Source organism: Seriola lalandi, unplaced genomic scaffold (assembly GCF_002814215.2).
Source record: "Seriola lalandi dorsalis isolate HSWRI2012SDOR001 ecotype SW California unplaced genomic scaffold, Sedor1 jcf7180002054577, whole genome shotgun sequence".
NCBI classification, from domain to species: Eukaryota; Metazoa; Chordata; class Actinopteri; order Carangiformes; family Carangidae; genus Seriola; species Seriola lalandi.
The window spans coordinates 816,744-888,437 of NW_019525130.1; the positions used below are offsets into that span (position 1 = coordinate 816,744).

The 71,694-nt window shown below is 40.1% G+C and overlaps 4 protein-coding genes across 5 annotated transcripts; 2 read left to right on the forward strand and 2 right to left on the reverse strand.

Moving 5' to 3' along the window:
• The first annotated feature begins 494 nt into the window (after window positions 1-494).
• Window positions 495-7,145, forward strand: LOC111663548 (beta-galactosidase-1-like protein 2). Its single transcript, XM_023417777.2, has 19 exons — window positions 495-607; window positions 1,137-1,322; window positions 1,401-1,469; window positions 1,947-2,042; window positions 2,489-2,597; window positions 2,690-2,782; window positions 2,914-2,995; window positions 3,107-3,171; window positions 3,325-3,409; window positions 4,325-4,462; window positions 4,677-4,757; window positions 4,841-4,950; window positions 5,052-5,198; window positions 5,452-5,523; window positions 5,657-5,735; window positions 5,839-5,926; window positions 6,013-6,124; window positions 6,225-6,341; window positions 6,845-7,145. The coding sequence occupies exons 1-19, from the start codon at window positions 516-518 to the stop codon at window positions 6,929-6,931; spliced, it is 1,908 nt and encodes a 635-aa protein (XP_023273545.1). The 5' UTR covers window positions 495-515; the 3' UTR covers window positions 6,932-7,145.
• Window positions 7,133-33,408, reverse strand: LOC111663549 (galactosylgalactosylxylosylprotein 3-beta-glucuronosyltransferase 1-like). Its single transcript, XM_023417778.2, has 8 exons — window positions 33,239-33,408; window positions 18,193-18,464; window positions 13,160-13,258; window positions 11,425-11,567; window positions 10,648-11,159; window positions 10,243-10,539; window positions 9,850-9,955; window positions 7,133-8,631 (listed from the first exon to the last, which is right to left on the reverse strand). The coding sequence occupies exons 4-7, from the start codon at window positions 11,534-11,536 to the stop codon at window positions 9,869-9,871; spliced, it is 1,008 nt and encodes a 335-aa protein (XP_023273546.1). The 5' UTR covers window positions 11,537-11,567; window positions 13,160-13,258; window positions 18,193-18,464; window positions 33,239-33,408; the 3' UTR covers window positions 7,133-8,631; window positions 9,850-9,868.
• Window positions 33,409-56,554: 23,146 nt separating this feature from the next.
• On the forward strand, window positions 56,555-64,690 carry slc37a4b (solute carrier family 37 member 4b). Of its 2 annotated transcripts, none has more exons than XM_023417739.2 (10): window positions 56,555-56,684; window positions 57,697-58,145; window positions 58,765-58,997; window positions 60,169-60,415; window positions 61,958-62,110; window positions 62,518-62,603; window positions 62,694-62,807; window positions 62,891-62,956; window positions 63,044-63,182; window positions 63,502-64,690. In XM_023417739.2, the coding sequence occupies exons 2-10, from the start codon at window positions 57,998-58,000 to the stop codon at window positions 63,666-63,668; spliced, it is 1,353 nt and encodes a 450-aa protein (XP_023273507.1). In that variant the 5' UTR covers window positions 56,555-56,684; window positions 57,697-57,997; the 3' UTR covers window positions 63,669-64,690. The 2 variants fall into 2 exon arrangements, with proteins under 2 accessions (XP_023273507.1, XP_023273509.1); XM_023417741.2 differs by lacking the exon at window positions 56,555-56,684 and adding an exon at window positions 57,404-57,463.
• Window positions 64,691-66,543: 1,853 nt separating this feature from the next.
• hmgn1b (high mobility group nucleosome binding domain 1b) lies at window positions 66,544-69,862 on the reverse strand. The gene is made up of 6 exons (XM_023417783.2): window positions 69,677-69,862; window positions 68,182-68,205; window positions 67,981-68,010; window positions 67,836-67,877; window positions 67,640-67,747; window positions 66,544-67,552 (listed from the first exon to the last, which is right to left on the reverse strand). The coding sequence occupies exons 1-6, from the start codon at window positions 69,692-69,694 to the stop codon at window positions 67,505-67,507; spliced, it is 270 nt and encodes an 89-aa protein (XP_023273551.1). The 5' UTR covers window positions 69,695-69,862; the 3' UTR covers window positions 66,544-67,504.
• Between the last annotated feature and the right edge of the window lie 1,832 nt (window positions 69,863-71,694).

Genomic DNA, 71,694 nt, shown 5'->3' on the forward strand with positions numbered 1-71,694 from the left:
CATTACTTATTATTCTTTTGAATGGAAGGCAGAGCATAAATTCAGTTTAAGTTGTGGGTATATGTCACTTTCCTTTGCTCTGCTGCTGCTTGTTTGCCAGGTTTTTTTTTTTTGTGTAATAGTTGTGTAATATTCAGAAAAATGTCACCCACTATTGAAATGTTAAGAAATGTTGATATAATCTGCTGGAAAGTCTCTCCATAATTCGGTTTATGTTTTGGTCTGTAAGACAAAGTTTTTAAGTTTAAAAAGATTAAATGTTTAACTTTGTGTTTTACTATCAAGAATATAATCATACTGGATGTCGGTACATCATCCTCACCTGTACAATTCTGGCAAAACTAAAGAGTAACACAGACACAGGCAAACCCTGCTGATGAGGTGTATTAGGTTTCCATGGCTCTGCAGGGACACTCCCACAGGGCGGTGCTTCACTCACGCCCGCATCATCCGCTCATTGCGCTCCGGTGCCGCTGTAAACTTAACCCCACCACTGCCCATGTCACACATCATCGATGGTTGTCCTGAGGATAAGAAATGCACACAAAAGGAAATACACACTCATCTGTGTGTGCATTGTTGGGTTCATCATGTACAGATATCTCGGGTAAGTTAAGTTCTCACTGTTGTTGCAGTTAGAGCTAGTTGAGGCAGTTTGAGCCTCATTGTACTTTAACTGTGATTTTATGATCCGTTAAGTTGTAATATTGTCTCTGTAGTGATATGACTGTAGGCTACTATTAAACTGAGGTCCTGTAATAGTAAATGTGATGGAACTACTTGAAGGTACTGCACACAGACACTGCAATAAATCTCTATAGGTTAGGAAGATGACACTATAGGATCTTAAAGAACAATTTTACTCTGAACCTAACTATTGCTCGTATTATTTTTGCCTTGGGAATATTTATAAAGATCGAGTTTAACTACAACATAATGGATATTACAAAAAAAAAGAATTTATCAAAAAGTTAATGTGAAGTGTTTGTCTTCCCTCTAAATTCTAATATGTTCCTTCTGTTTGCAAACACGAGACGTCTGCAAACTTCTATAAAGCATGTCATGTGGTCAATTCACACACAATAGGCGCTACATAATGTGAGCATGACACAAATAAACCACAACTCCTCTTCCAGCGTGCCAGCAGGGGGACGGAGGATGAGCAGGAAGGTGGGCCTGAGCGCCAACTCCTCTCAGTTCACCCTGGAGGGGGAGCCTTTCCACATCCTCGGGGGATCAATCCACTATTTCCGTGTGCCCAGGGCCTACTGGAGGGACCGCCTGATGAAAATGAAGGCCTGTGGCATCAACACCCTCACCACGTAGGAACACTGCTACAGATCTATGTTGTATCACCAGCCTGATCACCTTCTGAACATTAACAAAGTATATCCTTGCAGGTATGTGCCATGGAGTCTGCACCAACCAGAGAGAGGAGTTTTCAACTTCCGCACACAGCTGGATTTAGAGTAAGGAGCAGTTTGAATCTGACTTGAATGCAAAACACTCATGATTAATCACCACACCACGTGCTGTTCCTGTGAGTGCAGTCCGTGCTCTAATTAATGCACCTCAGTAATGACCATAATAAGAATTAAAACACGGTGCAACACCGCTCCAGCTGTACTAACAATATCACCTGCTCTAAGGCGCGTTGGGAATACTCTCCCTTCCCTCTCATCAACTGCCCCAGTGCTCAGGGGACAAGCTAGAGGCTGGAGTCCCGCCTGACAACAGCGGCATCTCCACAACAACAGCAACTTATCAAGCAATTAGCCACACAGTGATGATAAGTGAAGAGGGATATGACGCCTCAGCCTGCTGCTGCTGCTGTTGCCAGGCACATGTCACACTCCTCAAACAATGAGATACAAGGTCTAACTCACAGTCCGAACGTGTTTGTGCAGATAGAAACTGCTTATTACTTTTTTCTGTCTTGGTTTCAGAGCCTATATCAATCTTGCTGCTGAATTGGGATTGTGGGTGATTTTACGTCCAGGGCCCTACATTTCCTCTGAGCTGGACCTAGGAGGACTGCCGAGGTAGTGCCAGTGTATATTGAAATCCTGATTTTCAGTACCCCTGTAGTCTACAGTTCTCTCTCTCTCTTTGTCTCTCCCCCCCTGTTTCCTGTCTGTATCTCTACTTCTGCTGTAAATAAAAGCTCTGTTTATGTATGAACACAGGATATAGACTTAAACCCAACGTTTTCTTGGAAGAGCTCGGACCAGTTTATGTCCCCGGAAAAATAGAATTAAGTTTGTAAGTGAATTTAACCCGACAGCACAAAAGCCGCTTGATCTGAAGCACAGTGTTCCACTTTTTTGTCGAGTGCAACCGGGGTTAGAAAGTCACATCTTGCTGAAAGGGAGGACTCTACCAGTATGTGAAGCTTTGTCCAGTATGTTAGTCTTACTATGCCTCCATTGTTCTTGCAGCTCCGTGGCTTTAGTCATAACTAAGCATCTTGTTTTCTGTCTCTATGCAGCTGGCTCCTCCGTGATGGCAGCATGAGACTGAGGACCACTTACCCAGGCTTCACTCAGGCTGTCAACACTTTTTTTGACAAACTTATACCAAAAGTGGTTCCACTGCAGGTCAGAAACAACACACTGGAAACAGGTGTGTTGTAGCTCCAGGTCATTTAACTGGTCATCCTTACAATAATATGTTTGCTTGTGTGTTTTAGTTCAAGAAAGGAGGTCCCATCATTGCAGTGCAGGTTGAAAACAGTTATGGATCCTTTGCAAAGGATGAAAGTTACATGCTTTTTATTAAAGAGGTAATGTGACAGGTTTTCTTATTTAAAATGCCACTTTTGTACAAACTTGCATGTAAAATAGAAATTGACAGAACTGATCAGTCTGATGATGTTCATACCCTAAGACTTGACGTTGTGTTTTATTTTGAAAGGCTTTACAGACCAGAGGGATCTGTGAGCTCTTGTTCACATCAGACAACCACAACACATTGAAATCAGGGGGTGTAGAAGGAGGTATTAGTAACACACACGCACGCACACACGCACGCACGCACGCACACACACACACACACACACACACACACACACACACACACACTTACCTTGTGATCTTCTGTCTTGTAGCCATCAGATCAGTGAAGCTGCAGAAGCTAAATCAGAGAGACATCCAGGATCTGAGCTCTCTCCAGGTCTGTACCTGTGCACCGCTGCAGATCGTTTCACTGTCTGTCACGGTGAACGTCAAATAGACAGTTGATGCTGGAGTGAAAAACTAGCAGTGTAAGTTACTGTAATAGTTGGGGTGTTTTTTTGCGATCAAACTGTTATTTCCTGTTTGCCAGCCCAACAGCCCCGCCATGGTGATGGACTATTGGACCGGCTGGTATGATGTGTGGGGTGACCTCCACCATGTGCTTCCTCCAGAGGGTAGAAGAGTTTTAATTCTTTGTTATCTATGGATTTGTAGATTAAATTGACACCTCTCTTTTGGTATTTTCATGTTTTACTTCATTCAATTACAATTATATTCAATTAACCAGGATAATACACCCTGCTATGGAGTCTTGGCTCAAGGGACTTTATTTTTTTTTAATAAAATACAACCTTTAACCCAAGATAAATCAGAATCAGGTATTGGTTTGGATTTGACACATCCATGTTAGCCTTTTCATTAAATATCAGATCTTTGCTGGTCAGTGACCTAAAGTACAGATTTGAGGAGGGCTCACCTGATCCCAGCTAAGAACTTAAAGAATGTTAAATAGTTTGATATATGTAAGTGTTTCTATGGACAATATAAGTCCTTATTGGTTTAGATGCTGTTTCAGAGATTTGCTTGTAAATTTTGACACAAAATATCTGCAGATTCACCTTTGAAAACCTGCATTTCTGCACCTGAACAGAATTACTTAGCCATCAGTTTCTTACACCCATCCCAGTAGCAGTCACTTAAAACCCTTTGTTTATTTACCTGTGACATCTTTTCATTAAGTATTTCCTTTTACCCACTAGCAGTATTTGATCTCAAGTCACTCTCAGCTGCTGTAAACAAATGCTTTTTAACTCATTCGTTTGTATAATATATTTCCCTACCACTTTGCTTTTTGCATGAGGAAACACCAGCTACATCCCAACAATGTAAATGCAAATGCAAATATTAAAGTCAGAGCCAAAAAGGCTTTTGAATGAATCAGTGTATGTCCTGAGAAGGAGGTTAGCAGAGGATCAAAAAGGTTTCAGTAACATGGTGCAGAGCTGTTATTCTCATTTCCCTGTTGCAGGGACCTCTGTGTTTTTAAGGAGTCAGTTTGTTTACAGTGAACATGTTGACCTTCTTGTCAGATATGGTGTCCACCGTGAGGGAAATCCTAAGGCGAGGCATGTCTGTCAACCTCTACATGTTCCACGGAGGCTCCAGTTTTGGCTTCATGAGCGGAGCACTCGCTGATCCTTCCTACAAAGCACTGGTCCCCAGCTATGGTTGGTTCCTCTGTGTCATGTGCTCAGTCATAAACAAACCAGCTGTGTTTTTAATGCAAATTTTTAAAAGATTTTTATTACAACAATGAAGCACTGGCATGTCACAGCTAAGGTATACTGTGTGTCCCTTCATGTCTACAGAAGAGCGTTGCCCTTGACATCCAGCAGGTGGCAGTGCATGATAGTTAATTTGTGACACTATCATGTTTTGCAGATTATGATGCTCCCTTGTCTGAAGCTGGGGAGTACACTCCAAAGTACCATCTCCTTAGAGATCTACTTTCTCGCTACAACAGTAAGTTAAACACTTCATATAGATGAGACCAGGCTGATGCTGTGACTGACCTCTGACACCTCATGTGTGGTCTCTCTGTGCAGGAGGTGAGACTTTCCCTGACATGCCAGCGCTGCATTACAGGGAGGCTTATGAACCAGCCATCATGTACCAGCACCTGTCCTTATGGGATGCTTTGAGCTTCACTGAGGGAGTATGTTTTATGTAAGATTATATGTAACCTATATGTGTAATGGAAAGAATAGTGCTTTTCAGTCAAGTAGTCTAATTTGAATATTTAAATTTTCTCTGCAGCCGTTGAGGTCAGCCAAACCAGTGAACATGGAGAATCTACCTGTGAACAATGGGAACGGCCAGTCCTACGGATACACGTTGTATGAGACTACTATCACCAGTGGGGGATTACTGAGGTCTGGAGACAATGTCCGAGACCGAGCCCTAGTGAGTCCTCACTGTACATGCAGGCATGACTTCCTTGATCTATGTGTAGGTGATGAAAACAAATTTAAAGGAAAGGTTTCATGTTTTGGGAAATATGCTTTCTTTCAAAGAGTTACAGTAGATGTGAAACAGTTTGATGAAGTCTGCGGCGATAGTTGGCAAACCTAAAGCCACCTTTGAGATACTTCACTCAAGGGAAGCAGAGTTTATGTGTTCTTTACAATTTATTTTATAGCAATATCTTTCTTCTTAGGTGTTTGTAGACAGAAGCTACATTGGCCTTTTCAAGCGCCGGAGCGTGGAGCTGGCAGTTCCTGATGGTAAGGTATGACATCCAGCTGGACAACGAAGGCAAATGTCCAATAAACATCGTTCACAGTGCTTTATCGGATGTGATGGATGCTGAGGTGTTGGCTGTTAAAACTTGCAAAAGACATAAAGGCAATTAATCCCTACAGGGACGGCGTACCTTGAGTTTACTGGTGGAAAATTGTGGACGAGTTCACCAGGGAAGGAACCTTGACAAACAACATAAAGGTGATTGACAGACAATATGCAGTTCGTTGCGATTGCATGCTATTAAATCACTCAAGCACTCAGTGGGTAGTGTACAAGACAATTTTGATTTGTGTACTTACAGGCCTTGTGGGAGACATTTTATTAAACAACATCCCCCTGCGGGATTTTAAAATATACAGCCTGGATATGAAGCCCAGCTTTATTGATAGGTTTGTAAGCTTTATTGGATTTAACACACTGCATATCACTTTCATTTTGCTGTAATAGTGTGTTTAAAGTGGATACCTCTTTTCAGTCTTTATCAGGCACCATGGAAAACTCTTTCTGAAACTCCCAGCTTCCCTGGATTTTTCATGGGGAGGTTGTTTGCATATGGGTATCCGAGTGACACATTTGTGAAGCTGCCAGTAAGTGAAACAAAACATATCGCTCTCTTACATTATGAATGTTTTTGAACGTGGTTTTATGAGAAATACTTCAGCATGTAAGTTATCTTTGGGTCCACAGGGCTGGGAGAAAGGTGCCGTGTTTATCAATGGGCTGAATCTGGGCCGCTACTGGTCCATTGGCCCCCAGCAGACTCTCTACCTCCCCAGTCCCTTTCTCAACAGTGGAATCAACCAGGTACAGCTGTGCACAAACCAGCATTTGTAAGAGGAATAGTTTGACATTTTAGGAAATTACATTTGCTTGCTGATGTATGCACGCTAAGCTAGCAAACATCAGCTTAGCCTTGCATAAAGACTTAAAACATGGGTAGCAGCTAGCCTGGCTCTGTCTCGTAGCAAAACCAGCTCCTCTAAAGTTTACTAATTAACGCCAATAGTTTGGCACATAATGCACGGTAAAACTGCTGCTGTTACCTTTAAATATAACCAGGATAGCTGTTTCCCTGGACCTTTATGCTAAGCTAAACTAGCCGGCTGCTGGCTCTTGCTCAATTTTTAGCTCACAGACATGAGAGTGATGTTGAGTTTGCATTACCTCAATGTTGAACTATTCCTTTAAGTGTTTTTTGTCTTGCATCATATTGGACTTATTGGATTAATTTGACATTTACAGAGTTCGAACACAGCAAGTCTCTATAGACTCACTGTCTCTCACTTTTTCCTGTTTAAATAAATAAGGTCATTGTGTTTGAGGAGCAAGAGGGAGACTACAAGGTCCACTTTGAGGACACCCCTGATCTTGGCATGGCAGCAGACATCCAGTGACTGTCATCACCTCCTGTATGAACTCCTTGTTTTTGTGTAAAAATGTGTATTCTTCTACAAAGTGTTTCTGACATCATATCAAACCTTCAAATTCAGAGCTATCAATGTTGTTAAAAATCATCTCTTTCTAATGCAATACCTAAAAATCTACACCCATTATTTAGCCACTTCACCCCTCAATCAAAGACCGAGTGAGACATGTTTGTATGGGAGCAGTTTATAGCTATGTACATACAGTACCTTTAGTTCCAGTGACTCTTAACATTTACATTATAGAGCAGAATCTCCAAGTACATCCTCTTGCCTGTGGATTCCCATTTAAAGAGTAACAATTTCTGTTTGGGGATGACAGATATGTGTCTTGTGTTAGATTTGTATTGCCTGTGTGAACTCTACAGATGTGTTGGGTAGCAGGAAAAATCTTAGCCTGTAAAACAAAACAAAAACAAAAAAAGAATTGATGTGAGCAGCTTTCAAATGAAACACAAGCAGCTATGTAGCAACATCAGACCTTAAAGTGAAAGTTCGAGGTTTTAGATGCTCGTCACATCGATGACTGACCAAACTCTGAACAGTCACAGAGTCTGAGAGAACAATTAGTAGTTGTAAGCTGTGCCACTGCAAGTCAGTGGGGTATGAAATCGTCCCTTCCAAGCCAGCCATCCATGGTGGGAATAATTAGACTTTGTAATACAGCTACATTCAGTTTTTACAGTAATGGCTTCATATCCCATTGACTCTCACAAGCATAGCTCACAACTAACAAGAGAATGGTACCAGTTACACTGAAATAATAAATAATTCTGCAGAGAAACCTTCAGTTCACTGAGTGTTTTTTTTGATTAGCTAATGAGAAACCTGTGATGTAAACAGGCCCCTAGGAATACTGAGTCTTCTCGTACATGCGAGTAGACCTCAGTAGTGTTACAGCATATCAGAAATAAATAAAAGCTTGAAGTAGATGACTGTAGGGGATGACATTGTTAAACTCTTAATAAATCAGTGCTCTGTGTTTTTGAGTGTATGTGTGTGTGTGTGTGTGTGTGTGCTCATAATGTGCAGTGTGCCAGCTGAGCGTGTGTGAATGTGTGTTGTGGAGCAACAGGAGTCCTAATTAGTGCTAGGTTCAGGGTGCTATCTAAATAGCTCAGTGTTGTACAGTACAAGTGGGGAGGGCTCAGATCCCCCCTTTGCAGTCCGTCAGTCAGTGCTGACTCACTTATGACAAGGAGCCCTTTTATTCCTCTGTGCAGCCCTGTGCCCGACAGTCAGCTTGCCTCAGAACAAAAGGGCCCTATTTAATGCTGATTGGATGGTTGGCTGGTGTTGTCTGCAATGAGAGGGCTCTTTATTGCTTGCTGTGCCATCTCTTCCTGTAGTTTCAATCGTGTAACATCCTTTATCTAAGTTGAAGAGACCTCAGTGGGCTCCTTTTTGGCAACTCCTACCAGTTTCTCACGGTGTCCAGTGCTCCGGACAGAACAGGCAGGCTTGTTTTTGTGCAGTTGTGCTTTGATATTCTTCTCGGTACATGCACATTGTTTTGTGCTGCCTCCTCGGGTGGACGGGTGTTCCTCCATGTCTAAGCTGTGCTGAAGTACAGCTACTGTGCTGTGATAATATTTTTGGCTCTGGCCATTGCTCTGAGGAGCTCCAGGTTGGAATGAGTCCAGGTAGAATCCCATGGAGAAATGCTTCCCCTGAAACAACAGTTTTACACTTAATAAGGACGAACAAAGAACAAGACTAAGGCTGTATTAATGATGAATTCATATCATATTTGAGTTCTGATAATTGCAAGTGTAACTCTTCAGCTACAGGATTTTATCTGGAAGCCTCAATATATCCAACTTGGCACTGACTAACAGTCAAAACAAAACAAATAGGAAGACTTAGCATCCTCCAAAGACCAGTTCAATGTGTAATTCAACCCAAATTACATGGATATGGTTTGATATTGTCAGAGTGCAGTATTTTAATCCTCACATGACCAACTCTGTAATCATACAACTGTCTTGATCGCGTGAACACTCACAAGTGATTAATATGGGAATCCATCCATCTCGACCATCTATATAACATGAATGCAGCAATAAGCACAGTGGTGCTTTGAGCTAAATGCTAACACCAGCATGCTAAGACGCTCACAATGAAAATGTCAGCTTGGTATAATATTCACCATGTTAACCATCTTAGTTTAACATGTTAGCATGCTAACATTTACTATTTAGTACAGAACACACACTGAGGCTGAGGCTGATGGGAAAGTCATTAGTTTTGGAATTTGGTCATAAACAAATGAAAATTAGACCTGATGGGTCAGAGGATCACCACAGTGATTACATTTCATCCTGAAGGGGACATGGACGTCTTTACCAAATCTCATGGCAATCCATCCACAGTTGTTGAAGCATGTCACTAAAAACATAAAACGTCAACTGTGTATTGATGGTATAGGAAAAGTCAGGTGACCGCTATAATCAGTAAGATATATCCCCTGGACACCATGAATGTTTGTACAAAATCCATCCAGTGGATATTTAGATATTTAACTGTTATAAGTGAAAGCTCTGACTTGATGGTGCACAAGGAGAAAACATCATCCTCATGGGACCATGAATGTCTGTACATAATTTCATGGTAATCCATCCACTAATAGTTGAAACGTTTCAGTCTGGACCAAAGTGACGGTCTGACAGATGGACCAACATGTCCGTCCATAGGGACACGCTGTTACCATGGCAAAAAATATTTGTGATAACCAAACAAAAAGGTTATATAAAAGTCACATCTATTTCAAGTAAGGTCCATATCTCATGGTGCACATATGTGCTACACTTCTCCCCTTTGATCCATCCCCCAAAAATAATCACTGTGTGGAAAGGCTGCAATTTGCATTTCTAAATCTGTGCTATTACCTGTGTCAGATGAAGTATGTCATATCTCCACGTTAGAGTCTGTAAATCCTTTCTTGCCCTCATTTACCAGCACAGGCTTCTCTGTCCGTGTGTGCCATACTAATACCTGTGTGTAAGAAGAAAGGGATGGAAACGAACAGATGAGATACTAATACAGAAATTTTGGCTTAAAATGCTGTGCAGTAGTTCTGTACTACACAATGTCTAGAGGCAGAATGTAGCATATATTCAATGAGCTGCGAGTGTAAAGGGTTGGCTGTAAGCTGACATTTAACTGATTTTAAGAACAAATTGTTATGACAGCCGAGTAACTCAAGACACCAGCGTTTACAGATGCAGCTTGTTTTCATGCCAAATCACAGGGGTTACATGCAGTCAGACTCCTTCTCTTACCTTAGTGCAGTTAGCAGCTTTAGGCTCCAAGTCGCTGAGAGTCACCAGCTCCTTTAATAAACTGCTCTCCTGATATCCTCCCTTCACCCCACGCAACTTGAAATAAGCCTGAGGTTTGGACAGAATGAGGCGCAGGTTCACTGCAAACCCAGCCATGTCGATGGCAAAGGGCCGGTGTGGGTCGAACACAGTCTTCCAGCCGTAAACCTTGCCCACGGTGTTTACTTTAGGGGACTCGTACCGAAGGCCACCCACAAAAGCCACGGGCCACACTGACACCTTCCGAGTGGAACGCATCTGGTAGAAACACAGACAGAGAGTGAGTCATTTTAAATTCTGTAGATTTAGCTAAAGGCACACAACACAAGAAGAGTCTTTGAAATGATTTGAGATGTATCTCCTCACCTCCTCAAACAGCTCCAGACTGTACGTGTTGTCATCATCTGCAAAGTAGACAATCCCAGACTGGCTGTTATTCACACTGAAGGTCTCCCGGAGCCACCTCAGGGCCAGGTTCCTCTGTATGGTACCACGTGGTATTCTTGGGTCTCTAGTGTCCCCACGTACCTTGTAGTTCCTAGGCGTCTCCACGTTGAGGTGGGTGTAGTTGAGTCCTGTCTCCAGGAGGAGACGGCTGACCAGAGTGGTTCTCCTCTGAGAGTCCTCCACCAGGATCCAGTGCAGGTTCGGCACATGGAGCAAGGTGTTGGCCAGACGTGTCAGCTCTGCCTTCTGCACTGGCCGGCTGTAGGTGGGAGTGATGACGTGGATAGTGGACAGGAAGTCTGACCAGGGGGGAGGCCGACTGTAGACGTACTCAGTGCGCACCACCTCCACGATGTCCCGGTTGTGCAGTGAGCAGGACTCCTTGAAAGCAAAGGTATTCCTGGAGTTGGAGCGACCATCACGTCTGTCATCTAACAGGAGGGTTAAAGATGATAATGAGTCTGAGTGCTGTCAGGCATGAACGGGACCGACCAGCTGCCTTCAGCTTCTGAATTCAAATCAAATCTTCTCAACAGTTTGTTGTCCTACATGAGACCTAACCTTCTGTGAATTACACCGTGGCCTCATGGCATTTCACACATCAGCTACATACAGCAACTCAAGCACCTTTTGTTGCACTGTGCTGTGATAAATATTAATGAAAAAATGTTGACACTTGATCAATTGTACCCTTACCCTTTCGAGTAGCGAGCAGAGGAGTGATGGTGCTCTGGTGCCAAACTGTGATGAGCAGTGTCCAAGGCAACACGATCAACACAATAGCGACAATGTCTCGTCTCTTCGGCATCTCCAGGGTCAGACCTGAGTCATGTCACTACCTGTGAGGCACATAGCACATGATATGATGCACAATCATAAGAACCAGAGAGCTGTGAAATGAGGTGTCCCAGCTTTTCCAATAACAACCTTTACATCTCACAGAAGAGAACAAGCTCGTCTTTGGAAATCTTGTTTTAAATGCTGTTGGACTTATATCTCTGTAAACCTGTATATCTGCAATGTGTATATATTACTGTTGTAGTTTTTGACTTTATTTCTTCACATTTTGTATTATTGTCAGATTTCTTAAATGAATTAAATTTTCAGCCATTTTATTTATAACTTATATATTAAGGGAACTGATTTTAAATGTGTAATAGAGTCCTGTATAATTATGTTTAACATTATTTTTGTTGTTTTTGACTAATACAGGATGAATACATTTAAAATGTCTTTCTCCAGATCATTTTTAAAGGAAGCATTGGTTGCATTTAGTGTTATATTTAGCATCCTCTCTTGAGCCCGTGAATGGATGAGCTGGTTTATTGAATTTTAAAATCATGTGAATTGCATTTTGAGGTCCATACATGGTGGCTCTCTATTAAACACCATAGTGTAGCTGCAAGGCACACACTACGGGGAAGAAGGCATTTTGTTCGGAAGCAGTATCAGCCTGCTGGAACTGCTGCAAAACAGAAAATAGGTCAGAATACTGCTCCGAGCTTTCTTTTTGTCTCGTTTGAAAGCATCCTGGTGTACTACAGAGAACATTTGAGCTAATGGTTTAAGGACAGCTTCACTGTGGCTGAAAGGGTCAGGCCTTTCTCTGCCTGTAAACAGTTGACACACACACACACACACACTTTGTGGACTCAGTGTTTTGTAGGTTCAGTTGAACCTTATGTAGCCTGATACAAGGAAGACGGTCCATATGTTCACATTTACCCCAAATTTTCAAATAGTGGGCTTTATTTACCTCAGTGGCAGAGATAGCCAGGCCTTTATTTTTAATCCTTCCTGTTCCTCAGTTCATGCAAACTCCATGTTCACTTGTGTTTTGGTAAATTCAGTGTAAAGTCCACTTCCACCACATTAACTCCATCAGTTGAGGACATTTTCCTGAATTACCTTCAGTTACCATAAATTAAACTTGAAACTTCTTCCAGAATTTTCACATTTAAAGTCTTGCAATCTTGCCTTTATAGGTATGCCTTTATTGTGAAAAAAAAAAATCAGGAAAATGTTCTGACAGCAGCTTAGTGTCAAGAAAGTAAAGAAGCAAAGAAAAAATGACTAGGATTAATGACAGTATGGTTAAAAAAGAGTTAAACACAGAGCAGAAGAGTGTTGAGCATCAACAGTATGAACATGACTCTGCACCGACGGAATTAGTGCAGTGGAAATGACATTATAGTGAATTATCGCAGCTCCTCCACATGTTGAAGTGTCCTTGAGCAAAACACTGAACTCCAAATTGATTCTGATAGTTCTGCCTGCATGGTAACTCACTGCCATCAGTGTGTGTGATGTGTGTGTGTGTGTGTGTGTGTGTGTGTGTGTGTGTGTGTGTGTGTGTGTGTGAGGCAAATTGTAAAGCCTTCTTGGATAACACCTCAGTGTATAAATGCAGTTCATTTCCATTCTGTCTTACCTTAGTTTATGGCCGACACACATGGTCAGTCCAAGGACTGACGTGTTGTACAAAGAGAGCTGGAGGAGAGGAAACGGTGCATCAGTTCAGTCAGTTTCCCTGCAGAGAGAGAACATGTAGGATTATAACCCATCTGACAGCATGTCATATGTCTCAGGATAGTGATTCAGAAATGTAAAGAAAGTTTCCCTTTGTGAAATCTGTCGAAGCTGCTCCGTTGGTCATGGGACCTGCCTGGTGATCAACATCCTTAGTCTGGGACTGAGGTTATTTGAAATCCTTTAAAGTGATGATTGGCTGACGTTTCTGTGATTGGGTCCCTTGAGACTTAGTGTCTTACATGTGACAGACATTTTACATCCATTGTGGAAGCAGCTGTTCCATTTACATTTGTGTGACTATCACATGATTCATTACAAAAAGTCATTTGTACTACAGCAGTAAGGTTCAGGCAGTTTACAGCCATGAGTGTCTTTGTCCTACTCCCTGACCGGTGGAGAATGATATCTCACTCTCATGTATACAAAGTGTTTATTATGGAAATGACAGATAAATCTGATTCTGATTCTGATGTCTAAAGGATGGACTATGCTGATGGGGAAACAATAGATTGGCACAGGGTGGTGATAAATGAATATAATCAACTGAAATATTAGACATACTGGAATATAGTTTGGCGGAGGCTTGTTTTTCTTTTCTTCACTATGACAGAGGCATTACATTTGAATTAATTTAACTGTTTAGATAATTTTTTAAACAATAATATTTATCAGGAATAAAGATACATGCCATTAAAGAGGACAAATCAGAAAAACAAACAAACAAACAAAAATAAACTACAGCCACTACCGGATTCATCTGATTTGTTCTCTACAAAAACACATCATATAATGCACCTGTGTGTGCATGTTCATGCTCAGCTTACTGATTATCCATTAGGTCTGCTGTTTCCTGCAATCCACACACCCTGTAGTCTCGAATCTACACCACAGACATCTGTGGTCACAATGATACATGCTCTAACTATTCCATGTGCTTTTGTCTCCTCATGAGGCAGATCCTCTGCTGGTTAATCACAAGTCTTTAGACATAATTAATCCTTGATTAAAAAGGATAAACCCCCGTCTAAGATCAAAGGTTGCGCAAGATAATTAACACATCAGGGCGGGCTTAATAGGGTCATGTTTGAACAGCATGTCATTGATATAGACAAGCTAATTATCCATGCACATCATGTTGAAAAGCCATGACTCGCTCTCCACCCCCTCAACATTTTGCATTCCCATTTTAATGTGAATTAGTGTGGTGGCTGCAAGCAACACACAGATGTGAGACTGTGACATGAGGTGAAAAAAAAAAAAGAGCGATAAGCAGTTTGGAATGATGTACTCTCATCTGCATGTGCAGTGCACAGATACTAATGAGTGTCAGATGTTCATGCAGATTTTAGTAGAATATCTAAATCCAGGGAATATTGCACAGCACATGGACCAGCTGTAGGTAAAACAGCGTCACACTTAGCGGCGTTGCTGGAGCTGATGTGAGCATCTGTTTTCTAAATTCAGTTCCACTCGCACAATTTGTTCAAAATTTCTGGACTTATGACAAAGAGGGCATGTCTGAAAAAAATATGGCAACCAGTGAATGAAACAAATGAAATGACTCAAATTTTGAGGAGATACTACTACTATAGGAGGAGCGCTGAAAAAAACTGTACAACTGCAGAAAATCTATGTGCTGCTGAAATGTTAATGACCTATTGATAATGTTGGATCAGTTTGAATCCAGGGGAACAAAAGTTTTTCCCTTTCGCTAGATTCAATCTGTTAAGACGAAGTATCAAAGTATGTTTTGAGATCCTGCTAACTGACAGACAAACACAGGAACAGACAAAGGGGAACAAAAATGAAACCTTGATGGTGGAGTTAATTAATGATGAAAAATACTAGAACACTAACTAGACTGTCTTCCTGACAGATGTGCTGCAATGAAACACTATTTTCCTGTTAGTCAAACTGTCCTGAAGGCGTCTCCTGAAGGCGCATGATCACAGATTATTACTGTGGGCCACATCTTGTACTGCAACCAGCAGCAGCTGTCTGGATATCTGCTTTTTAAACACTGTGGTTTATGGCCACACTGTAGATACTGCAGCTGTATGGTATCTATTGATGCTGAGAATTACACTTTAATATTGTTCTTCAGTGGCAAATCTGTTTCATCCTGATCTTTACATAAAAACAGCATTTCAACCAACCCCCCGCTGTCTTTATCCACACAAGGATTTTACCAGTGTGAAACAGATGCTACAAAGTTTATTCATCAATGTTTTTAGGGCAATGGCAGCAAGTTAACACTAGGTTTTCAGAATTTCCACCAATGTCTGCTTGCCTTAAATAATTTAAGGAATTCCTGCCTTTCTAAAATAATGATAGTTTTCAAAATAAAGCTCAGAGCAGTATAACAAAATGGCTGCAATGTACAAGATAAATTTACACAAGCAAATTTTAATATTTCATCACATGTGCAGACTCACACTTTTAGAATTTGTTATGACCCAGTCCCATTTGGGATGTGTGAGAGAGATGGATCTGGTCTTCAGCTGAGCTGTTGTGCACCTGTGACTGCATAACACTTGATTACAAAAAAATATTAGCAATTAGAATAAAACGTTGTTGCTGTCTTCATGTAATGAGTGCCACCTGTGTTTTATAGGACTAATAATCTGATGCAAGACGTCTGTAATAGAACAGGAAGTCAGGCCTAATGATTTTCTGCTCATCAACACATCATTATTTGCTGCAGGGGAACTACTGCAGACAGGGAATCAAACGTGACGGTTGCACATCTGAAAGGTAGGAAAAAAGAAGAGTGCTCATGTTTCTCAGCCGAGCAACAACCACTGGTGTGGTTGATGTTTAAAGCCAAATATAGGAAGTATTGTGGTCGCACCATCACCGGCACTTAACATTTTCATAACTCAGGGGATATTCAAGGATATTTGGAGAAGGAAATAGTGGGGGTCACATGGTCACATGATGAAGATAAGCACAAGTAAAGACAGATGTCTAATAAATAGAAACAGTCACCGACTAATTGAAAACAGAAATGAGCCTTATTCAGTTGTTCTAACCTTCATAAATATAGTTTATGGTCAATAGATGTGACAAAGTGAGAACAGAGTGAATTTAAGGCCAGTTATGGTTATTTGTTTGCTTGATGGTGAATTGTAAAGGTTAGATCAGGTGAGATGCTTTTAGACAGGAGAGCTGCCACTGTTTTAATGAGCTCTGCAGGGGCGTGGATGAGTCAGCACACAAAGACTGGAGCTGCAACGTGCAGCTGTAATGCTAAAATAATCTTAGTCTTGATTTTAACATTATAAGGTTGGAAAGGGTAAATTCACAAATAATGAGTCTTACATAATGTAATGGTGTTTCTTATCTTATATTTGATAAGTTACTGAATTAATCCATTTTGATGTGTCTGCATAATAAAGCGTTTTTTTTCTTCAGCTGTGCTAACTCGGCTGTAAACATGGCAATTTTACTGTGCAAGCACTCAGCTGAGAAGCTAATTTAAGTCTTGCCAGTCAAAACAGCAATCAACAACCTGGTTGGCCAGGAGGAAGAATAATTTGTTTAAATCACACAAAAACTGACCAACACACATTTACTTGGCATCATTATTTTACTGTGATGACACAGTAAACGTGTGTGTAGCTGTGTACAATGTTGTGACTGTGCTCTCCAGAGTTGCTTTCATTTCGTGGGATTTTAATGGCAGTAAACATTAAGAAACAACCAAGCAGCCATAAAGAAATACATCTGTAAGGCAGCAAATCTCATATGAATAAATCCGTTCAGGTAGACATATGGACCTGGCTGCAGTGCTGGAAACATCACAAACCTAATGATTCCAAACCCGTGCTCACTAATGATGGACCTCGACTGGATCAAAGAGCCAGGAGTGGATGGAGTATGAGTGAAAAGTGGTGCCAGCCTCATTTAACACTTAAAAAGATCGAAAGTTTCTCACCGCTTGTTTAAAATATATTACTCATCTCATGAAAACTATGAATAGATCTCTCCCGATATCAAACCCATCAGAGAGGTGTCTTTTAAACCCTGTCACAGCTGGGAAATCCATACTAATGTTGTTAGTAGTAATGACAGTCAAATGGCAGGGGCTGCCAGGGGCTATGAGGCAGATGAAAACTGAAGACAGGCGACAGGATGAAAGATCCTCCATTTAAAGGGTAGCAAGTCTGGAGATCACTGTGCAGAATAACAGACAGGTAGGCCTTAGATATGGCCCACACCTTTCATTTTTTTCAACCTCCAACCTATTAGCCACTGCAAACTGTATCCAGGGCAAATCCTCATTACAGCAAAGGGTGGGGTGGGGTGGGGGGGCACAGTCACAGAAAATAAAAAAAACAAAAAATCTGATATTGCTCCGATTGCAGTAGATTTAATTGTACCGTCAGTGACAGAAATATTACTTATGGCTGCAGATAAATTCACTGTACGGAGATAAAGGGGAACTGTATTTAGTGATTTAATTTATTTAATTCTCCTTTCTGAATCCAGCCAGCTGTTATTAATCCCTCCAGTCCTTATGGTGACCTGTGCATGTGGTTACATATGATGGACAGCTGCAGGTAATCTGATATATTACTGTTTCAGTTTCAGTATGGTTTTTATAAATTTGCTCAATCCCCTTTCAACTGGTTCAAGGTGTAAAAGTTGAGGCGAGTGCCTCAGTGTGCGGCTGGAATCCTTATATTCAGCGGCAGAGGGATTTTAGGGATGAGATCTCTCTGAAATAGTTTTTCACTTCAGTACTTTTTCCTCTCTGCTTCTCTCCTGCAGGTGCTGCTAAAAGTTTTGTTGTGCTCCTTTGACTGAGGAAAAGTTATTTATTTTTCACATTTGACAACATTTTAACAATAATAATGAGCACTGAGTCAATCTGACTACAATACAATACAATATTCATTCAATACTTATAATAAAAAGTGTTTTACTTACAGGAATGAGAGATGTTCCACTTTCCTCACAGTCTTATCCCGTCTTATCCTGTCCTGCTGTGTTAATGAGGAAGGTGCTGATAATGGTCATGAGCCTTGATGTCTCAGCTGTGATGAACAGAGGGATCCATCAGGTCGTCTTCCTGGTGAAGGAGAGCGTGTTTGGTGCACATACGAGCTGCAGAGTTGGAGTGACAGCTAGTGGATTTTGTTCACAGCGTCCGCCGGGTGCTATCCAATCTTTGGGTAGGGTCGCGTTCTCAGTGCCAGCCCCTGTGGAGACAGAGGAGGTCATCCCTCTGGAAGAATGCTGCTTCTCATTGCAAAAACAAAGGCTGGGATTGTCAAAGCTGATGGCAAGGGGACGGGCGGAGGGGCAGCCATGGCTGGAGGACTCAGGACAATAGAATAAATCGCATAAAAAATGTCACAGCCCCACAAATGGAATTCTTGCTTGGGGATGAATCTGGATTTGAAAAATTGAAAGAGCCCTGCCTAATGTGGGGGTTGTTTATCTGAAGCATAAACAGCTATGTAAGTCACATGGTCCACTAGTCAAACAGCAACAACATTTCTATTCACTTTGCTTTCATTTCCTGACAGGCATATGAAAAGAGTGCTTTCTGAATGGACCCCTGTGCTTGAAATGTCTAATAATGGGGCAGGGTAAAAATAAGTCTTCAATCAAAATAAATGAGATAGAGAGGAGGGAGCAGTGTGAAAGGCAATGCAGCTCATATCAGTAATTAAAGAGGATGGTGAAGTGCAGTGGCTGTGAATTGTACAGCTTATAGCAGGTGGTTTAAATGAGTGACTGTGACCTTTGAAGCTTGTGGGAGATTAGGTTAGTGGAAATCAAACCTCCTGTACATCAGTCAGAGAAATTTGTTGACCAGTGTAAAAGCACTCTGACGGAGAGAAATAGATATTTCTCATGGCAGACATATGCCTGGTTCCATATGGCTGCAAAGCCAACATTAGTGGCAATTATGTATAAATAAAATTCAATATTGGCACTAATGTAATGATTAAAGATAATGAAATGACTGAGCTACACACTGTTTGTTTGTATCTGTTGTGACAGGTTAAGGAAGCGCTAGAGATACAGTATATAATAAAAAACAAACAAAACAAAAGAAATGAATTTAGGATACTTAATTGGTTTGACTACAAGGCTGGCAGTGGGGATAACCATCTTGGAATGGGAACACTCCTAAATTCTAATAATGGAGTATCATTCATATGATTAATGATGCTTAGTAACATTTCAGGTGTCACATAAGCCAGCATGCAACATAACAGAGCCCTGGAACTATAGCACAACTGAATGGAATTAATATATCAATATATGCAATATAAGAAATATATATTTTCAATATTAACTCAACAGTTATGTCATGTGTTTAAAAAAAAAAGGGATTACATTTTATGAAAGAATTATCCTAAAGGGAAAACCCGCCATGAAGAGAATTAAAGTTATATTACAATGAATTAAAGACAGAATGTACTGACGCAGCCAACTGCCTCCATTTTAACTGATGATCATCAGGTGACACGTGATTCAGTTGGTCCATCAATGGTGAATTAGTGACTGACTCCGTGCTCTCCTTGTGTTCCCAAACAAGTTTTATTTTAGCGTAGCCTAGTGCTTAGCTGTAAAGCCAAAAATACCTCAATATAAATACCATAACATTAGAGACACATGTAAACTAGACCTGTTAGCTACTTTTGTCATATTAACAGTGAATCTAATTACTAATGTTGAAGAAGAACCCAGAGAGAAATATTAACAGCTGTGCAGCTCTGCTCAGCTTCTCTTTCAATACCTTGTTTTGTTTTTACAATATTCAAATGTGCTGTTTGTTCTGTAATTACTCTTATCAACACTGCTAAACCCACTGTAGTCTACTCTGCCTACTCAGAACCAAACAGCACACAGACAAAGTTAGCGACTAGCGTTAGCTGATGAAGAAAGCTGAATTGCTAGCAAGCTAAAGAACCACATATATTTTCTCAGGACTTGTTGGAAAAGAGCTAAAAAGAGACTGAATACATTCTGTCGGTGGTTAGAGAGACAATGCCAAATGAATAAGAAGCTGAAAAAGGCATGGAGTTTGCTAACGTTAACATGCTAACATTCTTTGTGGCTTGTGGTGCTAAGTTGTGGTGGTAATATATCACAGCCACGTGTTTGTGTTGTTGCTGAGCAAGTTAATAAACTGACTTGATTGATAGAGCATATCTACGAGATCTTGATGCTTCCTATTTCTACACAAATGTCCTTGACTCGTCAGTACACAGTGTGTCTGCAGTGTGCTGAATTATCACAATTTCTAAAAGCTAGTTAGTTTATATCTCAAGTAAATGCTTCTTTGTAACGGGGGTCAGGCAACAGACTGTGAATATCAAAAGCATTCGTCCTTAAACTTCAACCTTTAGCTCCTCTATTTACTTCCCTTTCTGCTTACTCTCGTGTGCGAACCAACGCAACCTCAATTTCCCATTTAACTACTTTCATTATTATCTCACTACTGAATAATTCAAATCAATCATCAAGAGTATGTCTTAGATATTAAAAAGACTATTTAAATATGCACCTGATCACCTGCATCAGCTTCATTTTCCCCCAGAAAATCCCTCCTCTGCTGTTTATTCATGTGTATGTTAATAGGGAGCAGAATGAGATGCTGCCTATAAACAGCCTTTCATGGCCAAGAGTATCAGCCGCATTATGATCTGCAGCACTATTTGAAATAATGTGTGCATGTAAACAGACCCATTGTAAAAGAATCATTTGCCTTCAGCTAAATAGCTCTTCCCCAACTGGCGTCAGAATATCCAGTATCTTCATAATAATAATAATAATAATAATAATAATGATAACAATAATAATAATAACTTAAATAAATGAAATACAAGACAGACTTGCCATTATGCTGCTGTGTCCTCACCTGACACTACAGAGCTCATCATGTTTGGCATATAAACTTCAAGGAATTTGTTCCAAAGGATATTATAGAGTCAGATGAATCAGAAGTTTGGGGGGAAAGTGGGATCATTTTTGTGGCACACCCACTATAAAAGAATTTAACATCATCCTCTGATAGTTCTCCTTGTGCTCTCACACTTGAGTTTTTTAATCACTTCCATCAGTCCATCAGTATTCTGCCTGCATCTGTTTATGTGCTGAGGCTCGGAGAAATGCCATTCACTATTTGACAGATGGGTGATTAATGAGACGGTGATGCAGTTTTAAAGGTGTCCCATATAGAAAGCAGCGTAGGTGTCAGGTTTAAATGCAAATTGTTCAAATTCAAATTCATTTAATAGTTTCTTAAGACAGAAATCTGATGTGAATGTGGTGAAAACACTGTGAAGTGCAATTCCTGTATTTTCCAGGGTGTTGGGTCCTTTGAAAGTCATCTGGGTGATAATTAGTGGCTTCACTGCAACAGGAACAGCTCTACTTCTGCAAGTGCTATTTCTATTTCTGTCACTTACTGTGTAGAAACACATCTTGCTGTACACAGAATATAACACAACAGACCCTCGCTTCGATGTTACAGGAGGGTGGAGGGAGCATCAAGAGACTCCGATTATACACGCTTGATTAATTTAGCCATTCTTGGTTACATTCAACAGCCTCAGTGTTTTTATTGTAAGCTCTGATCAGATCTGAACTTGTAAACAAGCTCAAAACCACAGACACAACCACAACACAACCATGAGATGACTGTCGTTTCAGTTTCACACCTTAAATAACTTGTGAAAGAAGAAAATAACACATTCTTTCTCTTACAAATGAAATATTTAATTCAAATGCACGGAAATAGATTCTGAAACCTGCTCCAGTCAACACCTTTCTGGTGTCGGATGGTGGTCTGTGTCCAACCATTTCTGTAACTTTCTGAAAAGGACAATTCAACGTAGAGTGCTGCAGGAATAAGTGCTCAAATAACTCCTGGTTCCCTCATCCGAAAGATCATGCGTTTTTTAAAGCTTTTACTTGCATTAAAAAAGCTAGAAAAAAGATTACAGAGGTTGCCGGAGACGTTAAACGTCATCACACCGAACATGAAGCCCAATCTACTCACGAGTCCAAAGCCTTGTTGTGTTTATACTCGCGCTCTTACAAACTATTACTGACTTTCTAAAAGGAAAGATGGAAGAGGTCAGTGTACTAAAGCTAAAGCTTTTTACTTCTGGTGATTGTATTTAGGCTTCAAAAATCAGAAAAGTGGTGTCCATTTGTGAAGATTATTGTACTAAACAAAACGAGAAGTATCATTAATGCCATGAAATTATTTACTAACGAGCTAAAAGATACAGAGTGAACTGAGGCTGATGAGAATGTCATCAGTCGATGTAGGTATTGGGCAAAATAAAATTTTGACCTGATGGATGCATGAGATGAAAAGTCAGAAGACTATAAAGTTTATTGATCAACCATTCCATGGTTTGCCTATTGAGATATTTCAATCTGGACCGTTAAAGACAGACATTGCCACTGCTAGCAAACAAATATGAATATTTAGTGTTATGGGTAAATACTGGCTCCTCTGACTACAGCAAGTGATGCTCTCTTCCCCAACATTGTCTCATCTGGCATCCATCAAAATGAATATTCCTCTCACTGCACCACTTAGAAGTACAAGTATGTTGGCAAGTTGCTATTTTGTCCCGTCCAAATGAAACCGTCATGGAAGAGTAATCCATATTTGGAATATTAGTTCCTGTATCATTGTCAGACTCCAAAGATTCATCCCTTTTCCACAGGGAATGGTGACAACAGTGAACCCCTGAGGTCTTTTTAAGATAGTAAGACGACCAATGCAAAACTGATGAAAGGTTTGACGTTGATGTCAAACATCATGATGTTTGGAAATTTTATACAAGCCATCTTTAACTGATGTGGTGCAGGGGCCTCATGCGGATTTCAGTCAGACTTTGAAGATAAAGGCACCTGGTAGACTCGTGTCAGGCCCCTCCACTCTCTCCTCCCACACACACACAAGCACACACACACACACACACACACACGCACTTACTACATGAGATTAGCTTTGTTAAGACGATGCTCGAATAAATCTATTGTAATTTGTTATCAGCCATCATTGTGCACTCTGCAGTGTCAAGTAAATATAAAATGACTAAGTCTAAACTCATATCAGGAAATGTGATATTTGGTGCTCAAATTTTTCTACTATGAGATTATAGATAAAATATTGGGAGAGCAAAGGCAAAGTTTTTTTTTTAAGATTAATTGCATGATGAGTAGATTTTAATTAATGCCCTCTTCAGAAATTGTAAAAAAAAAATAAGAAAAAGAAAAAAGTGAGAGATAGTTAAATAATTTAACATGTGGGCGTATGCCATTACAGCTTTCTGCTGTGAAGATGGTTACAAGTACAGACGGTGTGAAGTCATTTCAGTGAGAGTGTTAATGAGTACCAGATAGCACAGTGCCAACAATGCATTTCACAGCTCCAACAGGGAAAATGTTCCCACTTACAGCCCACTTTGCATTTGTAATTAGGACCTTCTTGTGTGTGTGTTTGCTTGAAACAAACAAACTCTGGAACCATGTACAACATAATAACTGAAAAACATCGCCGGCCGCTCCGTACATTTCATAGCTCATAAGAGTGAGAATAATAAATAAAATGTGCTGAGTGTTTTTTGAGGTCAGCAGTCACTGTTTGATGTGGGAATAGTGGTAAAAACAAAAACATAAAACAACAATATGTGACTTTTTTTAGATTAACACACGTACTTGCTCTTACAAATGAAAAGTTGAATTCATAAGCAATGAAACATGCCCTCGCTCACTTCAGTATACTACTCAGGGGTTCTGCAGCTAAAGCCTTACTTGATCTGGTTTGACCTGTTGCCAGCAAACTTTATGTAAATATTGCTATATAATGGACATTACTGGGTCACTTTGTTGACTTCATGACTCTCTTCTATTTGCACTACTGTTGCAATAGCTTAGCATTTTGGCTAAATGCTAGCATTATTCCATAACGGTCAGTTGTAGCCAGAGCGGCTGCTGTTCAGCAAAACTTACATAGTCTCACTTTAAACACAAATGTGTGAAGTAAACAGACAAATTAATCAATAGTGATTACACTCCATATAGCTCTTAGCATGAGATTTTTGTCCACTAGTTGAAAAAGAATCATGTCACTGTTTTTGTATTTAATTGTTCTTACTGATGCCAACCGTCAGTGTGTATACAAGCTGGACACCGATCCATGCAACCAGCCAAAAAATTGTAAAAGTAAACACTCAGAATCCATTTGGCAAAGCACATAGTCCTTTACACTAAATACTTTAATTAGTTAGAATTTAAGTTTTCAAATGAACCAATACCGTGATGGAATTTCATTACATCTTAGTTTTGCGATCTTGCTGTAATGTAACTCTTTGTTTCCTTGTGTAAATTTGTTTGAGTGAGTGATCACTGTATTTATTTACTACTGGCTGCGCAACGAATTACACCTTTGGAATAATAACGTTTACCTTGACTTTGATGTATGGACGTAGTTCAACACAAACAGGACATTTAGGAGTTATCAGAGGAAAGAGAGAAAATTACACAATGTGTATCTGTATTGTTCACCTTGTGTATTATATTTTCTCATCCTTACATAATGTGGTCGCCTTGACGTACAGACTTAATTAAAAACATTATCTCTCAATGATTCATACCACAATTTGAATGGAGTGAAATGTCTGTTTGGAGCCAAATCAAGTCAGCTCTTTTACATTTATCATAAGCATGTGTAAAGTAAAAACCATGTCACACTGAGCTGCTCCGACTCTCCTCATGCATAAGGAATCCAATCCCACTGTAATAAATATAAACTTTCATGGTCAAAGAATTGAGACTTACAGTTTGTCAGCAGTGTTCCTAAACACTGGAGACTAATTCAATAAACTGAAAAGTTTTAAACTTTATTAACATCACTTACTTCAACTGTAACAACAGAAAATGAACCAGTATCCACTGAAAAGTCACCACTGTCATTCTCATTCACTGGCTTTGGTTATGGGCACACTATAATCTAATTACTGCATGCACTTTGAGTTTGACAATAATTTGATCAAGCTACTCCCTCAGTTCATATTCCCATTTTCTTGCCATTTTGCATACTGGATTTGTTGAAGGAGTAAATAATTATGTGCTTGTTTCCCCTTGAGGGAATCGACAATCATCAAAATTCATGTCTCATCGCGGTATCAATTCACGAAATATGACCACAATCAAAGTAATAATTATGTTAAGATGCTTTTACGACCATGTTGCAACTGCTGCATTCTTAAGACAAAATATAAATCAGAAGCCAGAGGCAAATGACGATCTGTCCCATCAAAAATCACACTATAGATGACTGCTGAGCACAAGTGCAATATTCTGCTGGGCATGTAATTAGTTTAATCCAATTATTCTCATGATCAAAGCGAGAAACAACAATTCTGTGTCAGTAATAACGGTTAATGGAGCAGCTTCTTGTTTTGCCTTGAAATGACATCATAAAGTTCTTGTCTCTGCATTTGGAAGAAAATCTGACAAACAGGAGATTAAAAAAATCATATAGAATATATAAAACATATTAAAAAAATATAGATTTTGATGCATGACCTAAAGTGAAAATATAGGAGAAATGTATATATTCAATTACGTAGAACTCTCTTGTTCAATCTGAATAAATTAGCACTAATAACATTTTATTGATTGGATGTATTGCACACCCCCGCAGAGACAATTTTATCTTCTCACACACACACACACACACACACACACACACAAAATTACATTCAAAACAATCACAGCCACATGTATGACAAATAAAAAATCACAATCAGGAGCCAAGCGAATGCATGGCCTTGACTCAGTTATAATACACACAGCCAGAGCAGCTTCATTAGAGTATATACAACAATATTATTCTGTACGCCAGCCATCCTCATTACAAAAAACACACACATACGCAGCACATGCACACAAACTTGTTTACTGGCTCTCAGTTGCTGACAATGTTTGCCCCAGGGGGGAGAAACTTTAAAAATAGTGCAGTAACTTTTAAGTAGTTCAATCATCACCAGAAAGACTCATTTAGTTAAAGAAACACACACACTGCTGCTCTTTCTGTCTCTGTCCTCCCCTGTCTGAGGCTCAAGCCCACTGATGCTAATGGAGTGAGTCATGTGACGCTTTACATCAGGAGTGCACTGTGTGTTTGTCCATCCCTTCTCAAACAAACAAGAGTTAGATATAAGATAGATGTGTGTCTTATGAGTGGACTGAGGCATGCTCAGCCCAAAAACGGCAACACCCATCCATTATCCATTCCACTTATCCTTATAGTGTCGCAAGGGGGGCTGGAGCCCATCCCAGCTGACATTGGGCAAGGGAAGGAGTACACCCTGCTTGCTTCAGGTAGTGCTGAGACAGCTGTTCAAACACCGCTGATCAATTCCCCTTTGTAGGTTTGTAACAATCAGTTTCTATCAGTGAGATGCTGTGGAAGGTTGTGTGAAAGTTGTGTGTCTGAGTGGAAAACTCAGGAAATGTCTCAGCAAGTAAAGTGTGATACCACTTATCTGCACCATTGGATGCATGATTTTACTGCTGCGACTGGGCTTGGTTTTATTAGAATTTAGATTGTTTCTGGACCGAGTGGGTTTCATCCTAACTGAAGATGAAGAGGAAAACTGATTTCTACTTTTAGTACAGTTTTTATTACAGTTTATTACAGTATCACAGTCCTGAAAGTCCCAGACAGTGTGGGTCCTTCTGCTGCTGGTTTTTATCTCTCTCACCAACTCCCTCATTCTTTTTAGATCACTGAAATATCAAAATGTACTTACAGTCCACACAGAAACAATCTCATCACAGTTAAAGCCACTTCTTCCATCCCCTGTGTTGAAACAGCTCTTCTCTGTTTATTTAATGTAGGATTCCTCCCTAATAAGGCTTTTTATCTACCTGGAGTCCTGGATTACTTCTGATGAATACGTCCCTCTCACCGAGTCACATCCTCCAGAATATTTATTCTTCTACCAGCCAAGATTGACAAGTTGTGGCAGGGATCATGTAGAAAAACATAGAAATCATTTGGTTTTTTTTTTGTCTAAATCAGCTTTTTTCCTTCTTTTGAGTCTTAGATTTATTTTAAAAAACAGATTTTAATCTGCAGACTACTGGCTCTGGACCTTTATTAAGTTATTATGCTCCAATATGACAGAGTTTGTATGTTAGTTGCCCCTCTTCTTCCTCTTTTACTTCTGATCTGATCAAACTCTTTTAATCTAATTGAATATGTCAAGCATTACAAGGGGAATTACAGGGTGCTCTCCTGTGGTTTCTATGCGGAGGATGTGTTGATTTTGCCGGTTCTGTCCACAAAGCAGTGCTCCTCTGGTACTGTTCATCTCTCCTGACCCTAAACCCTCCATGCTGAATCGCTCCGACCCTCTGAATTCATCTCTGCTTCTTGTTTCGGTCAAGGTTTTAATCCCTCAAACTAATAAACATAATGCTCTTGCTACTCTTAAACATCTGATGTCCACTGATCAGTGTTTAATCAACCAAGAAAGAAAGAAAGTTTTCACAGCTGATTGATAAACACGACCACAATCCCAGTATTCCCTTTAAAACCAAATCAACCAAAACTGGTGATTGGTCCCCAGTTTAGCCAGTTGAATCCTCCACAGAGAGACAGAGAGAGCTTGGCTCCTTCAGCACTGACTCTGTTCAGTGAAATGTCTCTGTGAACCCGGGAACGCACTGTTGCACTTTCAGAATCACCAGCTGACCTTCAGACTGCAGTCCCACTTGGTTTATAAAAGCAGTATTTCAGGCGGTTGGCTACACTCTAGACATCGTTAACAGTCTACTGCTGCTTTTCCCACCAATTTTAAACATGCTACCATTTACCATTTCTTAAAGAAATACCCTTTTTTACAAGTAATTTTAGACCCATCTCTACACAAACATTTTCATCTAAGATTTTAGAAAAAATTAATTGTCTCGATACAACTGATTTCTTTTATAAACAATTTATGAACCAGTGTGCTCTTTCTTGCTGCTGATGTAGACCTGTACTTGATTTTAGGCCTCCTTGACCTCAGCCTTTGACACAGGGGACCACAATGTCTTCATCAGGTGTCTGAAAAAACTGTGTTTGCATCAGTGATGTGGCTCTGGATGATCTGTCTCATAGGTCTTTCTTTGCTGTGCTTAGAGATACCTCCTGCTCTGGTGCTCCTTTCTATCACGGGGTCCCTCAGGGGTCTATTCTGGGTCTTTGTCCTTTGACAGTCAGATGACTAGTTTTGCAATCCTGCTTTGTACAATTGATTATTTAGCCAAGATCAGGTCATCCCTTTCATCTGCAAATCCACAAAAGGTCATCCATTCTTTCATCTCCTTCAAACTGGACTATTGCAATTTCCTTTATTCTTGTATCAGCAGGAGGAACACCCAAAGACCACAGCTGATGTAAAACGCTGCTGACAAGCTTTTAACACGGTCTAAGAGATGTGACCACATCACACCGTTTACCTGTCAGTTTTAAAATGGATTTTAAGATTACTGTTTGTTGAGGACGTCCTGGTAGTTCACCAGGTAGAGCGTGTACCATGTGCTTGATTTGATGAAATGAATATGATCATGATTTTTAATGTTATTAATTTTTTTGTTGTTTTTACTGTAAAGCTCTTTGTAACGGTGTCTATATAAATGAAATGAATTGCTACTATAACTTATGGTGTGCTTATGTTTTATGATGATATGTGAATATAAACATGCTGTGAAATGTGTTGCTGATGCATCATTAACTAGGACATATGTGACCACATTAGCCATAATGAGCCAATCAACATTTTCAACAGAAAAAGCCCCGCATATTGTTAAATGATACTACACCATACAGACATGACTATATCTGTGATCTACTGTATGTATTCAACATCATTATCACTTCTCTAGGAAACTGAGATGTGTATGACATACAGGCACTGAAATGTCATTACTGCAAAGGTGGAAATATCACATTTCATTTATCATTTAGGTGATAAAAATATTTTTAGATTGAGATCTGACGGCTTTAGTGTCTGGCTGCTAATGTTTGTCTCAGGACTCGTCCTGGCTTCAGTGAGCACCTGCCTTCAAGATTTCTCAGTGAAGATGAGCCTCGTCTTTGTCTGCACCCACTGCACACTGCTGGTGCAGTGAAGTGACATGGCAACTTCCTGCCTCGAAGTACATGTATGTTAAAGTCACTCCTCCTACATTCATTCACATTCAGGTCCATTGTCTGTCTCACTCCAAGAAGAGGGTGAACCTCGTTAGCTCATCAAGAATCCACTGTGGGGAACAATGTATCTGCATCTCCCTGGTGGTTGGAAGAGCTGAGTCACAGCCAGACTGGACAAAGCGTAACATTCCAATAATTATGGGTATGGTGAGTCATTTGATGAGAGCTGCTTACATATAAAGTGCATTTATGTTCACTGAATTACACAGTGCAAATGTACAAGATTTTGCACTGACACACAACACAACTAACTTGAACAAACAGACTAATGTGTAAGTAAGTAATAATCATATGGTAGAAGCTACAGTGTCATTCATGATATTTTAAACCCTGATTTTTGGGGCTCAGTGTGACCAACACATGTTGTAATAATTTCATTACAATTATCAGAAAAAATTGTTTAAACGCTGTCACTGGCCTTGACCAAAGAACAAAACAGCCTTTCAATCTGCAAAATAGTTTGTGGTGCCAGACAGAAGTGCTTTGCGTGACATGAGGCAAGTTCAGACTGACGCTCAGCCCTGTGAAACAATGCAGCTCTCTCACTCATTGGAAGGAGACTGGTCCAGTGACGCTGTGTGGGGGCTGATGCAGAGGTCTTTGGAGGGAAAAAAAAGCAGCATCATTTGGCAGAAAAGATGACCCACACATAACTGCAACGCAACATTATCCAGCAAAGTGCTGCAATGGCCAGGTGGCGATGTTCTGATAAACTTTCAAACTCATTGATCTATCACTAAAACTGGACATTGTTTTTCTTCTGAACGTCTGCTAAGGGCCTAAATACTAAATGGTAACATTGGTATACTAACATCCTCATTATGATAATGTTAACATGCTTGTTTAGAAGGCATAATACTAATATTTGCTAACTAGCATGAAGCAGAAAGCATAGCTGATGTGACGTCATTAGTTTTGCAGGTATTTGGTCATAAACCGAAGTATTGTGTAAATTAAATTTGACCTTTTGTGGGCGCTAGATGACAGATCACCAAAGTTACACTTCATCCTGATGGGAGCATGAATGACAATTCATCTTCTTGAGACAATTCACTCACAACCACAAATGTGAACCTCACAGTGGCGCTGGGAAAAGTCAGGGAGTCACCAAAGTCCTTAGGATTTCATTCCAGACTATCCATCCAGTAGTTTGGACCAGATTAGTGGTCCGACATCTCCATAGAACCACGCCACTAATATGGCTAAAACTACAAGTATATCCTGTTATCTCTCCATTAACAGATATCATCCAACTGCAGCTTACCCCCACTGAATAGTCTGAATACTTTGTCTAAAAAGCGCAGAGGAAGGGAAAGAGAAAGCACATCATTACAGGAAATGTACAACCACTACAAAACCACTACATACTGTATACTACAAATCTAAAATCTTTTCTATCATTTGTCATTGCTCGGTTAGCATTAATGACTGTTCCTGTTAGACTATAGTCTAGACAGCCCTTATTGTAAATCTGGCATGAAAGATTAGGGTTCAGTGGGGAACTTCAGAGGAGTCACCATCCTGCATGGTGGGATGATAGTGCTGGTTTGGCGAGGACCCACTCTGTGTATTGATCTGCTCATGTAGCATTCCCTCCGCTTGAAGTGAAAATTTGCCTCTGATCTTAAGCAGCTTTCAAGTGGGCAAAAACAACCTCAAACAATCTGACTCAAAGGCACTTTTTTGTAATGTACATCAAGAGCACAGCAGAGTATGCAGATAAAAAATGGAAAGGATGCGGAGCTCGTTCAAAGTGTGATGATTTTCTCTTGAATATCCTTCCAAGCTACACTTAATTCTGCTGATATGCATTTGATTTGGTTTCCACAGGAACTGATGCAGAATCATAATCATTGGGAAGGTTTTCAGATTCTCCATGAAGAAGCCCTCTAATGAGTTTTTCTTTCTACATAAAACTGCTTCAACCAGAAGCATGTTTGAGCAATTTGTTAATAAACAGCCCAGTACATGTGAAAATCTTTAGACTTCATTAAATATCTATAAAGATAACGTGGCGATGATCCACTACTAGAATATGTAGCCGACTGCAGCACTGGTTCATGTTGAACACCAGGAAAAGATGAGAGTTTGCTTTACCTTTGACATGTAGCACTCAAAAATAATTCTCAGAAATCAGTTCACTTTCTAAACTGCTTGTGATTTTATAACATGCGAAAAACTTCTAATTAACACATAAAAAAATGTGACTCACTGGTGCGATCTGCTGGTAGTTTGACTGTTTTTTTTTTTTTGCTGGACTGCAACAGCATGACTACCCCTATAAACAGGTCTGTCGCTGACTGACTGAGTGATTAAGATACACCATTGGTTGGCCGCCTGTGGAGTTTCCCTATTGGTCAATGGTCTTTCAAAATGATTTGGCATGAACAAACACTGTTGCCAACTTAGTGCATTTTCAAACCCCTTTAGCAACTTTTTTTTCAAAAAGCACGTACCGACAGACCTTTACGACTTTCTGTAGAGGAGAGTCGCCTGTGATGCTCCACAAGGCGTGAGGCTGGGTTTTCCCTCTGCAGGCACACCTCTCTCTACTGACCGCACAGCAGCTGATGTGAATGATCCTCCAACTTTCTCTCTGAGTGATCCTTCTACAAATATAGCTGAAATCTCAACCATAGTGTTTAACTTATCGTGGTTATAAAATTGGGATTTTAGCAGCAGCTTACAAATGGCTTGGAAGTGACTGTTAACATGTAGTTTTAATGGGCTGCGTTTCAGTCAGTATTTCATACTTGAGAACAGCTTTATGGTGAATTCAGCTGTATTAAAATACTGTGTATGTGAGCACAGAGAGGAGGAGAGAAGCAAACAACTAACACTAAGCAGAATGCAAACAGTCCAGCCAAATATTAGGGTTACAGCTAGTCTTGTTACTCCATATTCATAACTAAACATGTCACTGTAGAAGTCCATTTACAAAACTGAAAAATATGTTATATGTCACCCACACTGCCATATTTTGTAGAGCTAGTAGTTCAGTATTATTTGTAATAATAACACTTACATTACGCTGAACTGCTGCCGTTTGTGAGCCTGAACATCACTAAAATGTCTCAGAGTTGGGATCTGATATGTGTCTTGTTTTCTTTTTCTTTATTGTTTTTACTCGTTTTAAATGGAGAGACAAGTAGATTTCCTGCCCTTCTATCTAAATGACTTATAGAGATGTATTTTATCTTTTAAACTGCTTCTTCTTTAGTGTCAGTTTTTTTCTCCAGACAAGTTGGCAGCAAGGTGCCAGAAAGACCTCTTGAAAATCTTCCAAAGTCAGTGTTGCTAAGCAGAGCCAAGAATGACAGGCTGCATCTCAGCAGTGACATTACAAAACATAAATTATGTTGAGGTATCAGTATCTTTTCAAGTTGATGATCAGAGCTACTGTAGTGAGAGGATTTCACAAAGCAAACCAGATTTCTGGTATGGAACAACAAACAAACAAAGAATCTACCCATGATCCTCTATAATCCTCTGTAAACCACTTTTATCAGCATGAAAGTTCTCTGTCGGGGAGACGCATTGATACCAGAGGGTTTGACAAACTCATCTCTGTTGTAGCTTGTCATATTCAACAAGCACTACAGGTTGATTTTAGACCCAGCGAAGCGAGAAAAGATCCTCCAAAAACAGTGCGAGTATGTGCCATGTCTGTCGCTCCTGCATATTTCAAAAGAGCTGAGGGAAAGAAGAGAAAAAGGTTCAGACCTTGTTTGTAGACCGTGCCTGTCGCCTGCTCCTCCACTGCCTCTGCCTCCGAGCCCAAGTGATCTCATCAAGACAGATTTCAAATACTCTTTGCTGCTGTCGCTGCCATTCATACATGAATGCCGCATCCCTGAATGAATGAATAGGGCTTACAGGTGTACATGTCGGGAATGCGCTCCAGAGCTCACGCTGTGCTCCGGTGCTCACAGACTGGGATGTGGCAGAAGAGGGGGCAGCTTACTTGGCAATAAACCCTCCCTCCTTCTCCCCTACTCTCCTCCCTCCGCTCCTATCTGTCACTCTTTCTCTCCTCTTATTTCACTTCACCTTTCTGCTGCTCCTGTCTCCCTTGCACCAAATGAACAACCCCTCGACTTCCTCTTTCTTGTTGTTAGTGGTGATTGTTTGATTCCAGCAGGAGTGTGTGTGTGTGTGTGTGTGTGTGTGTGTGTGTGTGTGTGTGTGTGTGTGTGTGTGTGTGTGAGAGAGAGAGAGAGAGAGAGAGACACAGACTCAGCTTGAAGCAAGACATCTGAGAGTGTATTTATATGGGACTGAGGAAGTCTCGACAGGACCAACCCCCATCCTCTCTGAAACAAGCAGCTACTGGCATGTACTACAGAGGGACTGACAGCCTACAAGGATGAGAGGAGAAAACATGGAGAGGAAGTGTCATGTCATCAGTTGTGTACTTTTTGTGTGTGTCTAAGAAAACCGGAGCTTGTGGAAAGAGGATCAAAATCTTCTTGTGTACATAATGTGCCCAATGAAAAGCCGCTGATTTAAACAAGCACAGAATTACCTTCCAAACACGTGGGATGTAATTACAATTTTTGACATTGAAAGATCACCTCTGAGGAAGCAGTAAGTGCTACTTTTCCTCTTTTTGAGAGGTGTGACATTTAGAAGAAATGCTAAGCTACTGAGGGTAATACACCAAACTTGAGCCTAACCTTTACTAAATAATGGATTGTGGCTACGCATCATGTGACACCTCAGAAATTAGAAAAAAAATATGAAAATCCAGCAGCTGTTAAAACCGTGGTGGTGTGCACATTAGTGGACTCTGTAATTCACTACATTGATTAATGACAAGAAAACAATACAAGAGCCTAAGTGACTGCACAGGCCATTAAAATAGTAAACTATAGTCGAAGCAAGTATTTATATCCATAATCTTACTCCTGAAAAGGTTGGTACAGCATGAGTTGCTGTGATTTAGCAGATGCATGTCAAATGCACAGTATAGAAGACAGTTATGATAATTGACAGGACATGGGTGCAAAGTTTTTGTGTAAATAAATGTTTTTGTGTTAATCTTCTGTCTAACGCTGTCCTCTGTGCAACGAGATACATCATCCCTCATAGCGTCATCACAATGAGACCCGGGGGTGCAGCAGCTGTGACCTTTCAAAGTTTGAAATGTGACCTTTACATTTTCTCCATAATCACAGTGATTTGTAAATCGGGCTGGATGTGAGGGGTTCAGTTCACTTTTTTATTTTCCTAGAATTGTGTGAAAACTTTAATGGAGAAAAAAAGAAACGCAAATTGTCGGCATTATCATGCTTGTCCTCGTTATGTCGCTGTGGCCTTGAATGCATTGATCTGTGTTCCAGCGACATTCTTCAGCTCCATGAAAATGATAAAGGCAAGAAATATTTAATCAAAAATCAGACTGTGTTAAGGTTTTTAATATGTTTTTGATTTTGCCAAATGTCAGAAATTGGTGAATTTGCCTAAATACAGACGACAGAACACTCAGATTTTTATTTGTCAATCTGTAGTAATTACCTGACTTTTGTTTTGTGACATGGAGCATTATCCTGCTGGAAGGATTACACCAGCAGCAGCAGCCTGGACTGTTGACACAAGGCAGGTTGGGTCCATGGATTCATGCTTCATGGACGTCAAATTCTGAAACTGCCATCTGCTGCCTGAGCAGAAATCCAGATTCATCAGACCAGGATATGTTCTTTCCAACCTTTCCTCGGGGATGCTGCTCTCTGGATGTTTTTTGTTTTCTGCATCGTTCTGTGTGTGAAAATCCAGAAACACTCAAACCAGCTCAGCTGACACCAACAATCATGTCACAGTCAAAGTCACTGAGATCTCGTTTTCTCTCACACTGATCTTTGATGTGAACATTAACTGAAGCTCATGATATAGATCTGCATGAATTTATGCATTGCACACATGATGGCTGATTGGATAATTGCATGAATAAGCAGGTGTACAGATGTTCCTAATAAAGTGCTAAGATAGTGTAAATCAGCATGTAACCACGATACCACGAGATTGTGTCAAGTAATGTTTTATCATTCTTGAAAAAGAAAGAGGAAGGAAACAGGATTGTGACTCCCTGAGTGAAAGGTTTCTCACTGGTACAACACATTAACCACTGCTGCAAATATCTACATTATTACAGTATGTACAAATCTTTACTGTAGAGAAAGTACAGGTCAGGTCTTATTAGAGCTGGAAATGTACAAATGATGGTCTCATAATGGTACATCTGTGAGCATGCAGCTTAATCTTAAGTCCTCCTTTTGCTGCAATATTAGCAGGAGAGCCGGTTAGAGTGGTTGTAATCTACATTGTGCTGTTCACCTTTGTGATGTGGAGGTTAGTCTACGCTGTGTGTTGCCTTCATTTTTGTGAATTCAATTTTTGGCAAAATAACATGCTGTTGCATTGCCCTTTTTCCAGTGAGTGTTGGCGGTGATGACTGAATTCTTTACAGTTGTGAACTATTTTCTCTTTCTGTATGTCTCCACAGTTTGCCTTGCAAAAGAAACAAGTAGGTCAAAGCGCCCGGGGACCCTGTACGCATTTTGACAGACTTCCAGATCTCCTGGAAGTTGGTCTCCAGAGGGGTGAAGGCAATATTTAGGGCAAAGCCCTGCACAGTATTCTCCTTCCTGCAGTTAGTGCAATACTGCAGCTGCAGCACTGTGTTTGAGAGAGGATTGTGTTTTCAATATGCTTTGTTTGGATTTAGTACAGTAGAGTTACTGCATAGTCAAAGCCTTATGGGAAAGCATCATCTACCTCGTCACTGTCTCTGTTTCCAGACAACAGCAACACAAACTTTGGCAATGGTGGCTGAGAGAGAGAGACAGAGAGAGAGAGAGACAGAGAGAGTGAGAGAGAGAGAGAGAGAGAGAGAGAGAGAGAGAGAGAGAGAGAACAAGGCAAAGGAAGTTGCAGGAAAAGAAATGTCTCAGCCAAGCTGAATGGCTGGGCATTTTGTCTCAGGGTGTCTCAATGGGCGGCCTACAATGTGTGTTAATTCATCCTTCACAAAGAGCCCTGAAGCGCGGCTTTCCCAAACCAGCAAACAAATCACTTCCCCAGCTCAATTGGTATTCTGTAGCTGCTTCTCCGGTCTTTATGTTGTTAAATGAACAGTGGAATAACAAACAGATTCAAGTTATAGGTGCACTTCACATACTGAGAGGTGACTTTGACTCAAACTTCTCTTCGTGCACACAGAGTGACCTGTCCTTCCTTGTTTTGGCCTACTACATTTTTGTTTTTACCCACGTTCATTTTTAACAACCCTGTCTCCTAGAAATGATGTAACTAAACTGCAACAGCTATACATTTAGTAGGAAACAGATGGATTATGTCCAGAGGCAACGTGTTTGTGAACTGCAGCAGAGTCACCAGGAAGTGGTTGGGGTGAACGGCAGGTGAACAAAGCACACGACTGACAAACCAGAGATCGAGATTCACGCTCACACACTCTGTGGTTCAGGCAACAAAAGCACTTTGGCTAAGTTTAGGGAAAGATCATGGTTTTGGTTAAATGGAAATAAACATGTTGTCTGTATTAAACCAGACCAGGATCTTTAGCTCAAACAAGCGCTGAGAGTCTCAGCAGAACCATAAAAAAGTGTAACATTGCTGGAGTCACTATACGTGGATGTTATTCTGTAACATCGGCTATTTTGGTGGAAAAATGTTTCAAAATGCTACAAAACATATTAACTGTTGCATTTTTGTTGCATATAAACATAATTTTTTAGAAGACTGGGTGGAGACTGCAGTTCTTTGAATGGCCACTTGAGTATAAATCCAACTTTTCAGCAGAAATAGTTTTTACCTTGGTGGAAAACGTAGCAGCCAGTGATTCATGAGTTTCCCTCAAGAATTAGTGGGAAGCAGAACAGAGCTGAGTGAATATTGGACTTGACCAGAAATACGACTCCAAATGAATAATGATGCTCTACTGTATAAGTGCAGAATGTGAATGTGTAGATAACTGTTTGCTTACACAGAGCTCAATCACCTTGGTTGGTTTTAAGTGGAAATCTTGAAAATTTCTATTTGAATAAATGTCTATTACATCACTCTCTTTTGTTAGATGAGGTAACACAATGATCACTGAGTCTATGGCCCGGTGAAGAGAGTTTTATATATTTGCAGTAGTATGAACTGGGTGTCACATTCGCAATAGACTTCACATTAAAAACATTTAACTTTACTTTTATTATCATTGAAGTAGTCACAGGAAATACAATATGTTTGTCGGTGAGCTTAGCACCGCCATCCTTCATCAGAAAGGCATCTGTAAAACAAGACGACGGTCATTTTGAGCGTTTCCTGACAACAGATCAGTTTGAGATACTGTAGGGAGTAATGGAAGAGCTGCAGGCTTCAACCCGCAGCCAGGTAACCAGCTCCATCCACCGTGCCCTGCTGTTTGCAGACTCACGCTGTGTGCAGTGTAAAATCTGATCATGGTCGCTCACGGAATGATGGATAAAGGCCAACTATTGCCTGATGTCTTTAGTCAATTTGTTTTGCTGCTCCCAGGAGTCTGTGACCTGTAGTATTTGGACCTACAAGTTCATGTAGCAGATGAGGCTGAGCTACTTGCATCACAATCACAAAAACACTGATATATTTTACTTATTTCTCATTGTAGGAGCCTCAAGTTATAGAAAGCACTTACCAATTACCTGGAGCCATCTACGGTTATATGTAAAGTCCTGTTGGAAATTATACATCTGCAAAATGTGTCTTTATGGTCCACATTAAAACAAGCAGGATTTTAAGTGGCTGTTTTGTCTGGAGGTGTGTCTGACGCTCTTAATGCTTCTCTGGAGAGAAAATGGCACTTTAATTTAAAGTATGGCTATAAAACGTAATGCAAACTAAAGTGGATTATTTAATTACACACCTACAACAAATGCTTGTGTAAAAAAACTGATCTGAATCAAACTGCAGGGATTGTTATTTAGATATGCTTCTTATATTCACTGCAGTAAAATCACAATGAAGCTGACATTCAGAAATTCCTGTACTTTCATTTTTTGAACCAAGGCTCGGCCCAGGGTTATTTTATATTGTAGTATGAATTATAAATGAACCAAATGGCCTTGCTTCATTATTCAGTAACAAACGGTGCAAGACAACTGTCCGTGTCCATGTTGATGTGTCATGGTTTTAGGGTTCTGGAAGAATCTTGTAGAGCCCTCAGTGGGGACAATGAATATTTAATTCAAGAAGAAAAACTGCAGTATATTTGATCTGTAAACTGTATTTTTTAATTGATCTGGTTATTGTTTTTGCCTAATCCCTTCTTAGCTATTTGTAATTTTTTATTAGGACCTTCCATAAAAAAAAAAATCTTGTCTTATCTGATAGCCGTTTGAAAAGCAAAACAAAACAAACTTCTTTATGTTTGATACTGTGATTGTTTTTTTCAGTACAACCTTTTATTAATTACTGCTGATCTTTCACCATATGTGTTTGAGAGCAGGAGTGAAATCCTCTGCATGCTCACTTGATCCAGTGGCTTCCAGTTTCTAATGAAAAACATATAAAATCATTCAATTCCCTGTTGCTTTGAAATCTTTTGAGGTGTCCTGCTGGTGTTAATGTGACTGTGGCTGCTTCTTTTCCTCTGCACGTTGATGTCAGTCACACACTTCATGTGAGGGACAGAGTTAATGCTGCAGGTCATGTAGAGTTGTTTCACCCTTGAGTTACCCCTTACACTTTGTTTGTCTGTTCCCATATGAAAATGTAATTCATGTATTGAATTTCCACATATGAAATATATGTACATATATAAATCAAAACACATGTGTCAAAATTATATATGAAACCAATTAGAAATTGGAACAATTTCATATGTTGAGGTTTATGTTTAACTAATACAGATATGTGTGTTTCCCTATCTATTCTTATACTGTGGACATACGTGTTGATGTTATAAACTGTTGGCTCCAAAAGTCTAACACTCACTTTCCCAGATGTGAAGATAGACATGTTTAAAATGAATAAGAAATGATAAAAAAACTAAATACAGTAAGCATAAAGACCTTTTATATTAATGTTGTTTATCCCCTTATAAGTGACATTCACTGAGAGATGTCAAATAAAGGTTAAATAAATGTCTGTATACTTGTGTCTCTGCATTTCCATGCATGCTTGGTTTTACATCATACTTTTTTTACTGCAGAGTTTTATAAAACCTATTGTATGTAAGCTATTTATATGGATTTTAATATTTCATTCACGAATATACTCTTATCAACAGAACACTTTGAAGATTACCATGCAGCATGAATTTGTTTACAGTACAGTATATGTGCATTTGTGATTAGTTACAGGGAAATCAACCCAAAGTAGATTTTTTTCTATCATAAACACATTTGTATTCCACTTTTACCGTTTCTTACATGCCTTACATTTTATGAATACAACTAATATGAATTATACACTAAAATATGTTCAATAATACATGCAAAGTGGACAGAGTTTAAATATAAAGAATATTGAGGAGAGGTGTTGTCCCTGCTTTGCATGAAGGTCATAAATACTTGATGTTTTTCCCCTTCACTGTTGCCTCACTGTCTTCCCCTTGTCAAACCTCTGAAAAGGTTTTTAATAAAGTTCTTATATTAACTTCGCTGTGATTGTTTGCTGTTTCTGCAAAATCCTGAGTTGCTGTAGAGTCAACAGAACCTGCTGCACTGCTGCCGTCCTGGAAAATGATGATGGATGATGGATTTTTGGTTAATAAAGCTGCGGCTGTTACTGCAGAGTAACTCCACACTGGATTATACGTTCCTGAGAGAGAAGTGACCCAGCGAACCACATCTACTGGATCTGCCTCTTAATGATTCATTTGAATAAAACATAGCACCGCAGTTCCCACACGCTGATAGGACCCTCTGTGTGTGCTTACAAATGTGATGTATCCTTCACTGTAAACACATTTCATTTATTTTCCTGTGGACACAGGGACTTTTGTGGTAATGCTGTTGATAGCTGCACAATAGTGAAGGAAGGATATTAAACAGAGAACAGCATCAATTAATCCTTGGCCTAAAGAACATATCATATATATATTTATATGGAACAACTGGGTTGCATTTGTGTATGATATTTGCTGTTAATAAAGGTGCCTTACAAACATACAGTGTGATTTATCTCTCTGTAAAACTGGTCAACAACAAATGTTTTGAGCAAAGTTAACAAAGGTCTCCTTGGATTTATATGCAAGGTTTTAATATCAGGAACACACAATGGTTCTTATCACAAACACTGTCACAATGACAACTTAAAGCTAAGCTTAAGAATTTTACAGCTAATTGTGCTGAAAAAGAACCTGCACTGAATTACACTGATCAAATGGAGCAGAGGAGATTTAAAAAAAAAAAGGAAAAAAAGAAAGAAGATTAACTACATTAAGTGGCAAATGGATAAATGTGTTCCTCTGTCCCAAGGAAACAATTCAAGTTCATTCTTAATTCAGTGTTCAGTGGAAATTAATGCAGCTCTGGTCATCCTTGAAACCAGGAGAGATAAAAAGCAAGGATGTGTCAGAACTGTGTAACAGGCCTTTACAAAAACTGCGGGAAATAGGAAAAAGCTAAAAAATCCTGCTGTGATGAACAGGTTCAATTTGGATTCACTACGCCTTCATTATATTGGTCCGACCATATAGTGTATAGTTGTACAACTTCTAATGAGGTTCACTTTCTACATATATGTTTAAACTCTGTACATACAACATCTATGGCATGTCTGTATGACTGCTTTGAATGGGGGGGGGGGGGGGGGGGGGGGGGTACTAGAGTAGTGCTGACAATACTGCTCTCCCTGCTGAATCCAGTTTTGATATGGCCTGACCAGCCAATCAGATATAAATGAACTTTCAGTATTTGAATGGGGCATGTTTAGGATTGGAAGAACAAGAACAAAATAAAATACTTTTCAGTTATTTTTTTAATTTTGGGATGAAGCAGCATGACCCCCCCCCCCATGCCCGTGCCTAGAGCTGGGCCCAGATCTCTCCTCTGATGCCCTCCCTGAGGTAACGTTTTGTCCTTTTCAGACCACAGGTGTAACGATAGAGGAAGACATGTGGTGTACAGATTGTAAAGCAGTTTGAGTAAAACTTGTTTGAGACTTGACATCAATCCTCCGCATCCCTCCTCCCATGTTTTCCATATTAGAGTGAGGGTACCTGCATGAAAGTACAACTCCAGCAGAAATCAGATCCAGTCATTCCCTCTTCACAGGCTGGATTAACACTTCATGTGACATGAGTGGTGGTCAGAGCTCAGACGTACTGTATGACGGGGTCATTCATATGGGCAGCAGTTGTATGAGGATATTGTCTTAAAGCAAAGTACCGCTTTTAAAGAGCTTGTATAGTATGTATCTAAACAATTTAACTGATCATGCATAGCCCATATCTAGGTATCCATTTGCTGTGTGAAAAGTACAGTGTGCAGCTTACAATATGTTTAAAGATGCTACTCATAAAAATGATTACTGTATTAAAAATACAATATGTAAACTGCACCCCCGGCCATGTCTGCTGTCATTTTTCTTTATGACATTAAGGCTGATCGTTCGAACAACACACAATTTACACTTTACACCACTGCAGCATTTTAAATTCAAATGCTGATACCAGCCTCATCCCTAAAGCTGCTCTGTAAAACAAACACCAGGGAGGAGCAGGAGAGACGGCAGCAGGGACAGTGGGAGGAGAAGCAACATTAATTGTCTTCATCATAGTCTCATTTGTATACACTCATTTTTTTTTTTTCCAAAGAAGCTCAGTGAACTTGACAGTACAGTGCACTTGTGCTGAAAACTGCTTGCGTAGCAGCTTTAAAAGCACCAGTGCACCAGCCTCGTGTCACCCTTTATTACCAGACAACAAAAACATACAAAGCCTGGGAGCGCCTCTCTGCAGCCACCTCACTCCTTAACTGGCTAAAGTTATGCACATGCCCGAAATGAAGAAGCACCACATTAAATCAGACCCTTAGCTTTTATTTCCAAGTCCTCCCACAACGCAAGGAGACAAACAACCTTGTGTTTAATAATGAGAGCCCGAGCTAGAAGACCTTTATCTCTGGAGGAGACTGCAGAAATAATGGCAGTAATTAACTGAGCGTTACTCCTCAGTGAGACCTCCTGAGAACCCCCACAGTTATTCCAGCCCTCTCTGTGCCACCTCCTCCTCTGCCTAAATTGACACCGCTGCCTAGTTTGACATGCTTACTCACAACAGTGGTTGTTTGCAAAGCTCCGAACAGGAAACTATTTTATTACAAAGCTGGGACTGCACTGTTCTTAATGCAGTCAACATTTTCTTTTATGCTATTTCACTTTACTTCACTATCTGCCTCAGCAATGATACAGAGCTGCAATGAAATACAGAATTCATTCTCGCATTATGATCACTTTAATCATTATAATGGCATGAAAAGAAACCGGTCATCACCTCACACATAACTTTTCATTTAGTGCTGTGTGACATGTTCATCTGCAGCCTTCGTTTCCAGGGGTTGCTGCTGCACACACTTTGTGCTGCTATGACAGGGTGCACTAAATCACTACGCCTCGATAATTCATGAATACGAGCAAAAAGGAAGGCGTGCTCTGACAGCTCGCACAGCTACTATACACAGCACATACAGTACATTAGATCAGCCAGGTCAACACCTTCATCTTGGCCCTTTGCCATGACGAATTGCAGTGCACACAGCTGCGGGGCATCGTTTTCTTCTTCTGGCCTTCGTGATAACATCTGCCCACATTGTATTGCTTATTGTATTGGATTTCAGAGACACGTCATGAAGCAACAATCAGCTTTGCACATGTCCTTGTAAGTAACATCATGACATGGGATTGTAACATGCATTGTATTTTCCTCCTTTTTTTTTATTTTAAACTTGTGCAACCAATGGCAAAACACTGCACTTGTTTGAAAGGAAGTAAAAGTAGTAAATCACAAGACAGCAACTTGAAACCTCAGAGGCTGATTGTGAATTTGCTTGGAGGCCTGGTTTGAAATCAGCTATTGAGAGGCAGGTTATTTTTGACAGGACAAAGAGCCCATGAATGTCTCTGCTATCGATGGTGAAAATTGGTTCAGAAATCAACCTGACATTTCCCTCCCACTGCAAGTGGCTTTCTGCTCGAACACATATTCCTAATCTACTGTTCTGCATCATCGTTGCCCTGGCTGTCTCTTAATTGGCTTCCTGGAAACTGTTGATGTTGTTGAGTCACACATAGAGACTTACACTGTTCTGTCATTTCAATAGCATCCCTTGACTCCTTCATCCATATGATTCAACCAACAGTATTTTGTTATAACAATCATCTTTTTATGTCAGCTCACACACTGTCACCATCGGAGGACCAGTGTGTAGGATTTAGTGGCATCTAGTAGTGAGTTTGCAGATTGCAATCTTTCCTTGCAACACTTTCCAGGCGTGCAGGAGAAGGTGGTGGCCTCCAGGTAACAAAAAAAATGCAAAAGGCCCTCTCTAGAGCCAGTGTTTGGTTTGTCCATTCTGGGCTTCTGTAGAAACATGGCCTGCTCCATGGAAAAGGCCCATGCTCCCTTATAGGTTTGAAGGGCTCATTCTAAGATAATGATATGATGATGAATAATAAAAACATATTATATTCCATTTATGTCAATAGATCCCCTTAAATCCTTCACACGGGTCCTTTAAGCCTCTTTAATATGAGCAAAATATATTCCTTATACAAACAATCTCAAATGTCTCTGTATCACTTCTCACTAAAGCTCGTCTGTTCGACAGCAACGCTCCTCCTTCCGCTGACTTCAAACTGAGGTGTAAGCAGTGAAATGAGACAGAAGACACACTCTCCTGACAGCCCTCACATCACTGGCTTGACAACAGACGAGTACAGCGGGTGTGACAGGTATGATTTCCCTGGGGGGGTATTACAGGGGTGACAGATTGAAATAAAAAATGTTTAATTATTTCGCTCCTAAGGTAATAAGATAAAAGTAAGATTGAATTTCTTTTGATATTGGGACAGCATTGCAATCTTGATGATGTTGTATCTGTCATTTACTTATTTTAGGCAACAGGTTTAAACAACATGTTGGTGGCTCCACATATGAATTCTGCTCTTACATGTCTATATTCATAATACAGATGTTCATTTGAAATATTCTGCAGAGTCTGTAAACAGCATTTTCATCCTGTGATAGGCGGTTTAAAATACCCCTGAGCTCACAGGTGATGTTGCGGTATCTGGTGCAACAGATTATTCCCAAGCCTCTCAAAGGCCTGTGTGATCCATTCTTCTCCACATGACTGTCCGCCATGTCACATGACAAATAACAGTGTCATTTTGGGGCCAACTGGGAGAGTGGTGGGCTATATATGGAAACATGCAACAACAAAAATAGTTAGACAACAGGTCTGTGGGACTCATTCCTGCACCTGACAGTGATACTGCCTCACTGTCAAAATGATTCATCCAAGTCCTGACTGTGGTATAAATCACGTCTGGGATTTCAAATGTTACAAAGAAACCTGTTTTCTGGCCATTAAGAAGGTGCTGAACAAGGTGGAAGTTCTGCAGCAGCAGCACATTAACCTGTTATTACTTGTAGTTGCATCAATATATGTGTGCACAACTGTACACAAGCAATCCAAGCACTTGCAGGGTAGAGATGACACTCTGGCAGTGTCAGACAGCCTCTCTTTTCATTCGTCAGTCGACCGAGCAGAGGCTCAGTTATAAAGTGCATGTTGACATGTTAGCATCGGGACATCCCTAAAAAAAGTCTTGTGTGTGATGTGATTAACTGCTACTTTTTCCTGTCTTCTTCTGGCTGGATGATTATGAAAGATTTGAGCTAGGTTTGGAGGGGTCCATACACATCTCTCTGATGTTCAGAAGTGGGGAAGCCACAACAACAATTATTGTAAGGCCACACTCCGTCTGGCCCCCTCATTCATTTAAATCAGTCCATCGATGCAGCAGGGGCGTCGATGCAGAGGGCTCCGGTGAGGAAAACAGGGTGGCCTGCCTAAAAAGTTGAACCTGGCTCAGCAGTTATCTGATAAGGCAAAATGGACAAACAAATAAGTGCAAGCACATATACCTATTAGATTATTTAGTAATTACCAAGGATTCTGTGAAGTCAGGGGCGCAGAGGCAAGAACCCTCTGGAGGGAGAGCAAGGGGCCAGTGGCAAAGGCAGACCCCCTCCGGAGGGAAGGCACAGCAGCACAGGCCAACAGGCAAAGCTGAGAACCACATGCATCTACAATGGAGCTGGTAACTGGAGCACCAGGCAGGCAGCCTGATAGAATGGTGGTTCATCCTCAGCTAGGAATACAGCCCATCAGGAGAAGGCTGCCTCTCCTGAGGGCTGATAGAAGGCATGTCCTGCTTCAAACAGGTATCCAGTGACTCACACAGTCCACACAGAGACATCAACAAACGATCCAGCTACTGATATTAGAAACAGGGCTGATATACATTTAACAGCAGATAAGTCCTACCAATGCAACAGTTAACCAATGTTGTATATTAATGAAATATTAATAATTAGTTTGACCGACTAGTATTTCTGGTGCTGAATAGTGAGGGTGGCAACATTTAATTGTTTAGTCGACTAATCACACACATCGCTAATGGTGATGTCATTATTTAGTTTGTCTACGTTGTCCATTTATAGATTCGTATTAAATCATTTCATATTATTTTCCAACATGTACAAAAGATATTAATCTCATACAAGAAGAAGACATGCTTTGTACCAGATTTATCAACTTTCCATCTGCAGTCCTTTGTCAGGAAAATGAATGGGAATTTCATTCCCTGGACATGTTCTTGTTTTCCAATTCAAAGTCTGTATCTTTTCATTCACTGTTAATGGCTCAGGGCTGTGCAGAGGAGGTAGAGCTTTTAGAGCTTTTGTTGGAGGAAAATGGCAGAAGAGAGAATGAGATATGTAACATTGCCGTGATCCGAGCATGTCCACTCCAGATTTCATCATATATGGGGTTATAGTTGGCGACCACATCTCGGGATTCTGGGGTATCTTGCACAGTATGTCACTCAGATGTGTTGCTTTACAAAAAATAAAATATTGATTGTATTTAAAGGGACCACATCAACTTCAAATCTCAATATATGTGTGTGTGCATATGGACACTCTGTGCCTGATCTTTTCTCATGAAAATCTAGAGAATGCACCAATAGATCTTAACACAGTTCATCAACCTCTTACTGCAGAACGTGTGTATATGCAGGTATAGGTCACACATACGTGTTCTAAATGTATATGTTGATATATTAATGCACTTTATTTTGTAGCCTATAGGTGCTCTTTAATAATGCTGTACAACATTGTCATAATACTCATATAACATTTTCAGCAGAACATCAGCTGAGTGTACTGAGTACACACTGCAGGTTCAGCTACTTCTTTAATACAGAAAACAATCAGCTGTGCATATGGATACTCTGTGCATGCAAATAAGTCTAGAAGAGGGTGATTTACTTTTAATTTCTTTGTCTTTTGGCATCCAAGGTTGAGTGTGCTCGACTCAGAGTAACTTTCCCATCTTGTGTAGCTGCATCAGTACATTAAGTGCTGTTTTTCATTATAAGTGGGTCTGTTACATAGTGATTTCTGAACAGTCTGCGTCTGTGGAAGAAATTTGAGATGAATTCTTACCTGTTAACTTAGATTACCAAGCATCATAATTATCATTTCTCATTTATACAGAGATGTTACATTGCATTAAACTTGCATTAAGTATTCCTCAAAACGGAGTTAACTTTGTCACAACTCTTCACACGGTCAGCACAACAGCAGCCAGTACTTTGACACAAAATGCATTAAGTGCCCATGTTTTTCAAAATTCATGAACAAAATTCACAAAAACCTAAATTCAAAACTTAGCAAAACACAAAATAACTGAGAAATCTGACAAAGAGATTTGAGACAAAGTGAACAGAAATATTGAAAGTGTGAAAATCACAGCTATTTGAGCAAACACTTGAAACGCTCTTTAACAAACTCAGTCACCACTGTCATGTCATTCAAAGGTAGTTTCCAGAGGAGACGGTTTTATCTCATTCAGATAAAGTAAAATAGGAAAGTTAGTCTTTTCTGTGAGATCAGCAAAACTCTAGAATGGAAATGTGGAGCTACAGTTCACACATTTCCTTTTTAATAAAAAAATGTAAAAAAGATCTAGTCGGACATAAATGATCTGAAGCTTTTTTTAAAGTCATTCTAACTTGTGCTGTTTTATTCTTGTCTGATTGTGTTGTTGGTTATGACTGTTAGGACAAAGTGTTGCGATACCGTTTCATCCAGTTTCCTATTATCTTTGCAACTTTACTTTGCATTAATGCTTTTTGTCATTTGCCAGTTTTTAGTTAGTTGTCAGGTCTGTTAGCTGTACCGCTAACCCCAGCACATTTACATTGATGCTGTAATTGTCCATGCTGATTAATTTGCACTGTTCAAATAATACTGCTGAGAGAGGTCTTACAGCTGGACAGTCAAACTTTTATTAGCTTCAAATAATCAAACAAAAAAATGACAACCATGGCTTAGAAACATTTCTGAGCAGATGGTCGAATCTGAAAACAGTTTCCAAAGATTATTTATTTTATTAATAAAAATGAAAATTGCAATCAGTGTGATTAAAGTGACCTTTTCTCATGAACATCCAGAGAATTCACCAAGAAATGTTTACACATTTCATCAGCCTTATCCCACAGAATATATATCTCATGCATATTCTACAAGCACTCATCTGTGTGGGTGTCTAATTCTTATTAGTTCTCACGTCCATGACAAGGTTGAGCTGCTGGAATTGAAATGATAAATCGGTTCTGCAGTATCAGGAAACGTTTTCTTATTTCCACCTTTGACTCACAGAGACTCATTCTAACAGAGTCTGCAGCATCGTCACTAGTATTCAGTTTTAGTACATACAAAAGAATCTAATTTCACTCATGACATTTAACATGTCATTTCTTTCCTTATTAGTCTCTTAAATTTATCAGAAAGTAAAGTAAAGTAAGTATCACTTAACCGCTGTGTTAGACCCACACCAAGCTTGACATTATTTTCTGAGCTTTAACTGATGGCTTGGGATGTAATGCTATTTTTAAATTTAAATGGGTTATCTTCATTAGGCTGGTATGGATAGACTGTAATGCCAAAAGCCCAACACATAAGAGCACCCTTAATATTCATTACAGTTTACTTTGTGAGATTAGCTGAAATCCTGTGATTATTTCAAGCCAGATAATTTCTTTCTTTCTTTCTTTCTTTCTTTCTTTGATAGAATTAAAAGGTCTGAAAACATATTTTACTTAAATTGTATATTTACTCGTTAGCTCACTAACTGCGCTTTACCATTTGTGGTAGGCTGATTTCTCTCTACCTTTGGAGAGAGCTAGTCCTTATGCTAAGCTACACTTAGGGGTCAGGTTGTAGCTTCGTATACAGGTGGTATTGATCTTCTCATCTAAACTTTCTGAAAGTGAATAAGAGTTCAAAATGTCAAACTATTCCTTTAATTTTTTTTAGTCATGTTCACACCCTCCCTCTACGTCGGCCTGTCGGTCAAATCCACTAATTTGGTCTAGACTGAAATATCTCAACTATTGGATGGATTACTGCAAAATTTGATAGATATCCATAGTGCCCAGAGGGTGAATCCTAATAACTCATTTTCATCTAGTGCCATCATCTGGTCAAACTTTTAAGCCTAACTTTTTATCAGCCGCAGCCAACTTGGGTTTAGTTCTAATTAGCTAATGTTAGCATGCTAACACTAATATAAATGGTGAACATGTTAACTGTTGAAACTGCAAAACAACATCATGTTTGTATTGTCATTGTGAGCATGTTAGCATGTTGGTGTTAGCATTTGGTCGAAGCGCTGCTGCGCCTGTGTCCCGCTTCACAGATCTGCTGCTTTACTGTCGAGGTCTTGTTAAAGACTCATCTACTTTTCACATCCATTTTTCTAAGTGCAACAGTGTAGGAGGGAAAATCTTTTCTTCTCGTGTAACAGCTTCTATAAATGTCAGCTCGCTGCTGCTGGACAGAGTGACAGGTCTAATTTGTCAGTTTAACAAAAAAAGGAGTTCATTGTGTTCGTGTGACATTCAGCCACTCGTGTTGGAGTCAACGCTGCTAACAGTCTCCTGGCAGGCCATACCACGTTCCTGACTGACATTTAAACTAACCTCCTTGTTTGATCAGTGTAATGGGGACACACTCTGACTCGACACTGTAATTATTGGACAATATAATTTCTCTCTGCACGCAGTGATTCACTGCTTTATGATTATTAAACCAGGAACAAGCTCCTCTCGTGTACGTTTCACTGAGATTGATTGTTTCATAAATGGTGAACTACAGAGTACAATTCAGCAGCATTAAATTAGATGAGAGATGATCATGAATGTGAGGGTGCGAAAAAAGTGGTTCTGTATGTGTCTTGACACAAATAGATTTTTAGAGAGAGATATCTACTCTCTACCACTCTCTGGAGCATTATTATTCCATGTTATCATTCACTCCCACTTTCAGTAATTTTCTCAATAATTTATTCTGTTGAAATTTACATAACACTTGTGCCAGCCTGTGATTTTACTGCATAATTTAACCATGGTTGACTAATTTATGATGGTGCAACTATCCAGTAATTAAGGTATAATCATAATTGTGCTGTTTCCTGTTTATCATTACAGTTGCATAGAGAGATTTTATCATATTATTTGATTTTATTATAAGTGATCGGCCTCTTCAGTGCATTTCACTCACACACAGCCACACTTTATTACAATATTACTAGTGTTGCACTGATACGACCATCCAGCCCCATGTCATCACTGGTTCTGTTCGTATCCAATTACATGTTCACAACCAACACACCAGGGTTTAATAGTTCAGGAACCTAATACCAAGACCTGCTGCCTCAATAAACAATCACCTCAGCCCATCAGCGTGCTCATAGCATCCAATTACCCAAATGTTGCTCTGCAGATCCTCAAATTGCTTCTTACAGCTCTTGAGAGAAATTTCCATTTTCATTAAATTTCCATCTTGTGTTTCTGCTTTTTTTTTTTTTTTTTTTTTTTTTTTTTTTTTTTGCCACAGCACCTGTGATCTGCTTTCTCACCTGCCGTTGCTCTCTGCCCTGTAGCTCTAGGTGCTACAAAGGAGGAGCTTCCTTTGAGAGATGAACCTCCAGCTGAACATCAGTTGCTTAGTGTGTCCATCTGCCTTTGATGCAGAAGAGAGGCTTTACTTTAAATATTTTATAGATACAGGCATTTTTTTGGTATATATATATATATATATATATATATATATATATATATATATGTATTTTTTTTTTACAATGAACCTTCAGTAAAACATATGCATACACCCCCCCATGAACACAAGCCTCCTCAGGCCCAGATCAACCAGTTTTCATATAGGATCATGTATATTGCATCATGTGTGTTTTAACCCATTTTCTCTGTATATTTTCATTTCAGTTTGTAAGGTTTCATCAACTTCCCATTCCAATCACCCCGTTTCCCTCGGGAAAAAGCCGATGAGATTTCTCCATTGGAGAGTACACATTATACTGTACATACATAATACTGGAACAGAGTTTATTCCCTTCTTTCTCCTTTCAAAAGAGAAAAGCCATTTTACAAACATCTGTAAGATGATAGAGACATTCTGTACAGTCATGCTGCTGCTGCTGCTGCAACCCTTAAACCACCGGACACCATTTACCACAGATTGCCATCCGATTGATTTCTACCTGTGACATCTGTCGCACAAGGGTCAGAGGTCATCACTTACATCTAGATAGCATCAGCCTACTTGTATTTTCATTTATTGATCATGACATTTAAGTTGCCCAGTTATTTAACATCCTTAGTTAAGTTGAAAGTGATCAACCATGACACTAGATCACAGGATAGAGACACCGATCGGTGTATCTGAGGCAAGTTTTATAAGAGTGTGTCCTGAGCCATCAGTAATGCAATTTAAAAGTTATTTGTACTTTCAATTATTGTCCATGACTTTGCGGCTTGACTAACTCAAAAAATACACAGATCAGCCAGAACATCAAAAGCAGTCACCTGTTTTACTGTTGTGCCACTGCAGTAGTGTTTGAACATGGTTGCCTCCCTGATGACCAGCATATAAATTGTGTATGTATCGTGTATTCTAAAGAAGAACCTTATTGTTATTTGATGCAATGCAGTAAACTCTCTGGATGCTGCACTGTCACTCTGTCCAATAATCAATGCTTCCAGTCTGCAGTTACACACTAGCGAGACAAGTGAAAAGCGATTTCCCAGTGATTTTTAAAAAACCCAAAATGCTCCTAGTTTTACGTCAAAACAAATACTGTCATAAGACAATGCAGTTCAAATTGTCTGTCATTGTCAACATGCATTCTACCACAAAACCAAAGAAGATTTGTATTAACTAAACACAGCTTATGATTCCCCAATAACTACCTTATGTTGTCACCAAAACAACATATCAACATACAACATGACAAATGAAGCTGGTGTATGCGTGGACCATGTATGGGTGTGTGCTATGGACTGATCTACAGGTGGACTGTCCATCGGGAGCACCGGGAGAAATCCTGGTGGGCTGTCACATTGGTGAGGCTGGTCAAAAAATCCGAAACGTCAGCAACTGGAAATGAGACAATATGTTTACTGCAGCGCGTCAGTAGGCCTGGAGGAAATATAGGGTTTCTGTCCGCTGAAACGTTTGAGGGCTTTTAATTTGAAATAATTATGACTGAAAGAGTTATTAAAACATAATGCTTTAACTTTAACAGGGCAAACGGGAGCGTATCAAAATGAGGCATCATATCACTCTTCTTTTACATTTCACATTGTAGCTCTTTGTCATACCTTTGCATGGTAATAATTTTGGGTTCCAGTTTATTTTGGATGGTAATGGTGAGTTATTTATAAAGCAAAAACAACAAACATTGTTCAAAGTGCTGTACAGAGAGTTGAAATTATGGGATTATTTGATTGATGATTCCAATCAAACAAAAACAAAGGACAACTATGATGTCATCATCATAGTTTCTGACAGCAAATTTGATCAATTGAAGTCAATTGAATCCATGTAGCTATTGATTTTTTTGGTTTGTTGGTTTTTTTTTATTTGCAGTGTAAACCATCAGGTGTAACTCCGTCCTCTGCAATTTCTGGATTTTAAAGAAAACTTAAATTTACACCAAATTTCACACCACATACCACACATAACTGTGAATGTCTGACACGATATGAACAAATGAAATCGCCAGCCCTCTCAGCTGCAAAGGTTTCACTCTCAAGACAAACAAAACAATCAACAGAAGAGCACGCACGCACACGCACACACACACACACACACACACACACACACACACACACACACACACTCACTCAACCAACAAGGCATGACAACGTGGAGAAAGAAAGATACTATTTTGTTCATTTGAACTGATCTCTCTCCATAAAAATGTCTGTAAACCTCCATATTATTCTGAAGCAGGTTCACAAACACTTGATCTGTTAAATTACACATGGAGAAATGTATCCAGTGATACATGTCATTCTAGCATGCTGTGTCCACCTGCAAGTAAAACATTACAATCACTCCATCTGCTGGCAAGAAGTGTCTCTGCATGAAAATGACTAATGGAAAAGGTAAAGCGAAGAGAGAAGAGGAGAATAGTCACTGAAGAGTTTATACAAAGACAAGGTCACGATCAACCCTCTATGTTGGAAATGTATCTGGTAGTAATTGAGAGTACACAGAAATAAGCAATGAACAGGTGTTTTTAGTCATGCTGCTCATTCTGCTCAGGATAAAGATGTTCTGTGGGAATTACTTGAGATCACTGAACTCAATGTACTGTGCTGGAAGAGCAGGTCTAATCAGCTGCATTAATTGAAAACATCTGTTTGGGTGGTGTGTGTAGGGCCTTCCAGATTGGTAACAATAAATTGGTCATTAACCATGTTTGGTATCTGTTTGGACTGTGGTACAATATGCATAGCACATTTTGTGTTATGTTCTGGCCAAACAAGCATTTTCCTTTATGAAAACTCACTCATAATGACTGGATGGATGACCTGGATAAAAAACACATTTTACTCAGTGTTTCACAAAAACCATACCAGCGACGTCAATGCGCAACTTTCAGAATCATTGTGAACAAATAAAGAAAGAACAAAGGAAGCAGTGTTTTGTCCAGTTTTGTCTCATCTGTCCAAAGGACATTCTCCCAGAAGCTTTGTGGCTTGTCAATATGCATTTTGGTAAATTCCAGTCTCGCTTTTTTATGGTTTGCTTTCAACAGTGAAGTCTTCCTCGGTCGTCTTCCATTAAGTCCACTTTGGCTCAAACAGCGACGGATGGTGCGATCTGACACTGATGTACCTTGACCTAGGAGTTCACCTCTAATCTCTTTGGAAGTTGTTCTGGGCTCTTTGGTTACCATTCGTATTATCCGTCTCCTCAATTTGTCATCAATTTTCCTCTTGCGGCCACGTCCAGGGAGGTTGGCTACAGTCCTGTGGACCTTAAACTTCTGAATAATATGTGCAACTGTAGTCACAGGAGTATCAAGCTGCTTGGAGATGGTCTTATAGCCTTTACCTTTAACGTGCTTGTCTATAATATTCTTTCTAATCTCCTGAGACAACTCTCTCCTTGGCTTTCTGTGGTCCATGTTCAGTGTGGTACACACCATGATACCAAACAGCACAGTGACTACTTTTCACCCTTTAAATAGGCAGACGGACTGATTACAAGTTTGAAGACACCTGTGATGCTGATTACAGGACACACCTTAGTTTAACATGTCCCTATGGTCAAATTATTTTCAATCTTTTCTAGGGGTACCATCATTTTTGTCCAGGCCAGTTTCATTAGTTTGTTTTTTAAAATGATTCTGCTGAACCACAATTCAAAAGCAATGTCTGATTTTCATTAGTTAATTTTCAGTAAATTTTTTTTTAATTTATTATTACTTTTGTCAGTTTCAAGTTATTTCAGTGACCATTGTGGGTTTTTCTTTCTTTAACGAAAGGGTACCAACAATTTTGTCCATGTGTGTATTAGAGGTGCTTCCAGTATTCAAACAGCTGTTCCCATATTCACATTCAAGTGATTGGGACAGAAGTTTCTTGGACCTTTGGATGTCACTGTATAGCCTACATATATTGGAGAGGTTCATTTGAAGGCTGGGAAAGAATATATATACAGTAGTTATCTTAATGGGGATAAGTTTTATCCATACAAAAATCAGTGTAAAAATGACAAGTTGTGCTGCTGCTCCCAGCATTTATACTAAATTAAGATAACCATCTCCTGACTCCAGTTTCATATTTAACAAAGAATGAGACTGAAAAATATGGAGCTCATCTCACTCCTGGCAAGAAAGCAAATGAGTCTGTTTCCCAAAGTGTCTATTCATTTCACTGAGGTGACATACTGCAGATCTCCCAAGGCACAAGGATTGTTGCACATCAACAAAAGAATTTCCAACAGTTCCTCTGGATTTTCTTTTGTTGCCATCACTGTTTGAGTTAGCAGGATAATACTGAACTCATAAAACCCTGAAGAGTTTTTTTCAGTTCACAATCATGTTGTTTTTCAGTTCCAGATCTGGTGGAGTTTTACCTTTGTCCTCTGCTGTTACCCATCTACCCTCATTAATCCTGCTTTGTGAGACAAGCCCCAGATGTTGTGTATGAGGACATCCCACTCTGATGCCTTACACACAGGAGACAGGGTTGGCCCTTGGTGATATAAGCTTTGAAGGTGACATTATGAGGCATCCTTCCAGCTGGCAATGGTAGATAAGGTGAACCTGACAACTTTGGTTGCACTGTCTCTCTGCACCAGCTGTATTATACTGGTTTGACTTAAAAACAACAATTGACAATGTACATGTGACACAAAATTATAACAAAATATAACACAAAAAAGTCACATGCCAGAAAAAAAACCATCTGAGGTTATTGCAAAAAGTGCTTACTTGTTCACAGGTCACACACAAACCGCAAAATAAAATACCCCAGTATTCATGGGAATGTGATGGAATGTCAGCTTTGGTTTGGTGTACAATAATTGCTTAAGTATGGTCATGGTGATTCTTCCTCAGGCACCCCTGGCTTTTGCGCATGTACTAAACAAAGGTCAAGTGTCTGGTGAGGAGTGCCTGATAAATGCCTTCACAGTGAACAGGGTGAAAGAACAGGGCTTAACATGGATAAAATAAAAGTCAGAAAACTCAATTTTCTTCTATGGCACCAAAATGTTTGTAGTTTCAGCAGTTAACTACACTATGCACACATGGATGTAGCAGAACTACAAGCAAGACGCTAAAAAACTACTAATTTAATTTCATGTAGTTCACTACTGAAAATAGACCCAACACTGAATATAGACCTTGTTTTCTCGCAGACACGTTGACCTCTCACAGCAGGAAAAACACGGGTGAAATAAATGTTGTTAACTATGGCTCACTTTCATCCAGCATCTCAATAAGCAATGCCCGTGAGCCATTGCAGTGTGTTCAATGTTATTAGCCCTTTCGTGTTGTGACAAGCTAAACGCCGGCTGTGGGAAGGTGTGTAGAGTTACACTAAACCTGCACACCTTGTAGAATCAGCACAGCATTGGATTCAACCGACAGAGGGCAGCAGTGAGCGGTGTGCGCTACATGTTGAGATGTTACGGTCAAAAATAGATCGTCGACTGTGCCGAGATAATCTGCTGGGCCCAGTCTTTCCCGAAACAATATGTGAAAATGAATTACATTATGTTGCCGCTGTTGTGATGCATCACACATTTAAAATCACAGATATTTAACTAGAGTTTTGCGGCGTGAGAAACGACGTCTATTTCAGCCACATTAAAATGCATTCATGCATGGGTCGTAATCGTGCTGTAACATTGGAAACTATCCTGCAGCAGTTTGTGTGGGGTTCTTTTTTTTTTGTTTTTTTGCCACGGTGGCTCTGTGTCACGGCGGCGCGCTCAAGAGCTGCAGACTCAGGAACGCGCGTCGTCCTTTGGCATGGAGGGGATCAGCAAGAGGGACGCGACTGAAAGGTAACCAGCTTTACAGGCTTTTCCTCGTTCAGGCCGGCGGCAGTGAGGTGGACCGCTGTATCAGGCGGCGTCGAGCATCGACGTGGCTCGCTTTATATCGGCATTGGGTGAAATATAGGCCCGTGGGACACTCGAATACACGGACCGCCCTCAGATCAGTTCGCCACCAGTAACTCTGAGAATACTTTGCATCAGCGTTAGCAAAGAGTGGTCCCGTTTCGTGGACAAAATCACTACATTGTTATTTGCTGTGTTGCTGTAAACGCTGTGTCCGCCACAGGCCTGTGCCGGTGTGAGTTGTGAGTGGGCACCCAGGGGAGCACGTATCATCTAAGTGTCAAAGCTACAGCACAGAGCAAAAATGTTGCTGCTTGTGACCGGAGAACATCCTTACAGATCAGTTAGTGTCATCGTGCTTCCTCTCGAGTTACACTTCTAATTTCTTTTCTTTCAAACTGGCTACAACCCGGTCGATCGTCTTAAGTTGAAGTTCCCCCGACACCTGATATTTTTAGGGTTGCTGACTGCAGACTTCCACACCATATGCCCGAGCCAGTTAAAGGAACAACTTTGACATTTATATGACAGGCTGTTAGAGAAAGTGACGTGTAGCAGAAAGTCACTTTATCCTGAATCTGCACCTGGTGATGTAGGAGGGGCTGCAGCTGTATAACAAGATGGCCAGGTCAGCTGACCTCACACATCACAACCACCAACATGGAGACAAATCTGTATCTGAACAAAAGCAGCTCCAGATACTACACTGCTGTGAAAATTAAGTTTGTACTGTTCAAAACATAAACACTTATTTCTACCTGTTAACTGCTTTTTAAAAAGGGGTTAGAGCACTTTGATTGCTATGTCTCTTTAAATAATTGTGTTTGGCATTGTGATATTTAAATGATCCTTTATCTGACCTTGTAACCCATTATAACTAAGTGACTAGAATGACTAGTTGTAATTGCTTCTGCCTTAATTTAAATAACATTTGTTGTGTGGTTTTCATTTTCAGGCTGGTGTAAGGTTTCCTTCCTCTGCCCTCACCTCTACATACAGCAAGCTCACAGACAGACGGAGCCACCAGCCTGCAGGAAGAGTGCTGCCCAGCCAATGTTGCATATCTCCATTGTCCCAGTGCAAACAGTTGACTGCTGATAACTGCAGTCCACTCAGCTTGATTGGTTATAATCTAGATGCCACAGGACCCAAATACAAGAGTCTGCTGAAGAAAAGAATCTGAGGATATAATTATCGTTTTTCCTCGTCATCCTTGAAGTTTTCTTTGGTAGTTTTTTCTTGGACCAAGTGCAATCATGGGGGCCACGGGCTACGGCTACTATCGCGTAGTCATCTTCATCTGCATGTTCATCGGCTACTCGCTGTACTTCTTTAACAGGAAGACCTTCTCCTTCGTCATGCCCTCTGTGATGGAGGAGATTGAACTGGACAAAGATGACCTGGGTAAGGCAGCAACATTAACTGTGCAACAATTAGGTCTTTAATGAGACGCTTTTTGTTGCAACATTGTGCAATAACGTATAAATCTGGCTTATTTAAGCCTGCCCAAAAGTATTAACATGCGCTGGGGCAAAACTGCAGGAAACTGACATGAAACTACTTCCAGTCATTTCAAGTATATTCACCCAATGCTGTATTATTCATTGAAGTGCTCCAGTTGTCCGTTTCACCCTCACCCACCTTCAGCCTCCACCTTCTGTTTGTGTATTCATGTCTAATACAGCACTTTGCTATGTGAAGTGTTGTCTCCTCACCTCACTTGACTTCGATGCAGAGTTGTAACACTTTGCTAACAGCTCAAGGGAAATAACCAACAGTTGAGAGTATTATAAAAGACAAAGAGTCTGCAGCCATGATAGCACCTGTGAGTCTGTACTGAGGCACAGGGAAGTTTGTAACTAATGCCATCATATTTAACAGGGTTGGAGAGTATTCTATTACTTCTCCTATTACTTAAGGCTGATTTTATATTATTAGCAGTGAAACAATGTGATTCTCAGTTGTTGACGTATGTATAGTTCATGTTTGTTTTCGTAAAGTCTCTCTCTGCACATGTCTGCAGGTCTGATCACGAGCAGCCAGACCATGGCCTACGCCATCAGTAAGTTTATCAGCGGCGTGCTGTCAGATCAGATCAGCGCCCGCTGGCTTTTCTCCATCGGCCTCTTCTTGGTGGGCGGCATCAACGTGGTCTTCTCCTGGACCTCCACTGTGTCCATGTTCTCACTGCTCTGGTTCATCAACGGCCTGGGACAGGGCTGTGGCTGGCCCCCGTGTGGGAAAGTGCTGCGCAAGGTATTACCACCTCATGAAACACAGATTCCTAATTCAGTTTAGTTGTGATGTTCAGAGCCAAAGGAAGTCCCGCTCTCAACACGCGGGATCCTCTTGATGTCTGATTATTCTGGGCAGCTAGTGAAAGGGTGTAACCCCAGAGTGGGAGCCACCTGCTGCAAGACATATTCTGTGTGTTTGCTCTCTGTTCTCTGAGAAAGTGGAACTGTGTTCAGAGTTGTTTGCAGGAGTCCTGGCCTGTGCTGTCAGACAGTACTGATCCTGAGGCCGTAGGCAGTGCTGTCTGGTTTAAAGAGATATCAGCTGTATGACACACTAAGGCAGAAGTAATGATATCAGCAGTGTTGGAATTACATTTTAAATTTTTTTCAGATTTCTTTTATTTAAAATTTTGGTATCGTTGAGCTCTTAGAGCAGGGGACTTTATGCATTATAGGCAGGACTCTGATAGTAAATACTCTTGGAGCAAAGCCTAATGCGTTCTTCTGTATGCCTTGTGGCTCTTAAGAAGCATGTTCAAAAGGTGGGGAATAAATAGCCTTGGCATGTGTTCAGTGTGCGGTAGGGGATCAGATTACAGGACAATGTATTTTTAGAAGATCCTCAGTAAATCTTTCCAAAAGAAAACAACATCGACCAAAGGTGTTTTTCCTTCTCTAGTGAGAGGAAAGTCAAGTCTTTAAGCAGTTTGCTTCAGCTCTGCAGCTCCTGCTCCACAGCTGAGTTCATCGCTACACGCTGTGGATTAATGCAGCGTTAAATCAGCCTGTGGGCTGCCTCAAGTGTTTGCCCAGTGGATTCTCAAGTTATGGGTTACTGGGCTGCTGTGTTAGGAATGTTTATGGCCACCCTCAGCTGTATTACATCATGATAGGGTGTGGCTCTGATGTCATTTAGCATGAAGCAGTAAAATAAGAGAAGAATGTGAACAGTGTTGCACATTAGAAGTGTTTCTGCTTCTTTAAATCCGTCTTAATTGTAATTAAATTCTGTGAAATGAGAATGTTCCTTCAGGAAAGTAGAGCATGAAAGTAAAGAACAATATGTGCAACATATGATAGTTGTAAACATGCACATGAGGGGAGATAAGTCTTCTTTCTTTGACTCTGCCTGTTGTAGTATTTTGGAAGTGTTGAATATTCTCTGCTTGTTCTTGTTTCTTTTCCTTCAGTGGTATGAGCCCTCCCAGTTTGGAACATGGTGGTCAGTGCTGTCCTGCAGTATGAACCTGGCCGGGAGTCTGGGTCCAATCCTGGTCACGGTGCTTCTGCAGTACTACGACTGGAGGGCTATCCTGACCATGTCCGGCATTTTCTGTGCCGCCTTCTCATTTGTTTGCCTGGTGTTTGTTAAGAATGAGCCAAAGGACGTGGGCCTACCCAGCATCCAGCCAGCAGCCAAGAAGGGGGCGAAGGGAGGTAAGCAAAGAAAGAGAGAATTACAGCAAGTAGAGAGGCCACTTCCTGTGTAGCGCAAAACATGTCAGTCACATGATGCCGTGTTGACTTCCTTTAATTTACAACTTCCCAACATTGGGTCTGTGTCAGTACCCTCACTTGCAGTACTGGCCCAAGTAACCATTAACACTGCAGGTGTGTGTGGGTTTATCAGATCATCCTGACCTGTTTTACAGCTCATACGTGGCTCAACTGAGGCCAGATGCTTCAGTTGAGCAAAAATGCCAAATACTCTGTTATTCCAGCTTCTCAAATGTGAGTATTTGCTCCTTTTCTTTGTATTACAGGATAATAAACTAAATGTCTTTGGGTTTTGGACTCAGGCAACAGCATCATTTTATCCCACCAGTGTGAGATACTCTTCATTTGATTAGCTGGAGCTCAGGCTTGGTTAAATCTTAAAGCTATCAATGTAATGTTATACATCAGCTGCACATCAGACACCAATATTCAGATCTTACCAACATCTTCAGACTAGATCTCCTCCATTGGAGATCTTCCTCCTCCATCATCACTGCTTAACCACCTCAGTGAGGAAGATTATGACTACCTACACAGTCACAACTATAACCCAAAATCTGTTACCACCATGCATGAAGTAATTATCCACATCAAGGAGAGCAGGTCATTGATAATGATTCGGATCCCAACAACAAACATGTCCACACACGTCCTACACACAGGTGGAGCAGTGAATCAAAATCTCAATTTCTCAGTAATATTCTGTTTTCTCCTGAATCTCTATTATTTAAAAATATCATTGCTAAAAATGTCAAATCTGGCGTGCCCCAAGAAAAATACTGTTCAACATGTAGTTGCAATATATACAGTATATTGCAACTACATACCACCACCATTGTATTAATTCTTCGAATGTCTTCTTATTCTTCACATCCATGAACAGATATTTACTATCTATTAGTAATTCTTTCCGCAGCAATGTCACAAGACTTTAGGATACCATCTTTTTTTATAGGGTAGACAGGGTCACATAATCATTTCCTTGTTAGTACATGTAACAAGTGGAACAATTTCAATAACCAACAACAAACTCTGCTTCTAGCTACAGCCTTTCTCATCATGATTACATCCCAGACAGTTTTCAGGGATTGCTAAAACTCTGAAGACTCTGTTCTTCTAACAGGACTTAGGACTGCAGCTGTGTGGTGATGCTTTTGGAGAATTCTCCTCAGATCTCTGCTCTTTGTCATCAGATCGTTGCGGTGTGGATGGCTGCAAATTACAAGATGTTTCGGGAGTTTTTAAAAGATGTGTGCGACTCTTTGTGTTTGGATATTTGAGAACTGATGTAGTATAATCAGTCAGATACTAATATCACCAACATATCACCATGTGACTGGTATACTGTGTAGAACATGTGACTAACATAGTTGTGTTAGTCTATGTAATTCTGCACTTACTATATCCTGAATGTATTCAACAATGATCTCTTTTTAATGTGACTCTTGAACGTACCACTCGTGTCTGTGCTCCCCTCACCAGGCAACAGTGAGAGCACGCTGAGTGAATTCCTCCTCTCTCCTTTCCTGTGGGTGCTGTCTCTGGGCTACTTGGTGGTGTTCGGGGTGAAGACGGCTGCCACTGACTGGGGACAGCTGTTCCTCATGCAGGAGAAAGGCCAAACTGCTCTTATGGGTACGTGTTTAATTGTCCTTTGCTTCTCATTGGTTTTTCATACAGTTGCAACGGGAAGTATTCACCAGAAGGCAACAGAAACTTGTCAGCACTTCCTGAAATTGTTTCAGGAAGAGGTTGAAGAGGTTATGAAGAGGTTATGAAGGCAATGCTCCACCAAGCACTGAGTTTGGGGGTTGAATAATAGTGCACGTGGACATTTGTCTAGAAAACTAAATGTTTTTCATTTAAACTCAAAATTATGTCAGCTTATGTTCTCAAAACTTCTTGTATGTATCAATAAATACTCTATTTAATTCTCTACACGTCATCATAATACCTTTTTAACTTGAGGGGTTGAATATTTCTGGTTGCAGCTGCGTAATGTGACTGGTTAAAGGTAGTGACCTCAGCTGTGTTGCTAACAGGTAGCACCTACATGAGTGCCTTGGAGGTGGGAGGTTTTGTGGGCAGCCTGGCAGCAGGCTTCATCTCAGACAGAGCAGTAGCTCGGGTGAGTAACAGACGCAAGTTAATTAGACAAAAACTTGATCGTCGATTAAATGACAGTGTTATAAACTTCCCCCCCTTTGACTTTCTCCAGCAAGGCTTGGGCACCCACGGCAACCCTCGTCACGGCCTGCTCATTTTCATGATGGCTGGTATGTACGTGTCCATGTACCTCTTCAGAGTCACAATCACGCCGGAAATCCCAAAGGTAATTCTCTGTTGTATTACCTAAAAATCGCTGTGTGAAAAATGTGAAATTTACATGACTACAAGAGTTTTTCTTTGGTTCAGGAGGCTCCTCTTTGGGTCCAAGTCATTCATCCTGTGTCCGTCCTCATTGGTGTGTCAGAAAAAGAGGTATGCTCAAAACTTCTTAAATTCAGGGGTTAATGGAGAAATCTTTCACCAACACAGTGGTTCACATTTTGTTTTTGTCCTTTACAGATCTGGATCCTCTTCCTTGGTGCTATGTTTGGATTTTCTTCTTATGGACCAATTGCCTTGTTTGGCGTGATAGCCAGTGAAAGTGCTCCTTCAAATTTCTGTGGAACCTCTCATGCTGTTGTAGCCCTGATGGCTAATGGTAAGCTGCAGGTGCACGTGACAAACTAAGCATCAGTATTACTTAAAGGTACCCTGTGTTTGTGGTAAACAAACATTAGTTACTTTTACATTGAATGGTTCTCACAAAAACAGTGTGTGTGTCCTTGAGGACTAACAAAACACGCTGAATGCATTTCCTTCCTCATAAAACATCCATGTGTGTGTATGCACAATACAAACAACAGAGGGCCCACTTGTGAAAACATTCTCCCATAGCACTACTTTTTGTTCTAAAGTTTACATGGTACCTTCAATATGATATTGCAGCATTGCCTGTAATCCATCTTTCTCTGTTACAGTGGGGGCTTTCATGGCGGGGCTTCCCTTCAGCACTGTTGCCAAACGACACAGCTGGGACATGGCTTTCTGGGTAGCCGAGGTGGTAATGGCCATCGCAACCATCGGGTTCTTCCTTGTACGCAACATGCGAACCAGAATGGGACGAAGCGCAGAGAAAATGGACTAATGCACCTGCCTGAAATGAGCCAACTGTCAATGTCCTCTTATGTGACTGGACAGACTGTGTTTTTGCACTGTTGAGTCCTCTGTGTGCAGAAGACTGCACATTAATACAGATCCAATTAGACCAAACTAAACCACGGTCAAACAAAAACTAATCTGACATTTTGTCCTGACTTGATGTAGATGCTCAGGGCGGGTGTAGGTTGTTAAATCACTTTAAATTCACAATCAGGTCTTTTTGTCTCACACTTACTCGCTTTTGTTTCATACTCAACAGTACAGTAAGTACAGTAGATCGCAATTGTTCATCACACGATCACATTTTAGTGCTTCCTCTTGATCCTAAAAAAACAGTTTTCATATAGGGAAATTTAAAAGTTGCTTTATGACAGCTGTGTGCTAAAGAGGCGTGAAAGTCTGTAAAGGTTTGGGTGGATTTTGTTGAGATGAAACTAGTTGCTCACTGCATACCCCCCCCTGCCTTCAATGGAGGTCGGTTATATTTAACATATTGAATGTTTACTGACGGTTCTGTAATTTATAGACTATTACTTGTCTAGGTATTTGCACAAATGTTGTAGCATGTATCATGGTCATCGATCATTTTACTGATACCTCAAGTATTTGTAAAATTGTAATAGTTTCATTATTTCACTGAAATGAAGTAACTGGAGAACATGTTATTTTTATACACAGTTCTGTGATAAATGATACAGATACACTATGATGCAGTAATCTGAGACCATGTCAGCTTTTGTGATCTGACATGTTTTTAAGGGTCTATATAAATCAAACCTTTACTACAGGTGTTTAATCACTGCCATTGTAGTTGTGTACAACAGTTACAACCCTGGATTATATATTGTTACCTTTCTCATCTCTAAAATCTGCGAGTCGTGTCAACTCTATTAATAAGGGATCTACACTCAGTGCCACATTGGCAAATTTCTATCTTACAGGAATTGTACCATGGACTTGAAAGATTAAGGAAACCTAATAAATGTGAAGTGTACTTTGGTGATTTTATATTTAAACTGTCAGTAATTCAATTTAGCACGTACACCCTTACTGTGAGATTCGTCTGTCATGGACAAAAAGACTTAAAGCCTTCCACAAGCTGGGAGGACCATGTCCGTGTCTATATAACCCACATGGTGAAAGGACTTTTTTTTTCAAGTCCATCATACAGTAATACTCTCAAGCAACTCAAGAAATAGTAACTGCTGCCTGTGTAAAAGTTTGGATGCCATTCTATTTAAACTTCACTAGGTGGTGGAGTGAACTACTGATTTATTCTATCACAATGTATTGAACAAGATGATTATGTCATATTATTTCTTTTGTCCCTTTATTTTATACCCATATTTTTATTTTATTTATCTACATCTGAATAGTAACCAGTAACTTTAGCTGTGGAATAAATGTATTTGAGTTGGAGACTTTACACCACTGCAAACATCATAATAACATGTTAGACCTTCATAAGGAGAAATATGCAGTTGACTGGGGCGTCTTGATTTCCCATTTGAGTTGCAAACCTGTAATTTTACCGGCTCACAGAATGATGCGTGCAAACAGACCCCTCTCGATGGGTGCACACTTCAATAACCGGAAATCACCGGTCATGCATTTCTCCATTCGCTGTAAAGACAACTGGAGATTTAACGTGTAAGCCAGCGGTATACACGCTGATAGGAAACATAAACTAGACAGGGGTGTGTTTGCAGTGTGGACTCCAGTAAATCATTTGACAGCTTCGTTGGTAAATGCCAAAGGTTCTCAGGTGAACGTTTCACGTACATTTCTCTTTGCTTTTTCCCCGGACCGATCACAACTCATGTTGTGAAAGCAGCGCGGAAGAGAACGTGGAACCGGAAGTGCATGGAAGATACGTAAGGACGTAAGACGTTATCGGTTTGTTTACTAACAAAGAAGCTTCATACAATTTTATGGAAACGGGTTTAAACGCATCATGATGTGAGCAAAGGTAAAAGACGATACAGAGAAAACAGCGGCAGATGAACGTCGGTTCAGTGTGAAACTGTCCATGGTGCTGAAACTGGTCGGTCATCTGGTTGCAATGGACACAGCTCCTATAACCATCATTTTGAGACTGGCTTTACAGGTGACTGAGAACACATGAATCTTAATATTCTTTAACATGGGTGGTTAAAATGCTTTAATGCTTCCTATAAAATGTTTTTGTGTTAAACCATAGACCTGACCAGTTAAAGACTGAATCTGACCTGTCTTTGAACTTGTCATCAACTGGGACATTTCTTTTAATATCTGCACCAAACTGCAATTTTTTTAAATAAAAGTTTAACCCAAATTATATTGATCAGCCAACAAGTCACAACAACCTCCAGAGTGTGTTCAGCCTGTGACTTTGATCTTTGTACAGTTGTACCCTAAATGAACTGATCGTTCAGTGGCTTATTACTAATATATTATAATATTTATAGTTCATATTTATAGATACTTAGGACTATATACATTGTATACATGGTTGCAAGAATTGCACCACTGCATTTATTATGCACAGTTGACCTATTGTCTAATGAATTGTAATGAATATTTTATATGTAGCTCTTACGTGCAACTTTTTTCTTTTTTTAATTTAAATAGGTCTTTATCTGTTTTGTTTGTTTTAACATGAATTTTCTCTTGGAGAAAGCCTTACTAATATTACTATGAATACTGAATCCTGCAGTGTATGCTTTTTAGCAGAATATTTTTTCCTCTTAATAAAGTCTCATTAGTTAAATTTCATCTTATCCATTCTAAAGATGAACTACACCTTACCTTTTATTCATAATGTAATGTTTCTAGTCTTGTATCTGTAACCCAATTAAGTGACTTTTCAGAATGAAACAGCATAACAACTACCAACTGAGTTTTATTGGTTTGTTGATAACAATCATTACACAGGTACATCTATAAACAGATAAAAATAAACTGCACACTTGTACTTGATACAGATACCTAAAACCCACATGAATATTGCTACTGCTGGTATGCATTTGACATCTCAAATAAATGTACAGTTTGACTGTTGGCCTTTAAGAAACCAGTCTCAACAGTGTTTTTATATGGTTACACACCTGATTAGCTTTACTAAGAAAACAAATTCCATTTTACCATCCTTACAATGTACCATTACACACTGCATATAGAAAGATTGAAAACCCTTTTCACAGCAGCTATACAAATTTATTGCGATGCTATCACAGAACAGAGACACAACCAACACACGCGATGCAGTTCTGATAAGGAGAGCTCCAGTACTAGGAATTTTAGGTTTATTGATCAGATTCGTTAAGAAAACTGCATGAGTACAAGAGTTAACATATAGGAACAAAGCTTACAAACATTCTAAAACACTGTTCTTCATTATAAACAATAAAACAATGAGTTGCCCTGTGACTTTGTCCATCCCCACCCCAGCACAGATTACATACACTGTCCCTTATAAAGCATATGGAATGTAATCCACGCAGGCAAGCTCCTCCGGTTGTTGCCCCTGCTCCTGTGAACGTCGTGCTTGCGTGTTGACATGGTAACCTGTCCTCCACCCTCCCCTCCTTCACATTTAAAATTGAAATGAAATCCACTGACAGTAACAACAATGACCGCAATATTTATGGCGATGCAAAATTGTGGGATGTGATGAAATTCCCGTCTCCAAATTGACTTTTTTCTTTCATTAAAAAAAAGTGTTCTCTACAATCAAACTACTAAAAAACCTGTATTTAGAAAATAGTTGATAAAAATATTCCCCTGAATTGTACAAGAAAAGAGGTACAGGGAGCACTGGTAAAAGACGTGGTTTGAGAGATGTTATTCTGCTGCCTCATCTTTTTCTTCAGCTGTGTCCGTAGCTGGTGCCTGTAAGACAACATTTAGAGTCAAAGTTACATTATCAAGTATATGAGCTTTATTTTTCTGTTTATATATGATGACATGAACTCTTACCTCTTCCTCAGCTTTGGCTTCGCCATTCTCAGCAGGGGCTTCTGGTGCTTTCTCCTCAGGCTTGGCCTTCTCTACCTCCTTAGCTTTTTTAGGCTTAGCAGGTACCTTCTGCAAACAAAAATATAAACTCCATTTGTCACTGACAATTAACAGTACAGAGTTCAATAAATCAGAAGTAATCAAAACAATGCCCCACCTTTGGCTTAGGTTTGGGCTCTGCCTTTGCAGGTGCAGGTCTCTGTGGGGAAGAGCAGCATTAACGTCGGCACAAAGAATACAGTGAACAACATGCATATTGTCTGTGTTATCTTTGCTTATTGTACTTGTAGTCTTTTACTTACATCTTTCAACCTGAGAGATCTCCTCTTGGGCTGCAGAGAGGGGCAACAGACACTGTGATTACTTTTAATATTCAGTATCAGACAGTCGTTCTCACTTATGTGATGTTACTGACCCCTGGTGGATGCACAGACTGTTTCATTATTTTAAGGATGAATAAAACATGGATCAATCCAAAGCGTGTTATTCTGTTTATTCCTTACCGCTGAATCACCTCCTGCAGCTGCCTGTGAGAAAAAAAAGAGACAGAATCAGGTTAATGAGAACGTCTGTATTCTACTGCGCCTATGGTGGGTTTAATTGCTGGAGGGGAATGGAGCATGGGCTTTAAGTATTAGTTATGTAATTCACAAGTGGGCGTTTCCAGACAAAATATTAGCCAATGGCTGCACGTCCAACTTCATACATGATTTAATTCAGACAGATCACTGTGATTGACTGAGATAAAAATCTTGCACGGTGGACCTCATTTGCATGCTCAGTACATAAAAACACCACGCTGTTGTATGTGAATAAGACCTACTAATTAGTCGGCAGGATTACAGTCACTGTATCAGTTAGAAATAATGTTAATAATAATAATAATAACAACAATAACAACGGGAAAATGTAGTTTAAACGGCATCAGGTTGTGCTTTCCCTGCTCCTGCAAGTGATTTGCCTACTGTAAAACTCCGGTGGAGGAGGGGGCGGACTCCGCCTCCTCACGACACATCCATTCATTGGTAATAAATGGGATTGCCAGTGTAGGGAGAAAACCGAGCAGTGTAGTGAGGGTTCCCGCCATCAATTTGAAAAGAGTCACTCCGAGATGCTCAGCGACTCTGTCGGTCTGGTAGCAGAATCTACTAGAACCCCCAGCAACAGGAGCAGCGCTGTGCTGACGGAGGCTCGCCATTGCATAACCTACAACTGGCCTGAGCCGACAATACACATAAAGACACAGGGCTATCGCGACGAACGCCTTCCCACAAATGCATTTTTCCATCGGTCAAAATAATGCACGGACACTACATTAACAGAAAAAAACCAAAACAAAAGACACATGCACGTTAGGTTTGGGAAACAAAGTCGCTGATGACATCATTAAAAGTGTTTTTGTTCCACAAGAAAGCCACAAACAGGACTTGGTGCCCGCGCAAAAATAACAACCCCAACATTACAGTTAAACTCCCACCGAATAACACGCTACTACTGAGGTTTGCGTTTTCAATTCGGGTCCCATTTTCCCTCCGAGAAACTTTAGTATCCAGCGTGACGACCCCCATAGGAAACAATCAATATGCCGCCAACTTTCTCTGCAGAAAAGCGACCGATCGACGGAGAGAACGACCCTGCTTTGTCCTACACTGCAAGTAAATGTATTTAAACACTAATGCAACTGTGCATGTCAACCACTCTGCGGTAAAAAAGAGAAAACCGGCACACTGAAAATCGCTTGGCACAAAGATAATCACTGCACAAGACATAAGAGCAAGAATCAGCCAGTTCAGAAAATCAAAACAGACGCTACATACCGACCAAACTCTGGGCTGCACGGCGCAACACTGTTGACATTCACTCGGTGCAGAAAACCAACATTTGTAGCAACATTTCAGCAACTCTGACCGCCAGCTGTAATCAGCCCGTTTCACAAATTGCACTCGTGGGGTACAAACACTGTATTTCTGAATGCATGAAAGATATCGGTCTACTCACTTTGCTCCTTTTAGGCATGGTTGGTTTGTGTGGGGGTGTTTTTTGAAAAAAGGAAAAAAAAGAGCTGAATGTTACTGAATACAGGAGAAAATTCAGTGGTATATTCTGGATAAAGCTGTACCAGTACAGTTTAATACAGCGCTGCGAGACTTAATGTTCCATTGGAAGAAAAACTAGCTCAAACCGGATTGGATTCTCCCCCTCCCTCCCTATTCAAACCGTTATAGTTTCTGCATGATTGACGGGGCTATGCCCCTCCCCCACCGCCCGCTGATTGGACGACACAGTGGTCAACAAGGAGATTTCAAATCTCGGCTCCTACCTGTGTGGGTACGTCACACGTCAGTCAACAAATATGGCGAGTTATTTGTCTTCACTGCAACCATCTGCTGTAGCAAGGCAAAATTGTCATCAAATCAGCCTCTCAGCTCGCTCACAAACGCTTTTATTTTCCCCGTAAATGACATATCTTGACGTCTGCAATCGTTGCTTTTTGCTGTATGTTAAAAGCAAATCCATTTCGCGTCTTTAGCCCTGCCGATAAAGGGAAATGTGGCATGTGTAATGGCAGAAGATTGAGAGAGGGGTGTGTTCTCCCCCAGCCAAGTCTTTTGTATTTTAGCTTTGGGTACAGCTATTAGCATGTGTTCTCTTGTGCAACCTTCCTCCAGTGTTGCCACCGTCCGCTTCCTCCATTGTGAGGGCGCAGTCCAAACATGACTTCAGTGGAAACAGCCGCGGTGGAGCTCCAGCGTTGTGCTGAAGTCATTTGAGACATTTCAACACGGAGACATTCATTCATTTCCCCTGAGTGAACGATACAGACACAACCCTGACACTGTTACTTCCTACATCCCACCATTGCCCTGAGAAACTGCAACCTACAACACTGAGCACTGTGTAGTTACTGCGGATAAACTGCCCAGAGAATCAGAATAATTAAATAACTTATATATTTTTACATTACATCAGAATAAATTCTGGCCATATACTCTGCATACAGATAAAAAAGGTATATATGCTGCAGTTAAAATAGATAATGTGAGATCTCTTCTATGTGTAGCTCTTACACACACCAATGCCAATTACCTTGTTTTTGATAAACTAATTTAAATGCATTTAACACATATGAAGTGTTTATTTTTCTAGAGAACAAAGGTTAAAATTATGAGGATGCTTTTTATTTTAACCTGGGCTTGAAAGCTCTATTTCTACATTATTCAGCTCTTTTCGAGTGCACACCAAATCGATGATAAAAGCGCAATCACAAAAACAAGCTAGACAAACACTTTAGGACATGTTTTGGACAATGTCTCTTTATTACATATTATTACTGGGTATGTTTGGACATAATTACAATAACTATGATCTGTAGTATATTAGACATAAATATAATAATTCAATCCTGCAGAAACATCACAGATCAAATAATCAAATAAAAATGCTGTTCTTCTCTCCTTCTAAATGCATCCTCTTTCAGTTGGACATAGTTCACATAGTTAAGGAGACAGTATGCTCTAAACAATGCACTTATTTAAATTAATAGGAAGCACTTGAAACACAACAGCATTAATCTACTTGCATTGCAAGTCAAGTGAAAAAAGGAAGATGTTCTCAAGCAGAAGAAAATTTACTCAGCTCTTATATGGCCACAATGCAAACAACACAAATCATTTTCATTCAAACCTGCCAATTTTTCATTAAATGTTTCTCCAGTTCACGATTATTGTAGAGGACGCATAGTCACTTTTATTTTCAAAAGAAAAATTAATTTTTTTCTTTTTGAAATATAGAGAGTGTTTTTTTATTTTCAGTTTGGAAAAAATAACAACCATGTGTGAAGGTAATGCCAAAACTAATACTGTGAAGAAAAAGCAGATTTCTATTGCATTTGATTCACCTCAATACACTCTCACCTCAGACTGATCAACATTGTCATGTGATTGGTTGTAAGCAAGATAGTTCTAGGCAGTCCATCACTCTGTTAAGGCCTGAGGCCTGCTTCTTGTTTGAGACGT

What these genes read in the sequence shown, in the direction of transcription:
- LOC111663549 (XM_023417778.2), bottom strand. Translation starts at nt 11,536, where the DNA reads ATGCCGAAGAGACGAGACATTGTCGCTATTGTGTTGATCGTGTTGCCT. An exon ending in GTCTGGAGCTGTTTGAGGAG is followed by an intron (nt 10,540 to 10,647) that starts GTGAGGAGATAC and finishes TGTTTCTACCAG; the next exon opens with ATGCGTTCCACTCGGAAGGT. An exon ending in AAGCTGCTAACTGCACTAAG is followed by an intron (nt 9,956 to 10,242) that starts GTAAGAGAAGGA and finishes TCTTACACACAG; the next exon opens with GTATTAGTATGGCACACACG.
- LOC111663548 (XM_023417777.2), top strand. Translation starts at nt 516, where the DNA reads ATGGTTGTCCTGAGGATAAGAAATGCACACAAAAGGAAATACACACTC. An exon ending in AGGATCTGAGCTCTCTCCAG is followed by an intron (nt 3,172 to 3,324) that starts GTCTGTACCTGT and finishes CCTGTTTGCCAG; the next exon opens with CCCAACAGCCCCGCCATGGT. An exon ending in CCTTGACAAACAACATAAAG is followed by an intron (nt 5,736 to 5,838) that starts GTGATTGACAGA and finishes GTGTACTTACAG; the next exon opens with GCCTTGTGGGAGACATTTTA.
- hmgn1b (XM_023417783.2), bottom strand. An exon ending in CTGCAGGAGGTGATTCAGCG is followed by an intron (nt 68,011 to 68,181) that starts GTAAGGAATAAA and finishes CCCTCTCTGCAG; the next exon opens with CCCAAGAGGAGATCTCTCAG. An exon ending in AGCCCAAACCTAAGCCAAAG is followed by an intron (nt 67,748 to 67,835) that starts GTGGGGCATTGT and finishes TTTTGTTTGCAG; the next exon opens with AAGGTACCTGCTAAGCCTAA.
- slc37a4b (XM_023417739.2), top strand. Translation starts at nt 57,998, where the DNA reads ATGGGGGCCACGGGCTACGGCTACTATCGCGTAGTCATCTTCATCTGC. An exon ending in CAGACAGAGCAGTAGCTCGG is followed by an intron (nt 62,604 to 62,693) that starts GTGAGTAACAGA and finishes GACTTTCTCCAG; the next exon opens with CAAGGCTTGGGCACCCACGG. An exon ending in TGTAGCCCTGATGGCTAATG is followed by an intron (nt 63,183 to 63,501) that starts GTAAGCTGCAGG and finishes TCTCTGTTACAG; the next exon opens with TGGGGGCTTTCATGGCGGGG.